The following is a 60,948-nucleotide window of genomic DNA, read 5'->3' on the forward strand; positions in this document are numbered from 1 at the left end:
CATCTCAACCTTAATTTATTTGCCTTAACATAAGAGCAGAGCTGTCTAGCTAGCTGCAGAGGCGCAATACTTATTGGAAAATTCCAGTTCAAGGTTGCTAAGGTTTATCATATTAAGTAAATTAATGAACTAATTAGTTACAATTTTGAGTCCATTATTTTTTTAGGGTAATATACAAAAACCTCCCCTGTAGTTTAATTTCAACAAATAGCCCTCCTAAACTTTTGAGAAATTTGGCAAAAACCTCCCTTCTATTACTTGTTTTAGACAGAAAACGTTAGATTGATGTACCAATTTCTTCTAAATACCCATTCTACCCTTTTATAAATTATTTTATAAAATAATAATCAAGGTTATGCTTTCTTTCTTTTTTTAGGCTTCGTTTGGTAAACAATACAAATAAAGTGTGAATGCAAATATGTAAAGTGTAAAATGGTTCATGTAAATGCAAAGTTGGGTTAGTTTTGCATTGGCAGATTTACCTTCTTACAAAATAAACTTTTAGTTGTACTGGATACAAATATGAATTCCAATAAAATATTTGCCTTCTTTTTTAACAAAAGCCCACATTGAATGCAAATTTACTTCTTTTTTATCGATGTATATTTGCATCTCATTTTGAATGTAAATATTCATTGGAAAATATGTTTTCTGTCATTTGTCAATGCATAATTGTATTCTTGTCAAACAATGACAAAACTGAACTAGAATACATATTTACCCTGAACCGAGGTTTACAATCCATTTGCATCGTTCCCAAACAGAACCTTAGGGTAAATTGCTGAAACCTCTCATGAAGTTTCTTACCGTTGTTGAAACCACCTCTGAAGTTTGATAATTGCAATCATCTCCCAAGAACTTTTTCATACATTGCAAGCATGGTTTTCAAAACCAGACTAGAAAAACTGGGAACTGGTCAGGTGATCGGTTCCGTTTTTCCCCAAAACCGGATTTTTGCCAAAAAACGTTGATTTGGTCAGAAAACCATTGACCTAGGCACTTGAACCGTTTAACGGTTTTGACTGTTTTATTTTTCTTAATTATTTATTTATTTTTTGTCATAATGGGCTAACCGTTCGACCCAAGAACCGGACCCCTGACCATTTCAAAATGCCCATAATACACATGCAATTACTATTGAGGCCAGCTTCTGGAGAAAAAATACAACTTTCATAAACAACAAAAAATAGAGAGTTTAAAGTTGCAGCTTTGCTTTTGAATGATTGATATGAAGGGCAAATTTAAAAAGTAAATCAATTTCAGAAAAAGGATCCGAAGGGTATGAGTTAGCGATTCATGAGGAGAAAATTTGGAAAATAAACATTTTGATAAAAAGTAATTGCATGGGTATGGGTATTTTAGACATTTTTATGCCTTTGTCTAGAAGATTCTATCAAAAGAAATCTACATGCAACTATGTCAAAAAGTTTAGGAGAGATAATTGCAATTATCTAACTTGAGAGAAAATTTCAGCAACAACCAAAAACTTTAAAAAAGGTTTTAGCAATTTACCCTTTTTTCAACCCTAAACTCACTTTGGAAGGAGTACAAATGCAAATTTGTAAAGTGCAAAACCTTGAATTTTATATTATTTTGTATGTATTTGCACTGTATATATTTGTATTTATACTCCTTCCAAACTGAGCCTAAACTGAGGAGGAACGGCCACCTAAGCATTTTATTACCAAATTAATTTTATGATAATTTTTTGCTGCATACTCTTATAAAGACTGATGATTTTCCCCTTCAGGCACCTCAACATCGGAATGACGTGATAATCGAATTAAATTGTTGTTCTGTTTGAGGATCTGTTGTGAGATTAGTTTTGATAGATGGTCTTTTCTTTTATCTGCAGAGATGAGGGCCAGCAAAGTAGTTATCTTTCTGCTAGTAAAAAGTGTAGTGGGAAAAGGGTCTGGATGGTCAGTTCCATCCTTAGTTGTTAGGGCTGTGATTAGTTGTAGTGCAATTCTATTTGCAATAGTCAAAATGCATGATAGTGCAAATTTAAAAAATGCATATTCACGTTTAATTTTGTTTTGGGTTTTACTTTAATATGCTTTATGCGCTAATTTACTTTATTTGTACTGCAATCAAATAAAATGTTAGAATTTGCACTTAAATCATTTGTACTGTTATAATTTTGCACCAGTGCAAATTTATTTGCATTGCAACCAAACACAGCATAAGGTTAAATTTGGTAAGAGTGCAAAGCTGAATTTATACTCCCAACTAGTTCTGAATGTATTTGGTAAGAATTTTTTTTTTTTTTTTGAAAATGACAACTTTGTGTGTGTATATGTGTGTGTGTTTGCAAGTTTGCATTTAAAATGAGAACAAAGCTTACTTCCCGAAAATGGATGTAAGCTTTGCACTTAAAAAAATTGACCAGTCAAATAAGGTTTAGGCTGTGTTTAGTTTGAAAGAAAAAGAAGTGAAAGGTAAGAAAACTTGTACAAATCTTATATGGATTTTCCTACATTTTCCTACATTTTCCTTCATTTTTCTTCCATTTCTTTCAAACCAAACATAGCCTTAAGGAATATGTTTTTTCATTCTTTTTCCTAGGTTGATAATGTTTAAAGGTGATCATGGGCCAGGCAGGGCCAAGGCAGTGTTGGCAACATAAATCATGTTTCACCATTCCATTATGTTCAATGTCATTATCCAATATTAAATTATGGAAATGATTTCTAACTACTCCCACCCATGCCTTTAATCAATAAATCAATTTTGTTGATATAAATTACGAGCAAAGTTGGGCCCAAATCCGCCTTGAAATTAATGGGATTTAGCATGGGCTTGGGCTCTCTGGGCTAAAAATGATAATTCCTAGTAAACGTTGTAAGGGTGTGTAGTTTTCATGACAGTTTTTTTTTTTTTGTTCTTTTATAAGTTTTCTAAGAATAGAAAAACAGAAAAACCTTTGCTAAGTTCATGTCTGATATCACTCAATAATCGAAAATTTTGGTTCGGTAATTCGGTTTTAACCGAATAATGCTCACCGCTACCGTTAGCATACTGTTAAATAGCTGTTAACACCTTACTCCAAAGTCTCTCATAATACCAATGTTGCCCCTGAACTCCAAACTTCAACACAACAACAAGAATTCAAGGTTTGCAAGAATTAGCAGTGCATCCAACACAACGACAAAGGTTAAAACTTCGAAAGATGAAAAACTCAAGGTTTGCAAGAATTCAATTTGATTTTTCGAAGCTCCTTTGAGACCGAGAACAATTTAAGATTTAAAGATGAGACTTCTAATCCTCGTAGGTTCTTTCAATTAAGCCGCATTTGGCTTGTCTTTTTATGCGGGCTGTCAAGTGTCGGTTGTTTAGAAATCTAATAGCTCACATTTTGGTCTTTTCCCATTTCATTGAGAAAAGATCTAACTGCCAAAGATGCCACCCCGATAAGATGTGTGAAGCTCATTTTGGGAAGCTCCAAATGGAGTTTTTCGACTTTTTTGTTGCATCAAAGATGTGTAGGAAGATGCGCCTTAATCAAATGGTCTTTTGGCTGCTAAAATCTTAATGCAAAAGCTTACATCGTCTTTTAGTTGTCAGGTCTACTGGAAGATCTTTTAAAAAAAACTTATCAAACGACGCCATAATTTGTTTGATTGCATTGTTGAGTTTCGTTTATCTTTGTCTCACTCTCAGCATTTTGCTTTCTTTTTCTTTTTCTTTTTCTTTTTTATATATTTTTCTTCTTTTTCTCCATCTCCATATAATCATTTTCACTGCAAAATATAATTTACCCAAGACTGGTGGTCAAAGAAGATTTCATCTCGATCTGTATTAGTTACGCTTTGAAGATTTAAGGAATCAAATGAATGCTTGAAAATGGTTTTTCTCCTTGATAAAGCTAGGAGAAGGAGGTTTGTGATCGCTAAGGTTTCGTGAAGACCCCCACCCTCTATTTTGCATTTCTATTCCTTTGGAGTTTGAAGTTGCAATTAAGTCTCAGTTTCTTCAAAGGGGAACTTTCAGTTCTTCAAATGGTGTTCAACATCGACACCATTGTGGCTGTTTTTCTTGTATAGGAAGAGTGGGGCAAATTTTGGAAATTTAATGAACAATTAATGTCATTTTGTCTCTTTTAAGTTTCATTTGTTAGATTTAACATTTGAAAGGTCAGCAAAGCAGGTTTAAGTTAGGGCATACTACTACTAGTAGTAGTGGGGGTAGTGACACTTACAAAGATGCCCATATTCAAAATTTCCTTTTTTTTTACTATAAATGCATTTATTGTTTTGTTAAATAGAACTATAAAGATGGTTTTAAATGGAAAAAAGAATAAAATAAAAGCTCGGTGAGCAAAAGAGAATCTAAACATGGGCATCTTTGTAATTTTCCTCTCATTGTAACATCAGTTTTAAGAGAGGACCTAAATGTATACTGCTGAAAGTTCAGGATACTAAAATGTCTAAAATGCCCCACTTGGAAGTTTAGGTATTAAGCGTCACTACCCCCAAAGTACAAGGTAGCCTATTTGTAATTTATTCTTATTATTATTAAATTGTAAAATAACTTATCTTGGAGGTGGAGGCATGGGAAACTAAGGGTGTCAATGGACCGGTTTTGGATTGGACCCCGTCCAGTCCAAAATCAATTTGGATGGATTGGACCGACCAGTAAGACATATTGGATTGGACCAATCTGGTCCAAATTATTTATTAGATTGGATTGGACCTAGTTCGTCTGTAACAAATTTATATTGGATTGGGTTGGATTAAGCCAATATCTGGTCCATTGATATAAGATAAGAATGTGTCAATGGACCAGGTTTGGGTTGAAACCAATCTAAACCAAAATGAATTTGAACAGATTCAACGGTCCAGACATCGAATTGGACCAGGCCAAATTGGCTCAAAACATTTATTGGTTTGGATTGGACCTGGTCCATTTATAATGGACTCACATTGGACTGGATTGGATTGGACCAAATCCTATCCAATTGACACCCCTATGGGAAACTATGCAAGGATGGGATTTGCTCACAACAAAATCTATCCCAACACTATTCCAACATAATCTGTATCCACACATCTTACCATGAGATAGGAACCCACCGTGCATGTGATGTGAGGATACAAATTATATTGGAATGTGTTGGTAGAGTTTTATTTTTTTTTTCTGCGATTAGATCTGGTCCCAACCGTTAGATGAGCTTTAACAAATGGTTCGGTTTAGTGTAGTGTAAGCTCAAAATTCGATTTGGTCCTCACATTATCTTCACAAACTTTTGCAATCATGCATTGGGGATATCTTTGTACTTGTATCTTTTAATTTGGGGAGATATTCTCAATGCACAATTGCAAGTGGCTCTACGAGTAGAACAGTTTTATGAGGATCAAATCCGATTTTGTGGCTAAACCTGTTTAGTGGTACTCTTTATTCTTGCAAGGCAAGTGGCTCATACTATTAAGTTTTAAGTTTAAACCGGTTTAGCAGTAATAAACCCTAAGGGCTCATTCGTTTTTCAGATTTTGAGAGGGGAGAAAGCAAGTCAATAGGATTTTGGTTACCATTGATCGAGATACCCATGTTTTTTTTTTTTTTTAGATTTATGTGGGGTTCATGAAAAATTCATTTTATGTGGTAAGTGATTCCCATCTTTCAGGTGGGTAAGTAAATTTGCCTCTTGGGCTCAGTTTAGAAAGAATACAAATGCAAATATGTACATTACAAATACATGCAAAATAATACAAAATATAAGGTTTTGGACTCTACAAATTTACATTAGTACTCCTTCCAAACTGAGTCTTGAAGGAAAAGTTGCCAACACTAGAGGTGACAATCGGGTTGTGCCACCCGCAAGTTGGCATGACGGTCTGCGGGCCGTGTCAGGCCCGACACAATCATGTGGGTCATGCTGGGCTTGAGGTTTTAGGTCCATGGGCCAGCACGACCCAGCCCGCAACTCGGCCCAACATGGCCCATATATTATTTATATATTTTGTATATATTTACATATTATATATATATATTTATATAATATTATATAAATTATATTTATATAATAATATATAGTATATAATATATTAATAAAATAAATATTTTTTTTAATTTTATTATACTAATTTATTTAATTATTGTATATATAAGTAATTGTATACACAAAATTCATATAAAATTAAAATTTTAAGTTTTTTGTCAACTTTATTTTAAATAAATAGCTTTGGCCCGATGCACGGGCCATGCCATGCCGACTCGACACGGCCCACTTTACACGTCTAGCCAATACTTGGATGGGATAAAAATTATCCCTTTTAATAATAATTATTTATGACTATATGGTCATTTATCTTATTTATCTTAGAAAAAAAAAAAACATGAATAAATACACTTATCCAAGTAAGTGTTTTTGATAATTAAGTATGTTTACCAGGATAAATATAAATTCACGAAAAAAATGATCGAAGCCTAAAGAAAACATGGTAGGGGGCTTAGGGGCATACCTGTTTGGTCAAAGAGAAAAGGCCTATGCATTTACAGAAGCCTTTCTTCCTTTGGATTCTGGTCTGTCAATCCCAACGCCAGCAGTTAAGCAAAACAACAAACAAGCATATGGAGTGGGGTAGGTGATGAGGTTGACGTACCTACCCATTCTCGTCGTTGATTGTTTCTTCCAAATTCCAATACCAGCAGTCTTGGAAACCGTGGTTGTGGTAAGTACTGTTTCACAAACTTAATTTTTGATCAGATCTGATCCAGTGTTGATGTATATACATACCAACACCAAGGAATATAAATTGTTAATGATAATGAAAGTGACTAGTTCAGAGTTCTTTCTAGGGACTATTCATCTTAGGCCGAAACCATTTTTTTAGAGTCCCAAGGCAATTCTTTTTTTAACTTCATTTTAGCAAAGATCCTAAGAAAGAAGGGGCAAAGGACCAGCGCATTGAACCTTAATCCCAAATGGGCTATCCTAATACAAGAGCGAGATAAACAGGGAGAGAAATAGAGAGTGAATTCCTCCAGGGTGGATATCAGTCGGGATCGGATCTATATTAAACACGTTCAATGAGCAATAGCCCTACCCACAATGAAGTTACCTCTCTCGTCTTGGATCACCAAACCGACATTATAGAGGGTTCCATCAATATTGATTTTGATGAAGTTTGGGGGAGGTTTGACCCACCACTATCTTAATCCTTCATCCATAGATTGGGGGAATACAGCTACACAATGTAGAGAGTCCTAATTAATCAACTTATCAAAGGCCTTATCAATGACAATGAGTAGGCCAGACACAGCAGAAAGCCTTGTCAGCTTCTTGCAGTTCATGACTATGGCTCGAAATCCTTCATCCATAGGTTCTCCAGTCAGGTGGTCAGGCCGGTGACGCCCCATTATACAGAGGCGAAAGACCATCAGTTGTTCAAAGTTCCTTGACATAGCCGCCATAGCTGCAGAATGGATCGCAACTTCCTACAAGCTTGAGAAATTGCAAGGAGGCCAACCTCAGATACAGCAACTTCACCATCCTCACGATGAGCATAGATGGGGAAAACCCGGAGATCACGGAGTTCATTGCATGTTGCAGCAACAGCCTGAAGCCCTTCATCACATACAGAATCAAGGACCTGTAGCAATATCAGTAGTAAGTGCATGACAAAGTGGTACTTGAATATGGTAAGGAAGTTCTGAAGTCACAGCATAGACCACAAAAGATAACTTACCCAAAGTCTGGAGATAATGGCAGTACCGGATGACAGATTTGAGTTGTTCAGCATTGATGTTGGCATAACTGAAATCAAGTGAGGTTAGTCTACAACAGACTGGATAGATAGCCTGTAATGCCCCTGAATCCGGAGAGACAAACTAGGGACTTGCATTGCATGTGGCAAAAGCTGAGAGATTTGGTTCCTGATCTACTTGTGCTGGGTTATCCAAGGTGCTGAAAGAACCTGTTCCAAGATGAGTAAGCTGGGGAGCCCAAACCATCAGACGCTGGAGCTGCACCAGGTTGACATGCCGATTCAGCTTAAGCCTCCTCCTCAACGAAGGAGACCTAGCGCCACCAATTGCTTCAAAACTTCAAAGTTCACAGGGCCGGGACTCGATGCAGTCAAAGATGAGAGATTCAAGACAGGTAACAGACTCCGGAAAACAGGAAATCCAGTCCACATCGTCCTCAATAACTTCATCCTCAATTAGATCAAGCACTCGGAAGATGTTGCGGGAATGTGTTGTGGGACGTTGTGGGGCGCCCATAACTCATCAAGTAGAACCAACCTCATAACCCAAAAAACAGTTTAGGAAAAGAAAAGGAGAAATAGATCCAATGTCGATCCACTTACGGCACCAGTACTGAAATAGCCAAACAAGCAGCAATTAGGTAATTAGATTTAAAAATGAAGCCCCAAAGACCTGCACTTGGCAACCAGCGGTGCCGAAGCCATCGCAATAGACGAGCACAAGCTCCTTAAACCCGGGGAAGGAGTGAGCGAGGAGGGTCAAATCGTCATCAGTGACAGACATCCGCTTCAGGAGAACCTTTTCCAACCAAGGGTAACCACGTTGTCACTTACTACTGATATTGCTACAGGTCCTTGATTCTGTATGTGATGAAGGGCTTCAGGCTGTTGCTGCAACATGCAATGAACTCCGTGATCTCCGGGCTTTCCCCATCGATGCAAGTGAGGATGGTGAAGTTGCTGTATCTGAGGTTGGCCTCCTTGCAATTTCTCAAGCTTGGAAGTTGCGATCCATTCTGTATTTCTGCCAGCAGCTATGGTGGCTATGTCAAGGAACTTTCAACAACTGATGGTCTTTCGCCTCTGTATAATGGGGCGTCACCGGCCTGACCACCTGACTGGACAACCCATGGATGAAGGATTTGGAGCCATAGTCATGAACTGCAAGAAGCTGACAAGACTTTTTTGTGTCTGGCCTACTCAGTGATAAGGCCTTACATATGATACATTTCCCTTCGTTCCCCCCCCCCTCTCTCTCTCTCTCTTCTATCTCAACCTTCCCAGAGTTCTGTGACTTGTGTCCTATGAGATCCTATTCACTTGAAAGGAGGTCCGAGGTTCGGACATCGGAGCATGCATTGCGTACCCTAAAGTTTATGACTTCCTCGTGACTGATGATGGCCCACAACGAGATTCGGGAACACCGACAGCTCTTGGAAGAGCTAGAGTGCAGCGACGCCGGTTGTAGATCAGCCCGCGTAGTCAGCTACGCCCACTACCAAGGAACCACCCTTCACCCAGGAGATTGTGGACGAGGTACCTCCCACAGGATGGCGGGCACCACAGCTTGATAAGTACGACGCAAACACTGATCCCGCTGACCATATCAAGGCATTGAAGGTTCAGTTGATGTTGCACGGATCGTCTGAGGGCCTAATGTGCAAAACCCTGGTGGCCACCCTCACAGGTCCAACCCTAACCCGGTATTCCTCTCTGCCTCCACACTCAATAGCGTCATGGGAGCAGTTGGAAACTCAGTTCCATGCACAATTCACAGTGAGTCAAAAGCATTGAAGATCGCGGCCAACGTCATGCAAGTGCGGCAGAGGAAAAATGTGTCTCTCAGGGACTACCTAGCGAGATTCAACAAGAAAACACTACATGTCAGGAACCCGAACTAGTCAGTAGCTGTCACCGCTATTCAACATGGCCTCTGCCCATCCCCAATCAACTTCTCCATCTCCAAGAACCCTCCGCAAACCCTAACTGCGCTAAGAGCCATGCCTAGAAGTATATCAATGCAGAAGAAGCGCAGACACAACTAAGGGACGAGGAAGAGAGGCCCGACAAGAGGAGGGGCGACACTAAGGAGCGAAAGTCAGAAAGATTAGATCGAGACCATAAGAGGCAAGACCGCCGACCCGACCATAGACTACGGACACTCCCACTGACCTATCAGAACTTCACACCACTCAATATGCCGCGGGGTCTGAAGTCCTGATGCAAATTTGTGACCGCAACTACATTCGTTGGCCCGAGAAGATGAAAACGCAAAGCAACAAAAGGAACTACGACAAATATTGCAAGTTCCATAGAGATCATGGCCACGACACGGAGAACTACTTCGACCTGCGCAACCACATTGAAGTGAAGGGATGAGAGATCCATCCTATGGACGCCCAAAGATTGCGGAATAAGGGGCGAATTTCAAAAATTTTTCTCTCCCTTCAACTGGGAATCGTATTCCCTATTTAGAAAATCATATTTTCAAGGATCAATCTTGAACCATAAACTGAACCAGATCTGAACCAAAAAGGAGTGGAAATGATTATACCTGATACGGAGAAGTAATATCTCCCAACGAAGGTGTTCACGCCCAAGGAAGGATCCAAAGACTGCTCCCACTGAAGATGGCGTAGTGCAGGTGGAGCAGAATCAGCAGTGTTCTTTTCCAAGAACTCTGTCCTTCGCAAGAATCAGCAAGATGGTACGTGAGCACAGCTTCCTTTCAATCCTTTCTCAAATGACTGATGTCAAGATCCAATCTTGACTTTTCCCACAAGTGGAGATCGAACTGGCAAATAGGGCGGCAAGAATAGGGAGGCGGCAAGAGAGTATTTGCAGGGAGCAGAATTCTCTTTTCTTGATTTCAGCACTAAAGAAAACCTGATGATCTGTGTGTATATTGTATTTCTAAAGGCTGCCGCCCCCTTCTTCTTTTATATTCTTAAAGGGATCAACTCCTAATCAGATTAGGAGTTGCTAATCCAAATCATATTTGGGTTAGAAGTCCCTTTAAGTGATAAGGGATAATCCTTATCTTATCTGGAGATCAGATCAGCCATCTCCTAAACTGATTAGGAGGTTTCCAGATCTAAATCTTATTTAGATCTTGGACTCTCTAAGTGGATAGGGTCTAAGCCCAATCCTATTAGCTGATCCAATTCAGATTTCGCCCCTTTATTAACTAAATAAACAGCCCAGTTTGAAATGGGCTTTAGGCCCATTAAGCTTATGTGCTCACTTAACCCTCATAACTGCTGCCCAGTTGGGCTTCCTTGTATGGTGTGGGACCCAAGCATTGATCTACACATCAGCCACATGGGTTCGGCCCAGCCTTTGTTACAAGGCCTGGCCGAATACACTGTTAAAGACAGTGCACCCCCTGAAACCCATCAAATGGGCTCTACGGGCCCAACACTTACCCTAAGAGGTCCCTGGGCCAAGCCACCTTGTAACACCCAGGGACTGTGGGCAGATGCAAGATTAGCCCATCAGGTATTATCCTCAATGGTCTTACACTTAACCTCTCAGCCCATAATGATCATACACTGCCTGACAAGAGAGGACCTCTCCATCAGCTGCAAGGAACAGTGTTGCACTCTCCACTCATATGGATCCCGGGAATTAAAACCTTCTTGCAAACATTTTAGAAACCATATATATTCTTTTATATCTTATATAAAATATATTTTGCCAAACAAATCTCAACGGTTGAAATCGGCTACCGGCAGTCTTGGTTTCCATCAGTGAGAGTGCATCCCCGATCATTACCTTTGTCCGACAAAGGGGCTGATCCTGTCACTATGATCACCCACTCAGATGAATTCTCGGACTGTCCCAACATACCCAGGTTTTGACCCCCGCTAAGGATCTCACTGATTGGTACATCAAAGATAGCCCAATCCGACACCTAGTGCAGTATCATAATCGAGTCTAGGGGTCGGGTGTAACTTTTCCAGTTTTGCTCATCAATCTCCAAGGTCCAGGGCAATACTGGAAATCTGGTCCAGTTCAAATATTCAATTAATCCTACACTGTATGTGCCTAGGGTCTCACCCTGGCAGCTGAGACAGGCCACCCCAACCGACTTGGTGGCACCACAGTGTCAGCCTTGTTAGGATAGGTCTCCCCAGACCGACCCACCGGCTGTGAACATTCTAAACTAACACGAGTCTCATTAAGTGTCCAGTTTAAGGGTATTACACAGAAACATACCAAGGGAACATGAATCAAATATGTATCTTTATTCATTTACAATAAACTCATAAAGTACATCATTCTGATTGAAGCTAAGGGCATACAAAACTGTCTAACAGCTCCCACTTGCACTTAGGTCCAATCAGGTACTAGCCGGAGTCCCATGCTTTCCACGTGTTTCTCAAACACTTTCTGTGATAGTGGCTTAGTTAATGGGTCTACCACATTCTCCGCTGATGCTACCTCTTTACACTATCCTCCCGTAGGTCCAGCGTTGTCATACAACAGTGGAATGGGTGATGTGCTGAATTCCAAATTCAGGAATGAACACCTTCATTCATAAGGCAACCTCACTTACGACAATGCTTTCGGCTTGGGTTGTGGACTATTAATTTTCTACTTAGGACCCCTGTTTGCTGACATTCAACAGACGATCCTATCGTGAAAACATATCCAGATGTAGACTTTCTATCATCTGAGTCTGACTGGAAATCGGCATCTGTAAACCCCTGGATCTGTAGTGAGCTACCGTCGAACACCAGACAAAACTCTTTTGTCCTTCGAAGGTACTTAAGTATGTTTTTCACAGCAGTCCAATGCTCCTGCCCTGGGTTGGCCTGAAATCTGCTTACTACACTCACTGCCTGAGCAATGTCAGGACGAGTGCACAGCATGGCATACATGATACTCCCTACGGCAGAGGCATAGGGAACGTCTTTCATGCCATCAATCTCCTCAGAAGTCTTGGGAGACATCTTCTTGGAGAGAGTGACTCCGTGCCCGAAAGGAACATTTCCTTTCTTGGAGTTTTCCATGCTGTATCTTTTGACTATTTTGTCAATGTAAGCAGATTGGGATAATCCTATTATCCGCTTCGATCTATCTCTATAAAGTCGAAGACCCAGTATATAGGAGGCTTCTCCAAGATCTTTCATGGAGAATTGCTGCGAAAGCCATACTTTCACTGTAGTTAACATTCATACATCATTCCCAATGAGTAGAATGTCATCTACATACAGAACCAAGAAGGTAACCTTATCTCCACTGAACTTCCTGTAGACACAGGGTTCATCCGGATTCTGCTCGAAGTCAAACGATTTGACAGCAGAGTCAAAACGGATGTTCCAACTTCCAGAAGCTTGCATAAGTCCATAAATGGATCTATTAAGTTTACATACCATGTTTTCCTGACCTGCAGCAATGAAGCCTTGCGGCTGCTGCATATAGATATCTTCAGTAAGATCTCCATTCAGGAATACAGTTTTGACATCCATCTGCCAAATCTCATAATCATGGTATGCTGCTACAGCTAGTAAGATCCTAATGGATTTAAGCATGGCCACAGGCGAAAAGGTTTCCTCATAATCGATGCCTTCTTTCTGAGTGTACCCTTTCGCCACAAGACGAGCTTTGAAGGTCTCAATCCTACCATCGGGGCCCTTCTTCCTCTTGTAAATCCATTTGCAACCGATTGCTTTTACCCCGGAGGGTGGATCTACTAGAGTCCAGACTCCATTGGCCTCCATTGAGTCCATCTCTGCTCTCATGGCCTCCACCCACTTCTGGAAGTCTATGTCCAACATAGCTTCCGCGTAAGTCACGGGATCCTCCTCACTAGTCAAGGTTTCGACCAGGTAACTATCCTGATCATAACCATAATGGACTGGTGGCCTGGATGCCCGAGTGGATCTTCTAAGTTGGTCACTACCTGGAACTTGTGGGACATCTCCCACTGCTCCTGAGTTCTCCTCATCAAGAACAACTTCCTGACGATGGGTGTCCAGGATATAGTCGGTTTCCAAGAATTGCGCATTTCGACTGCAGAACACTTTCTGCTCACTTGGGTCATAGAAAAGGTAACCTATAGAGCCCTTTGGGTAGCCTACAAATAGGCAACGACTGGTCTTAGATTCCAACTCGTCTGCACTCGTTCTTTTAACGTGTGCTGGACAACCCCAAATCTTTAAGTGTCTGACACTTGGTTTCTTTCCGGTCCAAAGTTCATATGGAGTATTCGGAACCGATTTGGTTGGAACCCGATTCAGCACGTAAATCGCAGTCTCTAATGCGTAACCCCAAAAGGATGTGGGTAACTCTAAGTGTATGAGAAGCGACCGGACCATATCTAATAAGTTCCTATTCCTCCTCTCTAAAACACCGTTAAGTTGTGGTGTAGCAGGAGGAGCTAATTGTGATACTATCCCAATGTCCTTTAAGTAGTCCCTGAATTCGTCAGAGAGATATTCGCCACCTCGATCGGATCGAAGGGCTTTAATTTCTCTCCCTAACTATTTCTCAACCTCTTGTCTAAACTCTTTGAACTTTTCAAAGGATTCAGACTTGTGTCTCATTAGGTACACGTAACCATATTGTGAAAAATCATCTGTGACGGTGATGAAATACACGTGTTGATTTAGTGTCCTAACACTCAGGGGGACCACATACATCAGTATGTATTAGGTCATGTGTGCCCGTACATCTTTCAGGCTTACCGTTAAATGGCCGTTTCGTCATCTTGCCTTGTAGGCAAGGCTCACAAGTGGGAAGATCTTCTACAGCTAGAAAATCCAAAGGACCATCCTTCACCAACCTTGTGATTCGGTCAACACCGATGTGGCCAAGTCGGTAATGCCACAGACACGTGGGATTAACTGTATCACGGGCTCTCTTCTTGGGGTTTTCAACCGACGTAGTTTCGGTTATGTTAGTTTCTAGAGAAGGATGTAGAACATAGAGACCGTTCTCCAGTTCCCCGTATGCGATGAATCTGTTGTTTCTTTTAATAGTAATCGTATTGCTAAAGAAGACAGAATAACCATCTGCACACAGCTTTGAGACAGAAATCAAATTTCTTCTTAAATTTTGTACATAAAGACAATCTTTCAGTACAATTATTCCTTCTCTAAAATATAATTCTACGGTTCCTATGGCCGCGGCTGCAACAGTTGCAGTGGTCCCCAAGTAGAGTATGACTTCTCCTTCACTCAGCCTTCTGCTTACCTTGAACCCCTGCAGTGAGTTACACGCATGAGTTGAAGCCCCGGAGTCAATACACCAGGACGCAAAAGCTACCAATAGATTGGTTTCTATAACACAAGTTTCGAAGTTACCTTTCTTGGATTCCAGGTAGGCAGGACAATTCCTTTTCCAGTGGCCGGTCTTTTTGCAGAAGTGACAGGCATCCGATGCTTTGTCTTTCTTCTGCTTCTTGCTTTTAGTGGTTTTCTTCTGAGGCTTCTTTGTCTTCCTCTTTCTCTTGCCTGTCTTGCCAGCTTCAACAAGCATGGCTACAGGCTCATCCTTTTTAATCAGTTCTTCAGCTCTTTACAACATATTGCTGAGCTCTTGTAAGCTGACATTCAGCTTGTTCATGTTATAGTTCATGATGAACGGATTAAAGGAAGGAGGCAAAGAGTTAAGGATAGCATCTATCTGGGTTGCAAGGTCCAGCCCGGACCCAAGAGCCTCCAGTTCGTTGATGTATCCCATCATCCGAAGACAATGGTCGTGAACTTGTTGACCCTTGGACATTTGTGTGGTCATGAACTGTTTCAAGACCTTTTGTCGAGTAGAACGATTCTGCTCTTCATACATTGTCCTGAGACTGTCCAATATGTCTTTGGCAAGTTCGATCTGATCGAACTGCCTCTGTATCGGATTGTCCAAGGAGGCAATGATGTAACACCGGGCAAGGGAGTTTTTCTCCTCCCATTCTTGATAGTCTCTCCTTCGGGCCTCAGAAGCCCTATCTCCCGGACGCTCCGGGGCAGGATTCTTTGCCACTTTGTCAAGTTTTTCAGAAGCAAGGACTAGCATAAGGTTCCTATACCAGTCAGCATAGTTTGGGCCCTTCAACTTGTTGTCATCAAGTAGTTTTGCAAATGATCCGTTTGCCATTTTCTGATAAAAGAGCAAACATCAGTCCACGACCTAATTTGATTCATGTTCATTTCATTGATATGGATTTTAATCTACGATCCATTTCCATTTATTCATCTCTGAGATTTCCCTCCTTTCTCAGTGACGGAGACTACGGGTTGTCTCTGGAAATGTGGGAAATCACATAGGGTGCATGAAGCCAATTGTTTCAACTGCATAACCCCACCACCTTTCTGTGAAGGATCATATCCACTCATCATATGAGTTTTCCCTTTGGCCTCTGTCAGATAAGGTTCAGAGCCGTTTTCAGGTAAACCTTTCTGTCCAGTGAGTGCTTACCCATCATATTCGTGAACGCCAAGGTACCGTGAGAGAGTTCCCATTTTTTGGTGAAGCCCCTCCCACATCGGTCTATGACGCCCCTATCATCTTATGAAATACTTAGACAAGCCCAACAGCAAATGGATAGCCCATTTTCTGGTGCGTTTCCTCATTACTAAAGGACCCATCCTCGTGCTAATGATGGAAGGCCTTTAGAGAGTTCATCATATGAATCTCCCTATCACATGCACTCATATTATCTGGAGGGAACAGATAATTACGCCCTAGTTCTATCTTTAGGTCAAACCAAAGTGGCTCCCACTGACTTTCATAAAGCCAGATTTTGGTGGGCCTAAATCGGCTAGGGTTCCGCACGAGACCTCATGATGAGGTGTGGGGCCCACCACTGAGGGAGGTCATCCAATGACCAAAAGGGACACCATGGCAATGATGTGCATTCAGCCATGGTGTGCGAAAGAGCCACTGTCGATTGAGCATGGGCCAAGTACTTATGGACCATGTGCGTAGCACATCACACATCCACACATCTTATGTAGGGATAAATTGATCCAATCAATTAATTATCTGTAAAGCCCATTTGAAGCCCATTTTAAATCCATAATATTAACCATTAATATTATCTAGGTATATGGGTCGAATGGTTCAACCCATATAGCTTTTAAGGGTTAGGTGGGCATTTAGCAGTTTTAACTGTTTAAAACTGGGCCTTTGCAGGTTGGGCCGAATTAACCATTTAATTAAATATCAATCCTTAGGCCCATTAGTGGGAAATTAGGGCTGACTTTCAGCCTTGATTAAACCCTAGATTCGGTCCAAACAGTTTGAACCAATCTTGGTTCGAATGGGTCTAGGGTTTGATCTTTTAATTAAATCTTTAATTCAATAAAATAATCTGAAATTAATTACTGATAAAAGAAAAACAACAAACAGTAAATCAGGGCTGTTCGCACAATCCATCCTGCAAAACAAAGGTTATATCACAGAATGCAGTTTCACAAACTGCAAATCGCAGATGGCGATTCTCCCATCTGCGAAATCTTCTTCTCTACGAAAACTCATAAAGTACATCATGTATCTTTATTCATTTACAAACTGCAAATCGCACAATCAAATATGTATCTTTATTCATTTACAATAAACTCATAAAGTACATCATTCTGATTGAAGCTAAGGGCATACAAAACTGTCTAACATGAAGACCTAATCAGGCGCGGATACCTCAGCGGGTTCATCGACAAGAGCGAGAAGCTGGCACAAGAGGAACAGCGCATGGATGATGCTCGACAATTGCCTCGAACTCCCCCTGCTGGTGTGATCCACGTCATATCAGGTGTAATCGTCGCAGGAGGGGAGAGTATCTCGGGGCGCAAGAAGTATGCGCGATTATGCGAGATCGACAACCGGGGGCACAAGAAGAAGCACAACCAATCTATCACATTCACCGACGATGACCTCCGAGGGGTTCAGACCCCGCATGATGACGCCTTGGTAATCACAACCAAGGTGGCCAACTTTGAGATAAGGCGGATCCTAGTTGACATGGGTAGCTACGCTGATGTATTCTTTGAGGACGCATTTGAGAAGCTTGGCATCAACAAAGAGCGCCTCACCCCCGTCAACACTCCCCTAATGGGATTCTCTGGGGAGTCCCTCCAGCCTACTAGGAGAATAACCCTTCCCCTACTGATCAGAGATGGTGACATTACTACGACGACCATGGTGGACTTCATTGTTGTTCGTTGCCCCTCTTCATACAACGCCATCCTTGGTAGGCTGACCCTTAATGCTCTATAGGCTACGGTCTCAACATTCCACCTTGCCATGAAGTTCCTCACCGTATATGGCATAGGGGTAGTACGTGGGGACCGAAGAACTGCACGGTAGTGCTACTTGCTCTCCTTCCAAGGACCACACCCGGTCGCAGAAACATTGATGGCAGAAGCTTATGATCTAAGGGACGAGGTGAGAGCGTAGCGTGACCAACTTGTAGAAGACCTCATCCAGGTGTCGCTCAATGAAGAAGATTCTGAGAGGACGGTCCAAGTCGGCTCTCTCCTAGTTGACCATCTCCGAGAATAGCTTGTGCAGCTGCTGAGGACCATTCTGACGTATTCGCCTGGTCGGCGGTGGATATGCCGGGGATTAACCCCAAAATCATCACGCACCGTTTGAACGCCGACCCCCGCTACCAACCTATCAAGCAGAAGAAGAGGAGCTTCGCGATAGAACGGTAGCAAGTGATCACAGACGAAGTGCAAAAGTTACTCGACGTCGGCTTCATTCGGGAAGTCAAATACCCCAACTGGCTAGCCAACGTGGTAATGGTGTAGAAAGCCAATGGGAAGTGGAGGATATGTATCAACTTCACTGACCTAAACAAAGCCTGCCCCAAAGACAGCTTTCCTCTACCAAGGATCGACCAACTTGTTGACGCAACGGCAGGCGATGAATTCTTGAGCTTTATGGATGCCTTTTCAGGGTACAATCAGATCCAAATGCATCCCGATGACTAGAAGAAAACAACTTTCATCACTGACCGCGGCTTATATTGCTACAAGGTAAATGCCCTTCGGCCTAAAAAATGCTAGTGCTACTTACCAACACCGGGTGAATGAGGTGTTCAAGGATCAGCTCGGCCGATCACCATCCCATGGCCGTTCGCACAGTGGGGGATGGACATCCTCGGCCCCTTCCCCACTACGGTTGCTCAAGAAAAGCTCCTCCTGGTGGCGGTAGACTACTTCACCAAATGGGTGAAAGCCGAAGCTCTGGCACGCATTACTGCGCACAATGCTCAGAACTTTTTCTGGCAAAATATTGTCTGTCGGTTCAGTATTCCACACGTCCTCATCACAGGCAATGGGACACAGTTCACCAACCGAAAGTTCGAGGCCCCCTGCTCTGACCGTTGTACACCGACCCAGAGCAGTGGACAGACCAAGGTAACCAACTGAACCTTATTGCATGGCCTGAAGACATGATTAGACCAGGCCAAGGGGAAGTGGGCCGAGAAACTGCCAAGCATACTCTGGGCATACAGGACTACCCCGCGGACAGCCACCGGTGATAAACCCTTCAGCCTAACCTACGGAGCTGAGGCTATGGTACCAGTAGAGATTGGCTCTCCAACCCTTCGGACCAAGCTCTTCGATGAAGACCAAAACGACGAGGACCTCTACGCAGAGTTAGACCTGGTTGAGGAAGCCCAGGACCGAGCACATGTCAAGATGGTAGCACAGCAGTAGAGGATGGCAAAATACTACGACACCAAAGTTAGAAGACGCAAATTCAAGACAGGTGATCTTGTCCTCCACAAAGTCATAGTGTCCACGCAAAGTCATGATTCGATAATAATAAAGAGCACCTTGTCCAAGCAAAGTGTTGAGCGCCCGACACACCACATGCACGCACACCACACAGCACACCCACACCACTGCATGCGCACCGCGCTACACGACTGAGCCACATGACCACACTACGCAACCACACATGTGTAGCTTGATATAACTGATTGACTCAGCTGACCTCCGAACGGCCTGAGCCCACAACGCATAGCTCGACAGCGTATTGCTGACCTACTTAACTCGACTGACCTTCGAACGGCCTGAGCCTAAAGCAGAGAAAAAATCCCCCACCCATCAAGGCCTGAGGACGGTCAATTAAACTTTGTTCGCTTACCGACTAAGTTGGCCAGAGCTAGCTGAGCAACGACTAGCCCTCAAAGGGCCCCAAAGGCTCCCGAGACACCAAAAACTGAGCATCCTAAAGATGAGAGCTCGGAATGCACTCCCGCTTCACCAGTTGGAGGCTGAAGATCTCGATCAACACAAACCTCAACGAAGTAAGGCCGAGGAAGCAAAAAAAAAATAGTTGCACACAAATTTAGAAACAGAAAAATTTCATTAAGTTAATTAGCTAGTAAATTAGGTGAAATCTCGGCATACCGAGCCATTATAGGAGCAACAAAAAGAAAAAAGAGAGGAACCCACAATAGTTCAATCCGCGGAAGGGAAGTTGGTGGCCTCATCATCTCCACCTTCATCATCGTCGCCGCCTCCGCCTTCCTCATCAACAAGCTCATCTGAGGCTGGGGTCGTTTCATCGTCATAGGCCTCCCAGGTCTATGCAACAACGACTAGCTCGGGACAGTGGCACGGTACTCTCCGCCGGAAGACGTTGAAACCTGATTCATAGGAAGCCGAAGCATAATGATCCTTGTCCTAACGAAGCTCCACCAAGTTCGTATACCGCGCCACTGCCTCCTCGGCAGCCTCTTGCTTCAGTCGTTCCCTCTCTGCCTTCATTTCGGCAATCTCGTGCTTCAGAACATTGACCAAGTCTACTTGCTCGGCCAGCTGAGCCTTTAGCTCGTTCACCTCTTTCTCTAGCATGGCGGACCGCTCCCCTGCCGCTTGAAGCTCGACTAATTGGGCCTTCACTTGAAGGTACTCGACATGCTCCTTCTCATACAATCTCCACAACTGACGAAGATGATCAACCACGGAAATAGTCAAGCATGCATTCTGCGAACACAAGGAGCATCATTAGTATGAAGATGCGTGCCTAAAACAATGAAGACAAGTACGAGCTTACCTGAGCTGCAACCCGAATAACTGAGCACTCTAATGTGCTGCTCTCGGTACTCTCGGCCACTTCGGTGATGTAGGCCGTTATCATCCCGCTGAGCAGTTGCTTGGGAACTTCGGCGGTCTCTAGCCCATCCCGACTGTGAATTGTCCAGCACGGTATATGGATGTCCGAGCTACTGCTCCCCACCTCGACCTGTGGAGGGAAAGCCGTCTAGCAAGCTTCCATGGGTTCCATGACCATGACGTCCTCGTCATCGTTCCCCCGCCGCCGAGCTCTCTTCTACCGACGAGGCGCCCTCTCAGAAGACCTCGGAGGAGGAACTACCTCGGGATGGACCTGCGATACCGCACCAGCCCAGTTCTGCCTCTGGCGATTCTCCTTCATCCGGCGTACGATCTCCTCTTCACTTGCCATTTCTACACCTGCACTGCGGAAACACGACAGTAAGTACAAGATCAAAAAAGCAAAGAAAGTACAAGCAGGTAAAGCAACGAAAAGGACAGACCAGCCACCCTACGCATCAGCTCACCGAGCATGTATACAACGCTACGTCTATCTCGTGGATCATGCTCAGAGTCGACCTTTCCTCCCAAGTAAGTGCAGACCATTGAGGTTGGGACACTCTCGTTCTCGGCGCTTGTTGCACGGCTGGGAAGGGGAGGCCCCCAGGACAGTGGACAAAGAATAAAGTCTCCTTCCAGTGATTCACAGAGGAAGGGGCCCCGACCAGCACTTTGACGTTCTTCCTAGTCGAGAAGTAGTAATAGCCCTACTGGTGAGGTTTGAGCTGAAGATGGAAGCTCACCATACTCAGGGTCAACTCGATATCATGGACAACACAGTAGGACAGAAGACCGACCAAAAACCTAAAGGAGTTTGGCATCAGCTACACTGGCAGTACTCGGTACCATGCAAGTACCTCAGCAACCCCTTCGTTCTGAGGAAACCTCAGCCTGGCTTCTAGACTGTTCTCGTACGCACAAAGTTCATCGAGCCAAGCATCGATTGCCATCTCACCGTGCTACGGGCACCTTATTCGGAAGTCCTCGGGGATGTCGTACATAGCTCGGATCCGAGCCATGTCCTCGAGGTTCAACACGTAGGGTGTGGTCCCAAATCGACGACCAGCCTGCAACGGAAGCCCGGCTTCTACCCTCGAGGGACCAACCTTGGCATCCTTGAAAGCCCTAACCTCGGACTCATAATCAGACCTACTAGAACCAAAAGAGCTAGAAGCGGAAGAAGAATGGGAAGATGAGGAAGACATCTTACCAAGCTTGCAGTTGAGGAATAAAAAAAAAAGTGTTGAGCAACACTGACAATACCCCGTCGAGCTTCCGCCCTTTCTTATAGCCCACAGGAATGCGAATCGACGCCAGATCTACAATGAGGATCAAGCACCACCCAGACAAAGATCGGGAAGACCAATCGACGCGACTGTTACCGCATGCGCAAAGCCTCGAGAATCGAAGTGGTGACCTTGACAAGCAATGACCAGGGCATTAATTGCTCCGATCCAACCACCGACACATGTGCTCGAGGTTCGCCCAGGCCCACTACGTCAACTAGTTCCTCTGGCTTTCTCAGGACACCCAACAACAAAGGAGGCCTCACTTTGCCCCAACCGAGCACCCCACTCTTCGACTTTGGAACTGGGGGAGTGGTGTTCGGATCCCGAAATTTCAAGTACAAGTTCCTCATCCGAAGAGCATAGTCCCCGACTTCGTAACTCAATAGACCATAACCGAGCATAACAATAGCTCGGCACCTGCGAGACCCCCAACTTCGAAGCTCGGCAGACCACAATTGAGCATCACAATAGCTCAGCACCTGGAGGCCCTCAAGCATCACAATAGCTTGGCACCTAGAGGCCCTCAACTTCAAAGCTCGGCAAGTCATAGCTGAGCATCGCAATGGCCTCAATTCCGCAGCTCGAACCCCTAAGGTCTCCGACTTTGTAGCTTGGTGCACTATGGCCAAGCATCACAACGACCTCAACTCCGAAGCTCAGCCTCCCACCGGCAGCAAAAAGCCTTTCCTTGACATACGGCCAAGCTAAGCCACGACTTCGGAAGCTTGGCACATCACGACCGAGCATCACAATGGCCTCAACTTCGAGATTTGGACCCAACTCCAAGGCTCGGCACACCTTGGCCACGACACAAAAGCTCGACTTTCACTTGGAATCAGAGCCGTTCCTTGGCTCCACCAGGAGGATGGACCTTGAAGCTTAGTTCAACACCTCGGCGCTCTGCCGAGCTACGCAACCGTGCAACACTTCGAACCAAGCACTCCCCTTCCTCGGCTCCAGAACTGGGGGAGTGGTGTTTAGATTCCAAAGTTGAAGCTCTTAGAGTTCTGCAGCCGACGATGGGAAGATTCCTCATCCACTTTCCATATTGCTCGGTTCTCAAGATTCCGACAGGCGTCGAGGAACACCAAAGGTGCCAGACGCTCATCTAGACATCAACTTGGAAGTTCCTCAGCCGAACAACGAATTGAACTACTTCATTCCTCAACTTCAGAACTGGGGGAGTGGTGTTCGGGTCATGGCTAAGCTGGCCCTAAGAGACACGTGGCCGCCCAGCCATCGCCCGACCACGTCATCCTAGCTCGTCCACGTCGGCATAGCTCGGCCGAGCTATGCTATTATTGTGGCCCTCCATCTTATCCTTTCAGCCACGTCAACTACACGTCACATGGACGAGCACAACTACGGATAAAGAGGAACAAGGAAGATAACTCCGCTGGGAGTGGGACTCTATCACTAATACCTCGGCGTCTAACCTCATCCCGACAACCCCAAAAACCCAATCCGACCAGGACACGGATTTTCGGCTATAAAAAAGGTACTTCATGCTTAAGGTAGGGATCCAACTTTTGAGACCTGTACTAGTACTAAGCTCGGACCAACATCTTTATAGCTTGGCCCGACCATCCACCACCTATTACTGACTTGAGCGTTGGAGTATTTACCTGGGGATAACTCCTCGGGCTTCTGACTTCTCCTTTCTTGATCACAGGTCTTGAAGCGTGGCCTCATCCTTATAGCCCAGCCTTGCCCTACCAGCAAGGACTATCTGGTTGCTCTCCTTAGTTCATGCACCACCTCGGATTGAGCAGCATCAGAACCCACAAGGAAAAAACTTGCTTCAACAAATTCAAAAGAAAGTGTTGTGACCAATGTGAACTCAATGCTCTACATGTTTAAGCTATCTTTGTATTTCTTGACTATAAAAGTGAGGGAGTGGACCCTAGAGTTGTACTTTTCAAGGCATCAATAGGAAGCTAAGCGACAAGGGGTACCTTATCCTTGGACAATTTTCTAGGTCCCATAACAAGCAGCAACCATCGTTTATCATAAAAAATGTATAAACTGCATTTAAAACATAGAAAATCACCTTATTCAAGAAAAAAAATGGAAGACAGAAAATAAGTTTCAGAAAATAGAATGGCTTAGCCTCTATTTTTATCCAATGAATAAAAGAAAAGAAGGGATGAAAGAGTTAAAAGAAGAAGAAGAAGATATTAATAATAATAATCAATGAGTTGATTAGATAAAATTAAGTTCTTCCATGCTTATCAGTTCATGTTTTGAACTCTTCAAGGGTTCAAGACATTATACATGTTAATTGCAGTGTTTTAAAAGCACAAGGCGCAAAAAAAAAGTGCAAGGGCCATTTTGCGCCCAACGAGTGAGGCACGTGCCTTTTTGAAGCAAGGTGCAAAAATACAAAAAAAATAAAAAATGTCAAAATTTAAAAAAAAAAATGCAAATATTAGACTTAATGTTAAATAAAATATAAACTTAAATTTTAAAATAAATGTTTTAAAAAACCTATTATATCAAATTAAAATACATAAACATAACATGTAAAACATATTTAAAATGAAAAATTAAAAATAAATTCAAGTATGACATATAAACATATTCAAGCATGTAAATTCTTAATCTCTTTATTTTTTCCCAATTGCATTAATACAAATAGCTAATGTGATGTTAAACATTATGCATTCCTAATTAAGGATAAACTTAATTGATAAGCTAAATAGATGTATCTCCCCATTTTTAATAAAGAGAATGATCAATGGCTCTTCATTGAACTCTCTGATTTTTATTTCTAAATGTACCCTTGTTAATAATAAAAAACAACCAAACTAACATATACCCCATTATTGTATTATATATATATATAAAGGATCAATTCTCTTGCTAGAACACCCTAATTTTTATTTACAAATCTACTTCTATTAATAATACAATTTTGAATGGATTGACAACCAATCTAGCAAATTCGCAGGTTTCCTCTCTATCACAAGTTTCTATTTTCCACGATATCCCTGGAAATTCAGGTTGATTTATGCCTTTACTTGAGCTTGTGTTATGGGCTTAACTACTACCTTGGGGGGAGCGTTTCCTACTTTAGGGACCTGAGCAGGCTACAAGGAGCTGACAAGTCAAAAAATGGAATTCTCTAAATTTCTATTTATTTCTGTATTTTTTTTTTAACCTGCAGAGGTATTTTCCTCAATTTGATCATTCTACGTGGTGTCTAGCCTATTAATTTGATTTGTCTAGTCTTTGTTTAATTAATAAAGTCTAAATTTTCAGAGTCATTGGCTAATTAAGTTGGTCCCATGAGCAGCAAAATTGTAATTTTGAGTTTTCCTAGTCTTGTTGTGTAATGAGTTTGGGCAACTATAGACAGTCTATATATTATATACATGTAAAATTACAAAATGTGAGTACATAATGAATTTTAGTGATTCCCAAAGCCCTAGAGTGATTTTATTTGGTTTCTCTTTTTTCTTTGTCTTCTAGTGTCATCTCTCTCAAGGTTATGAGCTCTCAGCCCCTTGGGAAAAAGCAATCAGAAACCTTCATCATCAAGTAAAAGGCTGAGTTTGATCCCAGGTAAATCTTCTCTCAATTTCCTTTAGGCTATGTTTGATTTGAAAGAAAATGTAGGGAAAGGAAGAGAAAAACTTTTACAATTCTTGTATTGGTTTCCCTGTCTTCCCCTTCCTTTTCATACCTTTTCTTTCAAACCAAACATAACCTTAATTCTCAACATCCACACATCTTTTCTAGGGGGAGGAACTTCTTTCTCTGAAATCTGAATCTTCATACCAAACCTGGGGTGAAAACCAGGTTTCATTCAGTCATCCCCCATATCTTGGGGATTTCTGTCATGAACAGTGTTGGAACTGAAAACAATAAAAAAGAATCCATGGTGACAGATCTGAGATATACAATTTAATGAGAAATATTTTGAGGATTCGAATCAGTAATTCTAGAAATTTTCTGGAATTTTAATGAGGTAAAATCCTCATCATTTGACTGGGCTGAGATCAGAAAATCAACGGGGAGAGACTTGGTATGTTGTGGATTTATCCTCAATTATTTTGAGCTTGGATGAGGGGACTTATATTCCGTATAGATTTTTATACATCAAGGTTCAAAGTATCGATACGATACGATACGCCTATTTACAGGTGTTTCGGTACATAAAAAACCACTTAAAAACATCTCCAAAAATCAAATTTTGAAAAAAAAATAATTAAGCCGTGAGTTTTTAGTACCGATAATTATTCCTTGTTTGCAATGGCTTTTGTAGCTCCTTATATTAAAAAATGTCATTTTAATTGCTTCTTGGTAATTTTTTACCAAGTTAGATGATACTTACCAAGTTGGCACATTTTGCCCTACATTTGCCAATGGGCCATGTAGATTTTTTTGAAGAATAAGATAAAACTCATTAGGATAAAGAACACATTAGCAAGGTGATAAAGCATCACCAACTTTGATCCCATTGGTCCCATACTAATACCCCTAAAACCGAATGGCAAAATCTGATAATCTTTTCTCTAAAGAACCTCCATCATAGTCCGATAATACAAGCCAACGTATTATTTTATTGTCAAAAGATATTGTTTGTTTCTAAAGGCTTTCGGATGTCTTTATATTAAAAATAGTCATTTTAACTCCATCTTGGTAAATTTTTACCAAACTAGGTGATGGTTACTAGGTTAGCACATTTGGCACCTTATTTGTCAAGGGGCCAATAAGACTTTTTTTTTTTGTTGAAGAATAAGATAAAATTCATTAGGATGGTGATAATCCATAAAGAATTCCAAAAGCTCATCCTTAATCTCACAGATCCCATACTAATACCCGTAGAACCAAATGGCAAAATCTTATCATATTTTCTCTAAACAACCTCTATCACGGCCCAAGAAACAAACCAAAATTTTCCTTTATTATCACAAGATCTTGCTTCTTTTCTATGGCTTTTGCATGCCATTATATTTCAAATTGTCATTTTAATTCTATCTTGGTAAAGTTTTACCAAGTTAGATGATGCTTACCAGGTTGGCACATTTGGTCCTGTCTCTGCCAATGGGCCATTAAAATATCATTTTTTTGAAAAATAAGATAAAATTCATTTGAAAAAAGAAATACCTTAGAAAGTGATAAAGCATCACCCAAAGAGGAAATAAGTCCAAGAGCCCACAATCATCCCATTGGTCTCATACTAATACCCCTAGAACTGAATGGCAAAATATGATAATCTTTTCTCCAAAGAACCTCCAACACAGTCCGATAATACAAACCAACGTATTATTTTATTGTCAAAAGATATTGTTTGTTTCCAAAGGCTTTTGGATGTCTTTATATTAAAAATAGTCATTTTAACTCCATCTTGGTAAATTTTTACCAAGTTAGGTAATGATTACTAGGTTGGCACATTTGGCACCTTATTTGCCAATGGGCCAATAAGATTTGTTTTTTTTTTAAATAAGATAAAATTCATTAGGAAAAAATACATTAGGATGGTGATAATCCATAAAGAATTCCAAAAGCCCAACCTTAATCTCACAGATCCCATACCAATACCCGTAGAACCGAATGGCAAAATCTTATCATATTTTCTCTAAACAACCTTTATCACAGCCCAAGAAACAAACCAAAATATTCCTTTATTATCACAAGATCTTACTTCTTTTCTATGGCTTTTGCATGCCATTATATTTCAAATTGTCATTTTAATTCTATCCTGGTAAAGTTTTACCAAGTTAGATGATGCTTACTAGGTTGGCACATTTGGCCCCCTCTCTGCCAATGCGCCATTAAGATATCATTTTTTTGCAAAATAAGATAAAATTCATTTGAAAAAAAAATACCTTAGGAAGTGATAAAGCATCACCCAAAGAGGAAATAAGCCCAAGAGCCCCACAATCATCCCACTAGTCCCATACTAATACCCCTAGAACCGAATGGCAAAATCTGATAATCTTTTCTCCAAAAAACCTCCATCACAATTCGATAATACAAACCAAGGTATTATTTTATTGTCAAAATATATTCTTTATTTCCAAAGGCTTTTGGATGTCTTTATTGTTTGTTTCCAAAAGTCAAAAGATATTGTTTATTTCCAAAACATTCTTTTATTGTCACATGATACAGAGTATGTATAAATTATATATTAAAAAAGTGCAAATGCTGAAATACAGAGTATGTATAAATTATATATTAAAGAAATGAAAGGAATGATGATAATGCTTTTCCTTTCCAATTATAAATTATCTACCTTAGAAATTATATTTAAAGAGAAAGCAAATGTTGAAATGCAGAGTATGTGACCTCTTTTTTTATTGAATTATAGTTTAAGCATATATATTGTGATGATTAATGATTCACATCCCTACAACCATCTTTACGTTGTCTAATATATTATTCGGCATCATAATTAACACATTTTATAGTGTACTATGAAATATGTATAGAGGAAAAGGATGGGATAAAAGATTAATATGGGTTGAATAATTCACAGTGATAAAATTAGATACACGATTCATAATATTTACGAGATCGCCTCTTTATTTAAATTTATATGTTCATGTCTTTATTCTGATTTATGACAAGGTTGTCATATTGTTTATTGTGTAGAAATGGCAACAACTTCACGCAATGTCTTATTATGTTATTGCACTTTTGAGGATACTATAATTGGGGTTCGTGTTGACAGTCAAACAGATTTTAATGATTTTGTTGATGAAGTGTATGGTGGTTTGAAGGTTCATGCTAATAGCGTGACCTTACATTATACAACACATCTCAACAAAACATGCTTCTTACCATTAAATGGGCCACGTGACCTTTCAAATCTATTGGAGTTTAATAATGAGAGTGCAAATGTGCATTGTTTTGGAAGGGCATAGAGCAAATTAATGTTGAAACTCAGCCAAGTCCTCATGCACATATTGTACATGATTTGGCAACATCTTCTAGACAATCAACAAGTGAGTTTAACATCAGCAATCATGCCAATTTGTTAGCAATTTGGGAGCATGAGATAATTGGAGTGGGGCAAACATTTGACAGTGGAGATGATTTTCGAAATGCACTAAATAAATTTTCCATTGCTAGAATATTTGCATATAAGTTTCTAAAGAATGATAGAGAATACATACAATGTAGATGTGCTGTCAACACTTGTGGATGGGAAATTCGAGCAAGTGCAGTTAGTGGCGGACCAACATACAGGGTGTATAAGTATAATCCCATACATACACATTCAACTGGTCATGCCATTTCACTGACTTATAAACAAGCATGGCGGGGGAAAAAGAGAGCTAAATAATTGCTTAATGGGTCTACAAATGATTCGTATAAGTTTATTCCTTGGTTGTGCAAAAAGTTGATTGACACTAATTCAAGAATAGTTGCTACTTTTACCGTTGATGATTCAGGTAGGTTTAATCAATTATTTGTTGCTTTCCACTCATCCTTACATGGCTATTGAGTTGGTTGGTAGGTTTAATCAATTATTTGCTGCTTTTCACTCATCCTTACATGGCTATTGAGTTGGTTGTCATCCAATGCTATCCATTGATGCGAATAATCAAATGTTTCCAATTGCGTTCGCAGTTGTTTCATCTGAGTCAATTCCAGATTGGACTTGGTCTTTAGAGAATTTGAAAATTGCATTGAATGATGATTGGAAGGTAATAATTGTTTCTGACCATAATACTAGCATTCGACATGCAGTAGAAACTGTGTTTGACTCTAAATATCATTCTTTTTGTTCAAGACATTTGATGGAGAACCTTAAGGGATGCATGCGCCGTCTACGCTTATTAAAGTTTAAAAAAGAGGTAATCGAGGATTATGTAAATCAATTAATTTATACAAGGGATACCATGAAGTTTGATCTCTATCTCAGTAAAATACATAATCAGAATTTGGATATTTATGGTTGGATAATGGATAGTGATCCGCCACATTGGGCAAATTCTCTATTCAAGTGTAGACGGTATGATAAGTTTACATCTAATCTTGTAGAGTCATTTAATGCATGGGTGTTAGAGGCACGAGAACAACCCATCATGTCCTTACTCAACATAATTCGATTGAAAATGATAGAGTTGACATTTAAGAGGCAATGTGAAGCTAAGGGATATAAACAGCCAGTGGGCCCTAATATAGAGGATTTTCTTAAGTTTAAAATATCAGAGTCCATAAATTTAGGGTACATGCAATGTGGGGAAGATGAATTTGAAATTCGCTATATGAGAAAACAAGAAATTGTGCACCTAACTTCTAGAAGTTGTTCGTGTAAGGCATAGCAAATGGTTGGATTACCATGTGTGCATGCATGTCGTGCCATTGGTCTATTGGGCCTAAACATTTATGATTTTGTTGAAAAGTGATATTTGAAAGAAACTCAACAGGCAATTTACTCTGAGCACATACATGCGATGCCTAATTCAGATATGTCTGATTTCAGTAATGAGTCAGTTTCTTTTATGAGCAGTGATGTTAATCATAATGTTGTGAACTTGTTGCCACCAAAGCAAAAACGTCAACCTGGTCGACCTAAGACTAAAAGAATTGAATCACAACCAATTGAAAGGAGGGAAATCCATTGTAGTTGGTGTGGAGAAAGTAGTCACTACCGACGCACCTGCCGACCTGCAATCGATTAATTGGTTGCATTCCTAAGTATTATAAGCACATGTACAAGTTTTTGTCTTGTCTTTTGGTACTGTAAATGTCTTACATTTTGAATTTTTTGTGTAGTAATTGTATTTTTTGCAAGTAGTGGTGTAATATTTTGCAAGTTGTGCCAAAAATAGAATTTGAAATTAATAGTGAAAATACCAGCTTTATCTTGCACAAGTGGTTGTGGCTTGACCTGCTTCAAGATTTGGTGATGTGGCAAAACATTGATAAAGAGCAAACCAGATCTAAGTAATAGTTTTCTTATGGCCATTTGATAACATCTAAAGATAATGCTAGATTGAAAAGTGTGAGATGTCAATCCGGAAGTTGATTCATTTGGGAGAGTCAAACTGCTTTTAAAACCCTTTTGTACCTCTGATTTTGATCTTTCTTTAGAAACATGCCTATTGTGCCACCAGGTGAGAAACTTGCACCAACTTTTGGGTTGATCCCTTAAAAGTTAATTTTAACTGAGTAATAGCATATTCAATCACATCATCAATTTGATAACACGGGTATTTGGATAGCATAAAGTTGTTACCAAGAATTTGTAAATAGCATAATCTATAGTATAAATTAAACATAGAATCACCTGTCACTCAAAGCTTGCATCTTCTTGGATGCTAGTAAATGAAGGTTGATCTCTTAAAAGTCAAGATACTTTTAGAACCATCAACCTGGAGGAAATAAATCCAGGAGCCTAATGTCATTTATGCAGTTTTGTGCTTTTCCTCATTAGGAATCTAAATATGATATAGTCTAAAAATCAAAGACTCAACATTATTTTGCCCAATTCCGATGCCTCAGTAGTAGTCAAATCAATGCATCATCATCAGACAGGACTCTTCTGGCAATATAAACATATTGTAGAGTATATACTAGTTAAGTATTTTTTTTATGCAAATATTATGTGTCAATAGATAAAAGAACCAATTATCCCATGCTCTAGCTTATGCAACTTGTCAAAGGGTTGAAAGAGCCCTATATACTAAATATGAGTCTTCATGTACATCACGTTCATAAGCTAATAGAATGATCTTTTTTGCTTTAACAAATCAAGAGATTTAAAAAGTATATCTTATAAATTATACAATATCTGTATTCCAAGAGTTGTTTTTGTCTTAAAACCAGTATTTTGATGATTTCAAAAACATGAATTGTTTTTGGAACAAAACCAACTTGTTCTTGCTTTTCCAAATAAAGACAAGGTTCAAGAATTAGTGTTTGGTTTTTTGCCAATGTGTCAATTTCAAAAACAAGTGAAAAAAAAAGCATTCACGTTGTAGAACACCAAAATTAGACCACAATTTTTATGTCAAATGCTAATTTTTTTGAAATCAAAGTTGTAATTCAACTATATAAACTTGTTTTTTGCTTACCTTTCTTGCTTATTGCAGTAGAGGTCAGTAAAGTGGAATATAATCAAATGGTTGCACCCTAAGAGCCAGTTTTCATTCACCATAGTGTCTTCCTTTGTTTCCACTATGGTGAATTCAATCACTTCCTCCCCAATATCTAGCAAAGCTTTCATTTCATTGAATGGGATTAGGATAACCAGGATGGGGCACTACTAACAAAATTATTTAGTTACTCTTCTTCGTGGCCACTAGGAGATGGGGGTAGTTGATGCAATGATCAGCATCTGTTGCTAGATGGCTATTTGGCAACTTGTAGTCATATGAGCCAACCTGGTAAATTTCAATAATATGGGGTCATTGGAAAATGGCCATTAAGGAAAGGGTAAACACATAATAATAGACACCATTTCACCATTTGTTATTAGTTAATTCATACGAAACAGATATTCTAATTGCGGATATGTTTTCTCAGATAAACTTAACCAACACCTCCAATTCCATCTTGGTAAATCTTTACTAAGGTGGTTGTTAAGGCATGTATGACCATTACGTGAATGAAGTTGGGCATTTTAGCCCATCAAGTCGTCACATCCACATACATAACCTCCTTATTTGATAAATATTCATTTAGGAGGTGGTGAGCATAGTCTCATGTCTTACTTTTTCATTCAACACTTCACATCCATCTACATAAATATATATCAAGTTGGGCATTTTAGCCCATCAAGCTAATATTGAATCGTAGTTTAATGTGGAATTAACAATCACGCCATTGTCGAAAACATTGCAAGTGAGTAATAACTCCATCGTCCAAAAATATTTAACCAACACCATAATAGTCCTTATGACAATTTTCTTGGTATTTACAGTAATTACTATACATATGAATTTAGCAAAATAAATTCAACAAATCATCCCTAGTAGATATGATATGCCTGTCCAAAAAACACCGAACATGATCTTTATTCGCCATTAAGAGATCAAAATAAATGCTACATCTGAAAATATGATATTACTTTTACATCCACCCCCATCGGGAAGAACAAAGTTTTGTAGGTAAATTAAAGCTCAATTTCCAAATCACTTGATACATTTCAAAGAGCACCACCACCTGTGACCAATAAAAATTGATTAGCATCAATATATGAGCAGCTAAAATTAGTTCTCAATCTTTCTTTACAACTAATATACAAAATAAAGTACAACAAGCATGTATATGAATTGCATTGAATGATATCCATTAGCATATCAAATTAACTTTCATAACCTAATACTTGGTTGTTTGTAGATGGGTTGTATTTGAAATTAGTCCATAAGATGAAATGTTAGTTATTTGGTATTGAAGCAAACTTAGCAGATCAACAACTTGGGCTAGTGTGAATAAAGACATGAATGTAGGATATGCAGGTGAAAGATCCTGTTCGGGTCCCCATCAACATCAACCAATAAGTTCTTTTTGTTAAATTATCTCACTTACCAAAGGTAGGAAGTACAACTGTTATTGAAAAATTTTCTAATTATAATAAGACTGATATGAGATGCCAAAAAAATGCAGAATTGCACAAAAAAGCCTTTGCCCAGCCCAACTCAGCTTATAGCAAATGTGAAATATTCATTACCAGCACTATGGGAAATAATCTAGACCAAGTAAACCTCATTTCAATTATGTTGTCATGCTTATGGTCCTAATGTTTATAGATGGGTCTCATGTGCTAACAACTAATGTTGGAGGGATTGGTTTTGTGATAATGTATGAAGACATGTCTCCTGTCTATACAAATAGAAGAAGAATTTGTTGCAGCTCAATCTAAATGAAGGGTTGTAATTGATGGTTTAATGAAAGCCAAGAGATTAAGAGCAAAACATATTATGGTTTTTTGCAACTCTACTACTATTACAAATGCAACTATCGAAGACATGGAGGTGGGCTGGTCTATGAAGAATTTTAATGATTTCACTCTGAACTTAATTAAATATTTTGAATATGTACATAATATATCTAGACTGTCAAACTCATATGCCAATCTACTAGCTTATAATGCTTATAAGTTTAAGAATGAAGGTTCTTATGTAGTTAGTTTGGATGTCTAATATAGTATTCAGACTCATTTAATATAAAGTTCACTATCTATTCAGACTCATCTAATATAAAGTTCACTAGTTAAACACTATGAACAAAAAATGGTCTCAATCTTTTTAACTCATGCCTCAATAGCATCGAATGCCTTTATTGCAATATTGATAAGATGTAACCAAGATGAGCATTGGCTTAGTTTTTTGGCATACCTTGAAATTTCATCTCCATTGCCATTGAGACCTTACACGAATCAAGTTGTGTACCATCTCTATCCAAGAATTGATTTGTGTCGATAAAAAACAAATGGCAAAAGTTCCAAACCATATTGGTGTAACTCATACACCACAAGTAATACATCACAGATGATTAATATAATTAATACACTATTCCGTTGTAACACACACAGTTGTATAAATGGGTGGATGACCTGAATGAGCTAGTGATAGTTTACTCTAGCTGGGATTACAATATTTGTGCATCAATCTTCCACCGTAAAATTATTGTATCATTGAAGGCAAAATCCCATGGGGCATTTCGACATAAACAATCCATGTACTTCATTACAAAAAGCTCACATTCGGTCCTGCACAACATGTATGGCGAAGTTACTTTGCAATACTTAAGATATGTATCAGTATAATAAAGACTGATGGTAAACAACGTGATAATCATACCCATTGGCATGTTGGGATAGAGCATCCTTGCATACTTTAAATCCCCATTTGCTTGTAAACCCCACTCCTAAGAATTTACTCCTGTAGTAGTTGGACTAAGACAAATATTGATTACAAAGTCAATGATGATTATGGACTAATACAAAAACACTTGCACATGAAAATATTACAGTGCATAGACGCATACATTTGTTCTAGCAAATTGCTTGTATATAGCAGACTGGATTGAACTATACCATTGAATGCAATTGCTATCCCCGTTTATTACCAAAAGATGCCAATGCCCATTACTTTGCAAGGGAATAAATACTTTGCTATACCACTGCCTTAGAAGATGGCCAATATAGGGCTCTATTGTAGCATCACCACCCATTTTAACCATTTCCTGATATATGTATTTGAAAAGAGAAAAAATAGATTATTCAATAATTGAGTACATAATAAATGAAATAAAAATGGTTAAAACCCATTACCTGTGCAAATGTGCTAATATATAAGAACCTCTCACATTCAGCATTGCCTAATTTTTGTCGCTCCCTTTCAATTAAAAGGCATCCATATGCATTTATGGCCTACAAAAAAAATAAAGGCAACCCAATAGTTATATACAAATTATCAAATATATAATTATTATAGGTGAAAAAAATCTACTGCAAGAGTTACATACATCATCCCATATCAGGCCACCATCAAATAGTGAGTACAAGTGTATCCCGGCCAAGTTGTTGGTTCCATCAATCCAAATAATTTCACTGCATATGTGAAAACTGTATTAATAACTCGATAAATCAGGGGTGTTCTATTTACCTATGTCTAATGCATGTGTAATCAACCTAGTAATTGGAGCTGATAGAAACTGTCTAATAGTTGATTGTTGACTCTTAGATAATTGGCATTTGAAGTTGCAGGATCTCCATAATCTCTTTCCATCGATGACTTGAAATATAAAATGCTGCTAGGTTGTTAAACTTGTTTTGCCAATCCATCATATTTAATAAATACGATATGGAAATATACCTCCTTATTTAATGGTGGTGTTGTACTATCTACATCAATCATGTGCATTTTCTCAATCCTTTTTGCTCCTTCGTTAACAAATGGTGAACACAAAATAGGAGCTTTCTTTCTTTCTTGCCTAGAGTGAATCTTCCTACCACCTTCGTCAGGTTGATCTTCTTTATCACCTTGTTTTTCTTCCCATACTTGTGATGGTAACAAGGACCGAAGAAAAATGTTCTCATCGGTTAATTGTGCAACCTTTGACTTAAGACTTCTAATTTCCAAAACCAATTCCTAATTTGAGGAGGCTCCTTCCTCCTCATCTTCTTCATCATCCAACATAGCCACTTCTTCACTGGAGGTAGGAACTAAAATTTGAAGAACCTTAAAAAAAATGAAGCACAAAATGTTTTAGAACAATAATCTATGTTAGAAGATTGACAGTATAATAAAATCCCATTATATTACCTCATCATCCGCAAGCATGGCAATAGCATCACTATATGTTCTTCGACGATAAGTGGTGCTAGACCATTTTGCAATTCTTGGAAATGCATCTATCATGGAAGGAATCCATACAGTGGAATGTTCAAACAACCAAATCTGCAGGTGACAAGATAAGAACTCACTCAACATTAGCATACAAGGTTTATTAAATGGAATTAATTTTTATACAAAATGTAAACTTACAATGAATATAGTAGCACAACCACGTAGCCACCCAGTTTTGGGTGGTGCCTCCTTCATCATTAACATAGAGAGTTCATTCAAACTATTTAGTAGCTCCCTATGAACAGCACCAGCCCAATCATAATCTCTTAATTCTTCAAACTTATCAGCGTACTCAAACCATTTGCAATCAATGTTATAGCAGGTCTTTGTAAAAAGGAATTGACCCAATATATAGACAATAAGCAACTTTGGGACATATTTCCTTTTTGCCTTCTTGTTTCCTAACAACTCCCTAATTTTTTTCTTCTAACACCCCATTATATCACATTTTTTCCAAAGATTTTCGTTTGTAAATGTAATGTATGTGGGGTCATGTACAAATCTACAAAATTGCCTCTCGTAGGCAAACCCAAAATCAAAGCTACATCAGATGTTGTGAATATGACAAGCTTTCTCCCTAACCTAAATGAAGTTGACTGCATGTCCCAACAATTCACAAGTGCAGATAGAAGCGACTTCTCAGACATTACATCTGGGAAGTCAAGAAAATGTGCAAATGGTGTTTGTCCCATGACATCTTCAACACCCTTATGGCTAGACAAGTTAAGTGATTAAATAAACTTTACCAAATGGGTGATACTATTTCTAATGTATAATTGCATCTTGCATTGTAAATAGCTGTAGAAAATAATCAAGGTCAGTTGAAACAAGTATATATACACAAGGAAATAATGAAGAATTCATAGTGCCAAGTATATCAGCTTGAGATAAAACCAATTGTATAAAGTTTCCCCTTTTGTCTGATTAAAATTCAAACAAATTGGCACACCATTCAACAAAAGGAAAAAAATGAATAACAATTACTATGCAACCAAACAACCTCATGTCAATTTCGGTGATACACATCTTCTTAAGCACAACGGTGATGGAGGAAAGCAATTTAATTCATTAAAAGCATGCTTAAATATGATGAAACATGATAAGTAAAACACTATTACATTATTGGTAAGTTAGGCAATAGGAAGTGATTAAAATAGATGTTGGTCGCCCAAAGGAATTGAATTAAGTTACATAACTGAAATATTGATGCTAGGACATTAATTCCAATTGTGGATGGTTATATCCACATCAATAAATTTAATCAATGTCTCACACTCATATTTGTAAAAGTTTATCAGTTTGGCATTTAAGGAAATTGTGATAACATGATGGAAGTGTAATTGACACCAATATGTGTAGCAGTCCACATTTAATTCATTACCTATAAATATTAAATCAAACTGCAAAAAGGAAGGGAGAGAAGATGTACATCTCAATAAATGATTTGTCAACATGACAAACCATATAAAGATTAGATCAAACTACAAAAGGAATCAAAATATTTCAATGAATTAAATTGCTTTAAATTCAGATATGGTAAGGTAGGGGGGCACAAGATGGGACCAGCTTCTCCTCCCTCACCTTCTAACTTGGTAACCATCATCTAACTTGGTAAAACTTTACCAGGATAGAATTAAAATGACAATTTGAAATATACGACATGCAAAAGCCATAGAAAAGAAGCAAGATCTTGTGACAATAAAGGAATATTTGATTTGTTTCTTGGACTGTAATAGAGGTTGTTTAGAGAAAATATGATAAGATTTTGCCATTCGGTTCTACAGGTATTAGTATTGGATCTGTGAGATCAAAGTTGGGTTTTTGGAATTCTTTATGGATTATCACCATCCTAATGAATTTTATCTTATTCTTCAACAAAAAAAAAAAAAAACAAATCTTATTGGCCCCTTGGCAAATAAGGTGCCAAATGTGCCAACCTAGTAACCATCACCTAACTTGGTACAAATTTACCAAGATGGAGTTAAAATTACTATTTTTAATATAAAGACATCTGAAAGTCTTTGGAAACAAATAATATCTTTTGGCAATAAAATAATACATTGGTTTGTATTATCGGACTGTGATGGAGGTTCTTTGGAGAAAAATTATCAGATTTTGCCATTCGGTTCTACGGGTATTAGTATGGGACCAGTAGGATGATTGTGGGGCTCTTGGGTTTATTTCCTCTTTGGGTGATGCTTTATCACTTCCTAAGGTTTTTTTTTTCAAATGAATTTTATCTTTTTTTTCAAAAAAAATGATATCTTAATGGCCCATTGGTAGAGATGGGGCCAAATGTGTCAACCCGGTAAGCATCATCTAACTTGGTAAAACTTTACCAGGATAGAATTAAAATGACATTTTGAAATATAATGGCATGCAAAAGCCATAGAAAAGAAGCAAGATCTTGTGACAATAAAGGAATATTTTGGTTTGTTTCTTGGACTGTAATAGAGGTTGTTTAGAGAAAATATGATAAGATTTTGTCATTCGGTTTTGCAGGTATTAGTATGGGATCTGTGAGATCAAGATTGGATTTTTAGAATTATTTCCTCTTTGGGTGATGGCTTATCACCATCCTAATGTATTTTTTCCTAATGAATTTTATCTTATTCTTCAACAAAAAAAAAAAAACAAATCTTATTGGCCCCTTAGCAAATAAGGTGCCAAATGTGCCAACCTAGTAACCATCACCTAACTTGGTAAAAATTTACCGAGATGGAGTTAAAATGACTATTTTTAATATAAAGACATCCGAAACCTTTGGAAACAAACAATATCTTTTGACGATAAAATAATACTTTGGTTTGTATTATCGGACTGTGATGAAGGTTCTTTGGAGAAAAGATTAATAGATTGTCATTCGGTTCTAGGGGTATTAGATTTTGCCATTTGATTGACTATAACAAATTAAAATATCATACAAAGAATTTGTCAAATACCTGTTAGTGGCACAAGTGTTCAAAATGATAATTTCCTCCGGTTAGGGAAGGCCTCAATGTATTGGCCAAAACTTTAGTCTGATGGATAAGGCAAACAAAATGATGGAGCAGTGACAAATGCTGCGCAAGAAACAAAAACAGTTAAGATGGGCCTTCACTTGGTATAAATTGAGACAGGAATAGAAGTGAAAAAAGCAACAATGCTACCTAAAAATTTATAAGTAGAGGGAGAACGAGACAGAGGGAGAGCAGGAGAGCGATAGATGGGTTGGGAGACCAGGAGAGAGAGAGAGAATGGGGGCAAGACAGAGGAAGAACGGGAGAGAGTTATAGAGTGAGAGCGAGGAGGGAGAACAGAAGAGAGGGAGAGTGAGACTGAGGGAGAACGGGAGAAAGTGATAGCAAGAGGGAGGGAGAGCAGGACAGAGGGAGAGAGAGAACGGGAGAAAGCGAGAGCGAGAGAGACTGATAAAGGGAGAGGGTGAGAGTGCCACAAAGGGAGAGCAAGACTGAGGGGGGCGAGAATGGGAGAAAGTGGGGGCGACAGAGGGAGAGCAGGAGAGCGATAGAGGGGGAGGGAGACCGAGAGAGAGAGAGAGAGAGAGAGAGAGAGAGAATGGGGGCGAGACAGAGGGAGACCGGGAGAGAGTTATAGAGTGAGAGCGAGGTGGGAGAACAGGAGAGAGGGAGAGGAACCGAAGTTCAATCGTCTAGGGAAAAGTTGCAGTCGAAGAGAAGAGAGTTGCGAGTGTGAGAAAACGAAAGAGAGAGAATAGGGAGGGCGGGAGAGAACAATGGTCGTGGGCCCTAACAGGGTCATTTTAGTATTTGCAATTTAAGGGTAAATTTCAAAATAAAATTTTAAATAAATATTATTGTGACATGTAATGCGAGTTGGATTGCCACCTGAGAGAAAAAGCTTAGGTAGAAATGTGATGCTTAGATGGCGTGGGAATCGGCCTTATAATTTCAAAAGTTGAATTCGAGAGTCATTGTAAATTATGTATGGATTGGCTGGTGTTCAGATTTCTGCAATGGGCCAACTCGTACTTCTCCTTTCCTTGACTTGACCCAATTGTGTTTGTTGACTTTGAATATCCTGTCTTGCTTAATCCCCCCTCGCTTTCTTCTCTAGAGTATAACCTCGACTTCAGATCTCTCTCTCTGTCTTGGCTGGCATGGAAACTGGAAACAATGCTCGCTCCGCGGCATCTGAGAATCCCACTCCGGCATTTTCATCGCTGGAGAAACGCCAGAAAAATAAATTCTCTCTGAAATTTGCAATTTTAGCTTCCACAGTTTCGCTTTTACTTGGTTACAGTAAGTGCTTTCGCTTTTTCTTGGAAGTAAAAGGATAGAATGGGAATTTCCTATTACTAACTCCTGATTCTTCTGTCCCGAACTCTCATGCTCTTTTGCTCATTCTCCATTCTCCTGTAATATACAAAATGCTAAAATTGTTCTTCTTCTCTGATAACGATGTTTTTCTTTGCTGCACAGATATTGGGGCAATGATCGGAGGAGACCCTTTCATCGTATATAATCTTAACTTAAGCAATACACAAGCAGATATCCTAATCATAATTATAAACCTCTTCGCTGCAATCGGTTCCGTAGCCGCAGGAAGAACATCTGACTGGATTGGACGTCGTTTCACGTTCACCATCTCCGCCGTGATCTTGTTCATAGGTTCTATTATCTTGGCTTTTGCTCAAAATTACGCCACTCTTTTGGTGGGTCGATCCGTCGCCGGTATTGGCGTCGGCTACGCACTCATGGTTGCTCCCGTTTACACCGTTGAGATCTCACCTGCTTTGTCCAGAGGCTTCTTAACATCGTTCCCTGAATTCTTCACCAACGTCGGAATCTTTCTGGCTTACATCTGCATCTACTTCGTCTCTAGACTCTCCGACGAACTCAGTTGGCGTCTCATGCTCGGACTTGGAGCGATTCCGTCAATCATCTTGGCCTTCAGCTTTCTCCGCCTGCCCGAGTCACCGCGTTGGCTCGTCATGCAAGGCCGACTGAGTGAGGCCAAAAATGTACTCGTCAAGATCTATGATTCCGAGGAAGAAGCTGTTTTACGACTCATCGAGATCAAGCCAGAAGCCGGAATAACGGAGAACTACACCGAAGACGAGATCGCTGCAGCTGTCGGACAGAAACGCAGCAACGGCGGAGGTGTCTGGAAGGAGCTTTTCCTCCACCCGTCACCGTCGATTCGTCGAATTTTGATCGCATCCGTCGGTGTACTCTTCTTGCAGCAAGCCTCCGGCATAGATGCCGTAGCGTTATACACCCCACAAATTATCCAGAGGGTCGGTTTAGAAATTCCAGAAATATTAGGTGGAAGGGGGGCCGTCGGATTCTGCAAGACTTGCTTCGTCTTGATATCTGCTTTTCTGGCGGACAGAATCGGACGGCGACGGTTGCTTCTGACTAGCGTTGCCGGTATGGTCGTGTCACTCTTGGGGCTTGGTGTGGGGCTAAAGGTGGCTGAACATTATCCGGATAAGCCGTTGCCGTGGGCCATCGCTCTGTGTATCGCTACGGTATTATCCTACGCTGGGTTTTTCTCGATTGGGCTGGGGCCCACTTCGTGGGTGTATTGCTCGGAGGCCTTTCCGTTGAGGCTACGGGCTGAAGGAGTGAGCGTGGCAGCTGCGGTAAATCGCGCTACGAGTGCAGCGATCATGGGGACGTTCAGACCATTGAGCAATGGCATCACAACCGGTGGGACAATTTTTGTATACGCGGGAATAGCATCAGCTGGATGGGTGTTCCTTTATATCATGCTTTCGGATACCCAGGGAAAAAGGCTGGAGGAGCTGGGAGCGGTGTTTCGCAAGGCGGATGAGCCAGTTATCGATGCGCATCACAACCGTAGAGAAAGGAATATTAACGGCCAGATTGGCAAATAGAGGTAAACAAGTGTTAAAGCAAATATCTCGGAAAATTGTAAATCGTTTAGGGTTGCACACAAGTGACCAAAGATTTGTTGTATCTTTCAGGATTAAAGAAAAAAAGATAATATCAAAAATAAGAAAAATTGGTTGATTGCTTGCTCATTATGTAAAGTTTCCCTTAGTATGTATCAATTTTCTCACTGATAAAAGAGAGATTAAATGTAAAGGAAACTCATCTCTAATTGTTAAAAGGTTAAGTAAAAGTAAGGACATTATTTGGTTTTATATCATCTATACTACTATACAAAATTACGAATGAGATTTGAGATTTGAGATTTTTTTTTGACTAAAATACCACTCAATCTAAATTTGGATACAAGGGTGGGAATTGTAATTTCAATATCACTTTTCATTTTATTAGTTCCCTCTCATTAAATCCCATATTTAAGGTATTCACTCCTATTGATTTCTAGATTTTTTTTACTAATATAGCCCTCATTTGAATTTGGGCATTATTCATTTTGGGGCAAAAAGTATAAATCCAATACTATTATTCAACTCATTAAATCTCATATTTAAGTTATTAACTCCTATTCTCTATCGTTGAATCCTATATTTAAGGTAATTTTGTTTTATCAACAAATTTCGTTAATTAAGTTAATAAATAATGATTTTATAGTATAAAAATCTATATGCTTTTAAAATCAACCCAAAAATGAAAACTATTTTTTTCATCTATGTGGTGGGTAAGTAGTTCAACTATCTGAGCCAAATAGATCAATCCAAGATGCTATAATTAAATAATAAAAATTAAAAATAGATAAATATACAAAAACATAAAAAAATAAAGAAAATCTATAGAAACTTTTGGGTATGATATTTTTTGTACCTTAAAACTTTATTAAAAGAGAGAAAAAGTAAGTATATACAACAAAAATGCCCAAATAGAGAAGGCAAAAAAACCCGGCCATACAATGGTAACCCACAAAATAAATATGATAAATATAAAGATGTTATCAATGATGAAAATAGGATATAAACCACTTTCTATCTAGGTGGAAGGTTAGTGGTTCAACTTCAACCATTTGAGTCAAATTGGTCAACCCATGATGTCATAATTAAAAAAACAAAACTTTCTGGACACATGTCTAATATTATATTATTTGGCATATTAAAAACTAAATGTGATAAATAAGAATTGTTTTATTAATGATAGAATTGAGATACAAAACTTAGAAAAAATTGGTGTCCAATTCATAATCCCACTAATTTGGTCAAATGGTTCAATTAAGTCACCATGTTACTAACCAATTGCAAGTAAGTAGTTTGGTGGTAAATGGACTCACAATCATTGTTTGATGATGGGTTTACTTGTGTTAACCAGTTGATTTGACCAAGGAATAAAATCAATATTCTAAAAGTCAATTGCAATTGCATTTCCCTCTCGGTTAAACAAGTTAACTTGTGATATCATAAAATAAATAATGAAAATACAAAATATAAAACTTATAGAATTTACAAAAAATTGAACATATCTTTAGAGTATGAATCTAAGTGCTTCTCACACCAACCTCACAGCATGTATAAGCTACATATCAGGATCATCTCACATACTTGTATATTATTATTCGTGGGAGATGTTCCCAATACACTGTGGGATGTGGCTATAAGGTCGGTGTGAGGAACATATACCAATTCATGTCTTTAATATTACTTGTAAAAGTGTACGTGTGTTGCACGTGGCAATATCAAATGATGATGATGATAATAGTTAGCAACCAAATAAGCCTATTGGTTGAATCATTAACCTATTTAGCCAAGAAAATGGATTATAACTAAAACATTAATTCATTTTTTTCTTTGTATTTTAGCCATTTCTATCTTTACTAACAATAATTCTTATTTTTCAAACATATTATTGTTTAATATGAAGAATATATAATACTAATGCATGCTCAAGTTTTTCTATAAAATTTATAAAAAATCTATATTTTTATTTTTTATCATTTAATTTATGAGATAATAAAAATCACTTATTTACCAAGAAAAAATGCAATTCCAATATATTGTTTGAATATTGGTTTTTAACATTGTGGTCAAATCAATTATATATATATATATATATATATATATATATATATATCATTTATATATAATATATTTGTTATTTATAATAAATATGTTATTTATATTGCATTTTTGTAAATTTCTTATATGATGAAAATAGTTGGAAAATTACTTGTATTTTTTGTTTTTCTTTCTTTCAATTATTATATTTTCTTTTCCTTTTAATAATTTATTATTTTTTAATTAAATCGGGGCGTATCAGATTCGAATATCCAACATATTGATCGGATTCAAATTTGAATCAATATTTATGAGATCCAATCAGATCTTTGGATCGAATCAAATTCAAATATACCCTGATTCAAATCCGATCCGATCTATTTGCATCCCTATCAAACCACTTGGCTACAATGACCTAGCTAATTAAATCATTGAACCATTTGACATGGTTAGTGGGGTCATGTGTTAGACATTATTGCTCATTATTTTTTATCCTAATTTTTATCATTAATGAAAATAGTTCTCATTAATCACATTTTTTTATATGATGAATATATAATACTATAGAATGTACCCAAAATTATTTACAAAATTCTACATTTTCTATAATTCAATGTATTTTATTATTTAATAATAACAACATGTGTTTATCCATTTAACATGGATAGTTGAACCACTAACCCACCACTTTGGTGGAAAAACCATTTATTCTTTTTCAGTTGATTTTAAATCATGTATTACATTTTCATCATCAATAAAAGTAATTCTTATTTCTGCATTTATTTTTGCACGTGGCAGTACCAAATGATGATGATGTTGATAATTAGTAACCAAAGGACCTTAATGGTTGAACCATTAACCTATTTAACCAAGAAAATGGACCATGATTAAGATATTAATTCATTTTTTTCTTTGTATTTTAGTCATTTCTATCTTTACTAACAATAATTCTTATTTTTTTAAACATATTTTTATTTAATATGAAGAATATATAATATTAATGTATGTTCATTTTTTTTATAAAATTTATAAAAAGAAATTATATTTATATTTTTTATTATTACTAGTAAGAGTGTACGTCCGTTGTACGTGGGAAGTTATAATAATAAAGATTAAAGTATGAAAAAATAAAAGGAAGTAGCTTCGGAGGTCCAACCGTTGGAGTAAGAGAGATCTTTAATAATGTTTTGTGGCAAATAAGGATATTTTCAAATAAACAAAAACAGATGTTAACTAATATATACATGATTGAATTAATGATCTGCTTTTTACAAAATAAAATAATGGGCTGGTGATGGATGGAATGTAATTCAAAAAATACAGACCTAGCTTCTGAAGGGTATTAAATAAAAAGTGGGAAATGGTAGAAGGGTCCAGTTTTGGAAGAATGACTGGTGTAAAGAAGGCCCCCTAATGAAAAAGCAACAGGTACTGAATACTTGGAAAGATAGAATGGACAAAGCACTTGGAACCCCCAGTTCAAGAGAAATTGAAATGATTGGGAGGTATCATCCCTAATCAAATTATTCTAGCTATTGTATGACTCAATCATACTAAAGCTTGTGAGTATTTCACTTCAATTAACAAACCGATCACTGGATCACTGGTTCAACCATCTGGGTGGGTCCAACTCTTACGACTCTAAAAAACCATTCATCAATTTCAATGTAGTCCATTGATCATTGTTAACATGCCACCCGTCCGAAACTTGTTAAATGCATTGGAATGAATCCCTCTGTATTTCAATCACCTTTCCCCAGTGTAGAATTCACAAGTTGCTAAAAGGTTTTGTAATGTCTAGAAATTCATAAACATCTAGTCAGCCGCCCCTCCTTGGACAGGGACACAATTAATCAAGAGAACTTTTAAGCTTAGGTTTTGACTACAATCTTCATATTGTTAACGTGTTTTCTTGAACAAAGTATTCTAATATAGTAGATTAGATCTTGTATAAGAATTTCTAGAAAACAAAGTAAAAATTATCCAATTTATGTATCAAGATCCTTATGCTACAATATTGTTTTGTAGTCATTTCGAATTTGGGCAGCAGAAATTCAAATTAATTGAATACAGTTCTAGGTGGGCACAATCAACATTGAACATCCATAGAAATTAGCCAAATAAATACTTTAATTTTTTATCTGGAATCGGAATCGGAATGGGCTATTTTAATTCTAACTGTTTGGTTAGGTGGAATCGGAATCCCATTCCCATTACTGCTGAAATGGCATTCCACTATTTGAGGGAATGGTCATTCCCTACCTCTCCCTTGGGAATGAAATCCTATTCTTGCTGATTTTAATTTTCATTCTCATTCCTGTTTGAACCAAAATAGACTATGGGAATGAACCATTCCAATTACAATTTCAGAGGATTTCAATTTTGATTCCAATTATGAACCAAACGGACCCTAGAGAAATGTTGAAGGGTTCATAGTAGAGACCGAACAAGAGTCAAACCTGCGAGAGAGATATGAAAGACCGCTGTACAAAGAGATGAACAGGAAAAAGGACTATGGAGTTGGGAATTCGAAGCTCGAAAACCGTGGCAGAAAACAATACAGAGTGCAATTCTATGTTGTGAGCCCAGAGGTGAATCTAACTCCAAGCCTTGTGATTAAACAGAGACTTATGTTCTCAGGTTCAGCTGTTCTATTTCTTCTACTTCCAACGAAATTTCCCCACTCTACTCCATCAATGCTGGTTGTGCACACCTAGAACTGTATTCAATTTGATGTAGCGTGATCTGACTTCTCCCTGTTGGAGGGTGATCTGGCTTCCAGTTGGATGGCAAGCTAAGTGAATCTGCAAGAAAGGATCAGAGAACCCGGGGTGGCTAACCCGGCGAGGTCGCTCCGATGCTTAAGTTAGTAATATGATGCGAACTGAAGAGCTTTGAGAGTTAGAGAGCTAGAGAACAGAAAAATCACGCGTACCTTGCGCCATTAGGGTTGGTGCCTTTATATACTGGAGTAGTCGTGGGGCACACGAAAGAGCTCCGGGATATCTGGGGAGTGGAGATAGAGTTCGCTCCGCTTCCGAAGGAGCAGTACAGGTAAGGCTTATCTCGTTCCACTTCCAATTCTGGCGGAGTCAGGATAAGTCCTCATCGCAATCCCGAAAAGGTCAGGATCTGTTAGCTCATCGTGGTCCCGAGAGATTCGGGATCCGTTGGAGAGACCTCTGGGGTTTGTTACGTGGGAGTTAGCTCGTGCCGATTTGAGTTGTTGGTCCCGAGCCAGTACTTCGGTCTTTTAGTTCCGAACTTGATTGAATATCGAGGCGCCTCAATGCCGAGGTGAGACTAGTGCCGAGGTGGCCTTACACCGAGGTGAGCCTTAAGCAGAGGTGGTCCTGCACCGAGGTGACTGAATACTCGAACTCAACTATTGCAAACTAGGCATGTCAAACTGAGCTGTCATCTCTTGGTCAAGTTGTGTCCACGTGACCCCTTTTCGCTAGGTCGAGCCAAATCACCCTTCATCACAATTAATTCAAATAGACATAGAGATTAAACCCGACAACAAAATGAATCGAAATGCAATAAATAATGACTTACAGTTACTCAAACCAAACATTTAGCTTCATGTTCTTCAATTTGAATGGGCTTAGTTTCTGCAATTCAGATATAGATAGAGAGATAGCATGAGTCAGATAAAGTAGAGTGATAGGATACGAACTGAATCTTCTGATATTTATATGCGTTCCAAGCTTCCTTATTTTAATCAGTTAACGCATGATCAAATCCACCTTCCCGGCCTTGGCTTGGCTCATGAACGATAATCTATATTAATGGAACTTGTTTAGTCGTCCATCTAATTAGGTTGAAGCATGAGAGAAAAGTTAGTGGGAGATAGAACAGGAGCAGTTGTTGTTCAGTTGTCCGTCGAAGTAGATTGAAGCATGAGAAAAAAGTTAGTGGGAGACAAAAGGGAGAGTTTGTGGGAGTGAGTTTGATTGTTTGTTAGTTTCTACCATAATGGGAATAAATTACATATATACCCTCTATATGCCCTATGTATCCATTGAAAAGTTCAGAAAATTGAGTTATTCGCTCTTTTATTAGTAGTATAGATTTAATTTATGAGATAATAAAAACTACTTATATTGTTTGTAATATATATGTTACTTATTATTTATTTATAAATATGTTATTTATATTGCATTTTTGTAAACTATTATATTTTTCTTTTTCTTTTAATAATTTATTACTTTTTTTAAAATTTAATTCGGATCCTATCAAATTTGAATATCTAACATCTTGATCGGATTCGGAATCAAATCAATATTTATGAGACCCGAACGAATCTTTGGATCATATCATATTTGAATATACCCTACTTTAAATCTGATATGATCTGTTCGCATCCCTACCAAACCACTTGCCTATGATGACCTAGCTAATTAAATTATTGAACCATTTGACATGGTTAGTCGGGTAATGTGTTAGACATTAATGCTCTTTATTTTTTTATCCTAATTTTTATCCTATTTCTATCATTAATGAAAATAATTCTCATTAATCACATTTTTTTATATGATGAATATATAATATTATAGAATGTACTCAAAATTATTGACAAATTTCTATATTTTCTAAAATTTTATGTATTTTATTATTTAATAATACATCCATTTGGCATGGATAGTTTAACCACTAACCCATCACTTGGATGGAAAAACCATTTTGCTTTTTGGGTTGATTTTAAATCATGTATTCCATTTTCATCATCGATAAAACTAATTCTTATTTTTACATTTATTTTTGTTTAATATGGTGAATATATAACAATAGAATTGTATCAAAATGCTTTATACAAAGCTTATATTTATTCTTTGAGTTTATGCATGTATGTATGTATGTATGTATTTAATATTCGTTACTTAGTTATGACATCATATATTAGCCCATTTGACCAGGAATATTAGATCATTGACATACCTACCATCTAGATATGGAAATGGTTTCATTTTCAAATTGGTTTTAAATTTTGCGTTTCATTTATATCATTGCTAAAATAATTATTATTTATCATACTTATTTTTGTTTATATTATTAGTATATAATATTATAGATGTGCCCAAAATGGTTTCATATTTTTTTGTACTATTATATTTAAAAAAAATATTTTTAATTATAGATCATGGGTTAACCTATTTGACCTGAAAGGTTGAACCACCAATCCACCCCCTAGATAGGAAGATGGTTTAATTTTCCATCGGTTTTAAGTTGTACATTTGATGTCCATCATTGATAAAATTATGTATATTTTAACATAGTTATTTTTTAATATGACAAATATATAATAGTAAAAATGTGTCCAACTTTTTTCAAAATTTTTTCTATATTTTTTATATTTCTAAATTTGTATTATTTATTTATGGCATCATGAATTTATCCATTTGAACCAAATGGTTGAAATACTTACCCACAACTTAGATGGAAAATATGATTTCATTGCTAGGTTTATTTTAAAAATATAAAATTTCATTCTATTAATAATTATTGTGTGTGGATTTATTAGTGGAATTTAATGATGATAAACATAAGTATTTTTTATATTTCTAAATTTGTATTATTTATTTATGACATCATGAAATTATCCATTTGACCCAAATGGTTGAACTACTTACCCACCACCTAGATGAAAAATATGATTTCATTTCTATGTTTATTTTAAAAATACAAAATTTCATTCTATTAATAATTATTGTGTATGGATTTATTAGTGAAAAAAAGTGTATGGATTTATTAGTGGAATTTAATGATGATAAACAAAAGTATAAATGTTGAATTCAATGAGAGAGAATGTGATTTATTTAATGACTTAAATGTGAGACTTAATGAGAGGTAATTGAATGTACCTAATGGTATTCTTTTAATTACATTTTTTGTTCTTTCAATGGAGATGAACTAAATTCAAGAGGAAGGGTATTTCAGTAAAGAAAAATCCCAGAAGCCAATACCTTCTCATTCACACTTTTATAAATAGTATAGATATATGTTTTTTATGTCTATGATGCCATAAGGTATGATACCAAAAGAGTTTTAACTGATCATACCCTCTCATGAATTTTAATGAATACCACTTAATTGATGACATATGAAAGAACCTATGAATAGCTTCCAAAGGGGAAAATGAGATAAAGTAGATTAAGATGGTTTGGTCATATGCATGTTCAAAGAAGTGATGGATAATGTTGAAGAGGCTAGAGAGCAAGGGGCAAATTGAGAAGGACCTATGTGGAAGTACAAAAAAATGATATAAGTGCCTATAATCTAACAATGAATATAACATTGAATAGAATTGAATGGGGTGAAAGAAGATTCATGTAGCTGATCCCATATAATTCAAACAAGGCTCTCAGGTGATGATGATAACGACCTAATTGGTTATCACTTTTATGATATTAGCTACACTATGAATTGATTATTTATCTTTATTTTAGGAGCTCAGATAAGAGCATTTAAAGTTTATCATCATTATCTTATCACTATCATTAGAAATTGCCACATGCAACGCATGTGCACAGTTACTAGTAATTCTAAAAGAAGGGGAATTTTAAACGTTCTATGAAGATTTGACTAGTTGTGAGCATCGGTTAGGATCAAATCCCTTTGGTTAAGTTCCAATCAATCTTGTCAAGATCAATTCTAATGTTTATTCATGGAACTTGTTCTTTAAAGGTTGATTTATAATAATAATAATAATAATAATAATAATAATAATAATAATAATAATAATAATAATAATAATAATAATAATAATAATAATAATAACAACAACAATACTACTACTACTACTACTACTAATAATAATAATAATAATTCAAAGCCTATACTCCCTTTACTAACTAAATTGATTAATTTACGTAATTAAATATGCATATTATCATAACATATTAATATATAGTTCAAAATATATCACTATAATTTAACTTTTGTAAATATCACATTTTACATTACTTATTATAAATATTCAAATATTAAATTAAAGAAAAATTATCAAATCACTTAGTGGCACAATGGTCAATTGAGATCGTGGACCTTATAACCAAACCATGAGTGCATGGGCCTAAATCTTCTCATCCTCAAAGTATCTTTGGGATTTATTTCAAGACAAGTTTGGTTCGAAGGCCGGTTCTGCAAAGGGCAACCAAGGCTAGTTCTCTAGGTTATAATTCAGTTAGGGTAAACCCCTAAACCCTAGAACTAACCTAGGTGAGGGTCAGCTCCAAGAATTTGGAACTAGACCCAACCCAATAACAAATCAATTTAAGGTCGGTTTAAGGATGACTCCATTCAGTTATGGGTAAAACATTCCCATTTGCTCACCCTTAATTTTGACAAATACTTGTTAGACGGTTTTTTGTATGCCCTTAGCTTCAATCCGATTTGATGTACTTTTAATATTTAGTGTAAATAAATAAAGTGCATGTTTGATTCATGTTGTTTGGTATAATTCTGTGTAAGACCCTAAAACTGGACACTTAATGAGACACGTGTTAGTTTTAAATGTTCACAGCCATTGGATAAGTCTGGGGAGATTTATCCTACCAAGGCTGATACTGGTATGCCGCCAAGTGTTGGGATGGCTTGTCTCGGCCACCAGGGTGAGACCCAAGGCACATGCAGTATGGGATTACTCGAATCCTTGAACCGGACCAGATTTTCAGTGTTGCCCTGGACCTTGGAGACAGATGGGCAAAACTGGAAAGTTACACATGACCCCTAGACTCGATTATGACACTTCACTAGGTGTTGGATCGGGCTGTCTTTGATATGCCAATCAGTGAGATCCTTAGCGGGGATCAAAACTTGGGTATGTTGGGATAGTCTGAGAATTCATCTGAGTGGGTGATCATAGTGACAAGATTAGCCCCTTTGTTAGACAAAGGTAATGATCAGGAATGCACTATCTCTGATGGAAACCAAACTGCCGGTAGTTGATTTCAATCGTTGGAATTTTGTTTTGCAAAATTAATATACATATATATGTGTATATATATATATATATATATATATATATATATATTTGTATGGTTTCAAAATATTTGCAAATGGTTTTAATTCCCGGGATCCATGTGAGTAGAGAGTGCAGCACTGTTCCTTGCAGTCGAGGGAGAGGTCCTCTCTTGTCGGGCAGTGCTTGATCATTAAGGGCTAAGAGGTTAAGTGTAAGACCATTTAGGATAGTACTTGATGGGCTAATCTTGCACCTGCCCACAGTCCCTGGGTTTTTATAAGATGGCTTGGCCCAGGGACCACTTAATGTAAGTGTTGGGCCCATAGGGTCCATGTGATGGGCTTAGGGGTTTACTGAGTTTTTCAGTGAATTCGGCTGGGCCTTGTAATAAAGGCTAGGCCGAACCCATGTGGCTGGTGTGTAGATCAATGCTTGGGTCCCACGCCATACAAAGAAGCCCAACTAGGCAGTAGATTGGAAACTAGTTAAGCACTGAACACTTAATGGGCCAAAAGCCCATTTCGAGCTAGGCTGATGTGATCACCCATCTATGGGGCAAATCTGGGATTAAAGTTAGCAAAAGGATTGGGCCTTTAACCTTATCCACTCTAGGAGACCAAATTCAAATCAAATTTGAATCTGGTAACCTCCTGATAAGATCAGGATTAAGCTAACTTAATCTGCAGATAGGATTAAGATCATCCCAGTATTTGGATAGGGATAACTCCTAATTATGAGGTTTCTTAATCAAGAAGAAAAGAGGAGAAACCCTAAGAGAAAAATAATCAGATTTCGAACCTAGGGTTGTGTGCAAGAAATCATCATGCGAACTGAGATTGGATCTCATACACACTCCAGAGAGAAGATAAGCAATTCAACCATCTTCATCCCAGGAGTTCTCCTCCAGCCGCCGCCATTCTTTCTGGCAAGATTCGATCTTTGAAGAAGAAAGAAATCAAGAAATCAATTCTTGACATCAGTCTTGCAGAAAAGACTAAAAAAGATTTGGTGCTCAGAGTTTCCAGAGGATTCTTAAGAAGGATCTAGTGTGTAGGACGCATTCTACTGGTTCCATTCCACATACAGCTGTGTCATCTTCAGCAGGAGCGGATCTTGGAGTCCTCTTTGGGCGTGAACACCAACTTTGGGAGATACTGCTTCTCTGGATCAAGTATAATTCCTCCCTTCCCTTTTTGGTTCAGATCTGGTTCGACTATGGTTCAAGTAGGATCCTTGAATATTGTATTCTAAATTTAGGGAATACGATTCCCAGTGGGGAGAAGGTAGGAAATTTTTTGAAATTCGCCCACCCATTCCGCAATCTTTATGGCGTCCATTAGATGGATCCTACCATTCTTTCAATACTAAATGTCTAAAACCTCAAAAATAAGACCCCCCTATCATCCTCATTATGCCTAACAGAAGGGTTAAAAAGACTATATTGCTCTTATGGCCAAGCAAACGCACCATCTTATCCCATACCCAAACCACCGGCTACAATCAAAGTTCTATCTTGGTAAACTCATGGTAGCCTAGTCGAAGGTAACCTTGCCAAACTGAGTAAGGTTTGATAGTAGAGGACCTCACTTAAAAGGGGGTCTTGTATGAACAAGATCCCAAAAAATACATACATGCTTACCTTATAAACAAAACATGACGAGGCAACCCCACTAGCGTTAAAGATCCATCATTAAGAAAACCCCACACAAGGAGAACATTAATCTTACCAACACCAGTCTCGTGAAGTTTAAACCAAACTTTGTTTTGCTTGGTGAGTGTGTTCCAGATAAGACGTGTAACCGCTTCAAGCAAACTATGACTAAGGTGGCATTTGGTAAATTTGAAATCTGAAATATGAAAAGTTAAAAAGATTTTAAAATTGTCTGAAATCTGGAAAGAGACATAGATATTTTTTGACTTTTTAAAGGCTCTGAATAGATAAGGTTGTTTGTGTTGGATCAAACCTTCAACATCTAAAATTCTCTTATTTTACCATTTTACCCCTAAAACAGACTACTTGGTAATTGTGAGTTCAATTTGCACTATTTTATAAAAATAATTTATTAAATTTTAAATAATATTGAAAAATATGAATAAATTATAAAAAATAAAAAATAATTTATTAAAATAAGAATAAATTTGAAAATACATAAATTTATAAATTAAAAATAAATTATCAAAAGTTAAAATAATAATGAAAAATGTAATAAAGTCAATGAATCAATGAAAAAAATATTTAATAATTAGCAATTTAATATATTAAAACATTTAATAATAATGAAAATTAAAATATCTAATACAATTAAAACTATAAAAAATAAAAAATAATTTTTTAAAATAAGAATAAAATTGGAAAGTACGTATAGGAAGACAAGGGAGAAGGTGTTAACCGTTGCTACTAAGAGTTATAGTGGCGATGGCAAGAAGACAATGGTGAAAGACCATAAGCGGCTTATCATAGAAGAGAGAGCATAGAACGTCGGGGATGGATTTGCGATTTACAAAGAACGTCGGAACGAATTCCCAAGTTCCCTCCATGGGTGCCATGTGAATTTTGCAGATCTATGAAGCAATGGATGTAGTGAACATTGGGAAGAAGAAGAAAAAAAGAGAGGGAGAGAAGGGTGGAGCAATCTTCTAATGTAGACAGCAATCTTCTTTCTTGTTTGAGAGAGAAAACCGAAATGAGCTTAGCTTTTTAGGTTTGACGTTAAATATGGGCAAATTGTGTCATTTCAAAATTATTGAGGGGTATTTTGGACTTTGTGCTAGCTCTGAAACGCGTCTAAACACGTTAGGAGCCCAGGTTGCGAGCTTATTATTTCAGATTTGAAAACAAATTTCTGACCAATCTTAAAAGAAATCAGTAAATTAGGAGTTTTCAAGTGCAATTTGTGTTAACTTGTGTTGACTTTAGGTATAAGTAGACCTGGATTTATGCTCTGGCTAAGGTATGGCGTCGTGTAGCTGTAAGAAGGCTTGGACCAGCAGAAATCCATGTCGAAGCACTAGTTGGAGGAATGCATAAATGGAGTTGGAGTGGGTTTGGTGTTCACTGGAACTACACTATCAGCATCGGTGCCATTCTAGTGGTGATACCTCGCATCCATGGACAATGCGTAGTCGAGGTTGAGATACAGATCAACATCAGAGAAAAAATAGTCTTTAGTTTTTAGACTCCTTAGCCCAAATAAAATGTACAAGGTTAATGCTCCCCAACCAACAGCTCCAATCTTCTTCTTCTTCTTTTTAATTCATTCTTTGAATGTGTCTACTCTCTCATAATCACCTTTTGAATATTGCATTAAGATCCCTGTTCCATTCAAAGACAAAAACAAAAATATCTTGTAGTCGTAGTCGTAAGCTTGTTGTTACTGCTTCATGACATTTCATGTTTTAATATACAACTTTTGAGGGAAAATTCCCAATTAGTATCCTGTACTTTATGTCTAGTGTCATTTTGCTCCCAAACTTTAAAATGTGACAATTCAGTATCCAAACTTTTAAAATGTGATAATCCAGTACATGTCGTTAACTAGCTGTTAACCAAATGTTAAATGGCATTTGAAAAAAACATAAATGTCCTTTAAGTGTTATTTAATTTCCTTTATCAACCATCTAAACGTGGATAAAAAAATTAATAGTCCCGAATCCTTGCCTTTTCCATTCAAGAAAGTTGGGGTCACATTTGAGTAGGCATTCTGGTGACCCCAACTTTCTTGAATAGAAGATGCAAGAATTTGAGACTGTTAATTTTTTGTAGGGGTGGATTTGAGCCGAGCCGAGCCGAATAGTACGAGGCTCGAGCTCAGCTCGAGACTGTTCTACAAGGCTCGAGTTCGAGCTCGAGCTCGGTTCAAGCCAGAGCTCAATTTTAAGAAAAAATATTTTATATATTCAAGCTGACTCACAAGCCGAGCTCTAGTAGGCTCGAGCTCAGCTCGAAGCTCGGTTGAAATCGAGCCGAGCCGAGCGGCTTGTGAAGAGCTCGACTCGTTGCCACCCCTGATTTTTTGTCAATGTTTGGATGGTTGATAAAGAAAATTAGATGACACTTGAAGGGCATTTGTGTCTTTTTCAAATGCCACTTAATGGCTGGTTAACAATTAGTTAACAACAAGTATTGGATTTTCATGTTTTGAAAGTTTGGGTATTGAATTATCGCATTTTAATGTTCGGGGACCAAAGTGGCATTAGACCCAAAGTACAGGGTACTAATCGGGAATTTTCCCAAACTTTTAATTTGAAAATTTGCCAAAAAAGACATTTGATCTGATCTCTAGCCTTCTGTTTTTCTTTTAGAATGATGGGCGATTATGCAACCACAATCGTAGGAAATCTTCTACAAGCTTGGCAATTGGCACAACTCCAGCTTCAGTTGGATGGTTTAGATTAATCCATGTGCACAGAGCACATTTTAGATTTTCTTATTGGTTTGGTCAGATAATATAATAACGGGGCATGGATAGTTTCTATCTAGAATTGACAATAGAAATGTTACAAAGAGAGATAGAGCCACAACAATCTATGTCTGCAAATCATTTCTATGCATCTAGGGGTCGTTTGGCATTAACAACCCCTCTCTTGGCGCAACTTAACCATTTTGGTGGGACCCCTAAAATTATATCTCAATTTTTATTATTTTTAATTTTATTTGCCAATAAAAAATGCCAGGATGTGTGGTGTGTTACGTGATCCCTGTTTTAATTAAAATTTGACCGCCGTTTCCTAAACATGTCATTTTTTGTTCGAATTTGCCTATCTTTTCCGACATTAGATAAGGCCGCCAGAAAAAAAACCGTCGGCCTAAGCCGTTTTTCTTGTAGTGAGTGGTGATGGCTTTATTGGCATGATCGTCCAGCACAACCTTAACATGAACCAAAAGCCAAAATCTTGGCCTCCTCGAGGTGTTGAAAAACCAGTTAGCATTCCTGGAGAACTTCTTGGGCGAGAGAAAAAGAGATTGGAGAGATGAAGATGACAAAGAGTGGATTATCTTGGATGGGACCGAGATATAAGAGAGCTTCTGCTTGTTGTTCTTCAATATTGCCATCACAACCATTAGAGGGACCCCCTTCACAAGCTTTGTGTTAGTGTTCTTCATTTTCTTTCTTTAGATCAGAGAAAAAGAAGAGGGTAGTTTGAGCAAAGTAAATGGGATGAAGATAATAGCAAAAAAGGAGAGAAAGCTAAAATAAATTAGAAAGGATAATTTAAGCATTTAGAAAACTTTAAATAGTAAAATCAAAATCATTTTCGAAATTAACTGACGGAACACTAACGAAGGAAGTCTTTGTCTAACGGTCAAATTTCAAGGTGCCTTTATTGAAAAAAAGTGCAGGGGTCTTTGTCACTGACCCCATAATACAGGGGGTCCGTATAATTTACCCTTTTTTAAACTTGGTAAGGAATGGATTGAACCAGTTTCGCCCGAACCTAACAAGTCCTAACCAGGTGGCATAGCGATCGGTCTATATAACCTGGGTAATTGGGTTCGGCACTTCGACAGTCCGAGCTTTTCAAAACCCTAATTGGAGTTTTAGGGTTTACGGCAAAATGTCTATTTAAATGCCGCATAGTTAGCAATAAGCTCTTCGTCCTTCAGTTCGCGGCCTACCTTAGTAACAACCTCTATCTCTCCCTCTCCTCCGCTCCATCTCCCATCGTTACCTCCAGATTTGTCTTAATGTGTAGTTCTTAATAAGTGGATCTGTTTCATTGTTCCGAGTTTCATTTTGTTTCCCTGTAAGTAATTTGATTCGTTCTCTTTCACATCCATTTTTAAACTTCCGTATCATCGATTTCATATTCATCTCTGCTCTGGTTTAAGTATTTCAAGTTGGGTGTATCAAGGAAATCTACTCGCCGATGCAGACCTCCGATGCGATACAGGTACCTAACTGGACTAGTGGTAGGAAATAAAACCTTACTCGATTGAAATCGGTTTCCCTTATATCATAGAATTTTGCATCTGTTTACCCTCTCCTAGTCTTTCAACTTCAATGGCTCAGGAGATAAAACTGATGCAGAAAGTGTAAGGTTGGCTTACCAGCCCATTAGCAGACTTTGGATTGCGTTGGTGTCAAATGGACTGGCCGAAATTTGGTGCATTATTTTGTTTTTCCCCATTTCTTTCGTTTTTATAACAATTTTTTAATTCATATAATTCCATTTGGAGCGGCAGATGATGTGAATGATCTTATCCTACACACCGAATTGTTCTGTGGACTAAAACTCCGCTTATTATCTGATGCCACATATCGTTTTCATTTTACAAATTAACTATTTTCTTTGTTTACCCCATGTCCCCATTTTTGTTCTATTAAACGAACTTTTCTTGGTTGATGTTTTTTGTTTTTCTTCTGTTTTTCCTTTATTTTGCTAAAGATTTTAGTCTTTGGAAGGTAAATGATGCAAATTGTTCTTATCCTACACTCTGAACTGCAATGCAGACCATAACTCCGCTTATTATCTGATGCCTTCTTAGTGTTTTGATGATCATCGTAGTTTGAGTCCTCTTTCTTTATAGTTCTTTAAAGTTACCCTCTTTCTCGAGGTGGGTTTAGTGGATTACGGAATAGAATCGAGTGAAATTGCTTCAATAATAAATTCAATGATGAGAAAAAGCAGACGGGCGGTCAGAACCTGATGCCATGTTGATTGTCTGCAACTTTCCACTCTGTGGAATTTCTCTGAGGAAGCGCATCACCATTACCTATTTAGTTTGTAGGTGCCAATGCTGCACCTTTTGTTTTTGGAAGATAGTTTCAAATCTTCAATTCCTTAGACCCTATCTTGGTTTTGCCCCATTAAAAGAGTTTTTCTCTTGTCAATGAAGCAATCTTTGCTTGAATTTTTTTGGCTTTATTATCGTAGTAAAGGTTAATAATCCCTCTGCAATTATTCCATTGCTGTGATGAAGTTGCTAAATTTATGTCTGGACATCTGAGTCTTGTCTATGATTGGAATATGCATGCTACTTCTGAGCATAGGAGAACATGTTGGTTTTATTACTGTGGAACTTGGACCAATGGAAAAGGAAAACCAAGATAAATTTGAATAAATAGCAATTGATTGATTACCGATTGGAATAAAATCGGGCCTATCCTGGCTTGTTTTGCACCAAGTATGATTAATTACCTAAACAATTTGTTAATTAATTTGATCAAATTCGTATAAACCTGGATTGAAACAATATGATCCAATTTCATATCGAGTGTATATGTTCAATGGGACCTATCTAATTTGTATATTACATATGATTCTTTAAATTTGGAAGTAAATAAAAATGTAGAATTATTTATATACTAGAGAAAAGTAACAATATTATGAGATTTATTGATTTCGGATTTCCTCACAATTTTTGTCCTCACAGCCTTGAACATCTCATGAGTACCAAATGTGGAGTGTAAAATTGCATTGATATAAATTGGGATTTAGTCCAGGAAAATCTCCAACCAAAGCCCTTGCACCAAATAGTGATACAAAAAGTTAGTAGATTGTTTGAGTAGAGCAAATAATTACCTTGTTATTGGCACTACACAAGCCTTTTCCTATGAGTCATCACAAATACAGATTACAAATATCCCTCAGGTATTGATGGCTCATATCCTCTGGATTCAGGATTAGTGTTTGTCCTTGTGCCGCATCTGAAGTTACGACGCAGAACTTTGGGCCTTAATAGGTTCAACATCTAGACTTAAAAAATAGTAATATTATGAGACTGTATGAAGCTAATCAAACTTTGCTAGTGAAGGCCAACTTTTATTTTATTTTACCAAAAATAAATAATTTATGAATATAATATGATTTATTTCGTCAATATTAAAGCAAGATATCATGAAGTGGTCCAGTCGTTATCTTAATGTTGCAATTAAGCAGCTGTGCTTGTAGCCATTTAGATGAACTTTTAATAAACCCACTCATATACTATGTGAAATAACATATGGTTTGAGTTTTACATTGAAAACTGTGTGGACATTATCATTGATAAAAACGATTTTAAAAAGTAGTGATTTGCTTTCCATCAGAGACGCTGCAACTGTCAAGGTGCATCTATTGTCTTGTTGGTTCCAATCAAGTTGCGAGCAATATTGTTCGTGGAAAGATTGAAAGATCATTCTTACATTATCCATGGCTACTAGCTTCACTCTTCCATTGTTTGTTTTTCCCTTCTTTTTCTTAGATTTTATCTTTAGCTTTGTTGCAGATGAAGCACAGAAGCTTCTCACCTTTTAAGGCCTCCATCGACAGAACCATCGCAACTGACTGATGTTTGCACTGTCAGTGCTATGTTTTTTGTCATTTTCTTCTCTCAACCTTCAAAGACTTGATCTCTCTAGCAAGATGTTTCCTCCAATTTGCCAACTACCCAACTCCTATCTCAATCTTCTAGACAATCTCTACACTGAGATAGGAAGCATCTGTATATTGTGTTCAAGCATTGAAATCTCATGTGGGGAACAATCTCAAATCATATTTCTGAATTAATTCATTGACTCCCCATATGGGGAACACATGTGCTCCTTGGACTACATAGATATCGGAAAGAAAATACAAAATGCTAGGTCTCAATCCAAACAACCTTCTGTGTCCTCTATGGTCTATATGCTCAAATGATACGAGGGGATGAGCCACCCTCGTCTTGTGTAGCAAGCACCTCTTGGTTTTATCAAAAATAA

The 60,948-nt window shown here is 38.1% G+C and overlaps 2 protein-coding genes, 1 long non-coding RNA gene, 2 other non-coding genes and 1 pseudogene across 6 annotated transcripts; 4 read left to right on the forward strand and 2 right to left on the reverse strand.

The window, feature by feature from the left end:
• Positions 1 to 6,710: 6,710 nt before the first annotated feature.
• Positions 6,711 to 10,881, reverse strand: LOC104588167 (transport inhibitor response 1-like protein; annotated as a pseudogene). Its single transcript, XR_016079408.1, has 2 exons — positions 7,692 to 10,881; positions 6,711 to 7,595 (listed from the first exon to the last, which is right to left on the reverse strand). The product of XR_016079408.1 is annotated as a transport inhibitor response 1-like protein (transcript).
• A 7,921-nt stretch (positions 10,882 to 18,802) lies between these two features.
• LOC148803714 (uncharacterized) lies at positions 18,803 to 19,375 on the forward strand. The gene is made up of 2 exons (XM_088897286.1): positions 18,803 to 19,072; positions 19,121 to 19,375. The coding sequence occupies exons 1-2, from the start codon at positions 18,803 to 18,805 to the stop codon at positions 19,373 to 19,375; spliced, it is 525 nt and encodes a 174-aa protein (XP_088753412.1).
• A 15,120-nt stretch (positions 19,376 to 34,495) lies between these two features.
• LOC148803715 (uncharacterized) lies at positions 34,496 to 36,214 on the reverse strand. Its single transcript, XR_016072757.1, has 5 exons — positions 35,853 to 36,214; positions 35,503 to 35,587; positions 35,309 to 35,407; positions 34,836 to 35,220; positions 34,496 to 34,744 (listed from the first exon to the last, which is right to left on the reverse strand). It is a non-coding gene; the product is annotated as an uncharacterized LOC148803715 (long non-coding RNA).
• A 4,072-nt stretch (positions 36,215 to 40,286) lies between these two features.
• LOC104588166 (putative polyol transporter 1) lies at positions 40,287 to 42,524 on the forward strand. Its single transcript, XM_010245995.3, has 2 exons — positions 40,287 to 40,648; positions 40,829 to 42,524. Exons 1-2 carry the CDS (start codon positions 40,507 to 40,509, stop codon positions 42,247 to 42,249), a joined length of 1,563 nt encoding a protein of 520 aa, XP_010244297.1. The 5' UTR covers positions 40,287 to 40,506; the 3' UTR covers positions 42,250 to 42,524.
• Positions 42,525 to 58,443: 15,919 nt separating this feature from the next.
• Positions 58,444 to 58,525, forward strand: LOC148803716 (small nucleolar RNA R16). Its single transcript, XR_016081758.1, has one exon. It is a non-coding gene; the product is annotated as a small nucleolar RNA R16 (small nucleolar RNA).
• A 142-nt stretch (positions 58,526 to 58,667) lies between these two features.
• On the forward strand, positions 58,668 to 58,750 carry LOC148803717 (small nucleolar RNA R16). Its single transcript, XR_016081759.1, has one exon. It is a non-coding gene; the product is annotated as a small nucleolar RNA R16 (small nucleolar RNA).
• Positions 58,751 to 60,948: the final 2,198 nt, after the last annotated feature.

The sequence above is a fragment of the Nelumbo nucifera genome, chromosome 1 (genome assembly GCF_055504915.1).
Source record: "Nelumbo nucifera cultivar China Antique chromosome 1, China Antique-T2T, whole genome shotgun sequence".
Taxonomy (NCBI): Eukaryota; Viridiplantae; Streptophyta; class Magnoliopsida; order Proteales; family Nelumbonaceae; genus Nelumbo; species Nelumbo nucifera.

Excerpts from the sequence above, each read along its gene's own strand:
- LOC104588166 (XM_010245995.3), top strand. The coding sequence starts at position 40,507 with ATGGAAACTGGAAACAATGCTCGCTCCGCGGCATCTGAGAATCCCACT. Across the intron at positions 40,649-40,828 it reads TTCGCTTTTACTTGGTTACA|ATATTGGGGCAATGATCGGA; the intron begins GTAAGTGCTTTC and ends TTTGCTGCACAG.
- LOC148803714 (XM_088897286.1), top strand. The coding sequence starts at position 18,803 with ATGGACATCCTCGGCCCCTTCCCCACTACGGTTGCTCAAGAAAAGCTC. Across the intron at positions 19,073-19,120 it reads AGAGCAGTGGACAGACCAAG|GCCAAGGGGAAGTGGGCCGA; the intron begins GTAACCAACTGA and ends TGATTAGACCAG.